Raw genomic sequence first — 72,089 nt, forward strand, 5'->3', positions numbered from 1 at the left:
ACATATGTATGTGTTTCTTCTCTACACCCAAACCTAAGCAGCTGCTACTTAATCCTCATCTCTTTCTTTGTGTAAAACATGCATGTAAAAGGCCTTTTTAACTCATGAGGGTGGAAGTTCAGGTGGGAATGAATCCAAGGGAAACTTTGGACTCACTCAGCAGGGGTGGGCTAGCTAAATAACAGCACCTTTCCCCACAGACTTCCCCTTGTCGTAGCTCTGTGCAAGGATTTCCCATCTGTCAGCTGGTGCATCCAGCAGTTACTCACTTGAGGAATCTAAGTTAAGTGCGGCATGTGTGGGAGTGTGTGCATGTGTGTGTGTGCATGTGTGTGTGTATGCATGTGTGTGTGTATGTGTTCATTGGAATGTGTGGGGGTTTCTGGGACAACTTTTCTCTACTTTTATTTTTATCTGCCTTTCATTTAGTCTCTGCCTTTGTCCCACTTTGATTTTAATTTTGGTCTCAGGCTTTTGTCATGGGAGTCTTTGCTTTATTGATTCCTTTTCATCCTTTAGGTATCAGTGCAAATGTTTCTTCTTTAGAGAGAAACTTGCTTTTCACACTGATTAATAAAAAAGTTTCTCCTGTTTCTATTAGGGGCTTCACTTAGGGGAAACTGAAAATTAAAACAGAGTAGTTAACTGTCTAGCTAAATGTTGAAGGCATGTTCAGTATGCCCATAGAACCATTCCATTTACTCTCTGCATTGCAGTTACAGCATTCTGTAATTATTCAGTTTGTTTATCTATTTACTTGTCTCCAACTCTGTATATAAAATCCACAGGAAGAAGAACATTGTTGTTCTTATTCACTTTCTTTTCTCTTGTGCCTTGTGTAGGGCTTGACACATAGTAAATGCTTAGAAAATATGTACCAAATTAATTGATTGATTGATTCACTAAGGGAACAAGGGACAAGAATACTAACGAGACAGTGCAGAATTGATATGAATTGCACATATTTGTATGGCTGGGTTAGGTTTTGCAAGGGCAGAGGGGAGATTTAGGGCCAAATCAAGCAGGCCTTGTATACTCTGCCGTGGCCACGATTGGACTTTATTCTGGAGATAATGTGAATCTATGGAAGAGGTTACATAAGAAAAGAGAAAGTCAGTTTTATGTTTCAAAATGATCAATGTGTCTGGGGTGGTGAATGGATTAGAATAGTATAAGACATGCTGCAAAGGGACCTGTTTGGACACTGTTGAAGTTATCTGGGTAACAGATGATAAAACTCCTACTTAAGGCCAACAGCAGTAGAAGCAAAAAAATATTTGAAAGACTTTAGATAGGAAAAACAAGTCTTGACTGAAAATGGGCAATGAATAAATTGGAATAAAAAAGAATATAAGGAGCACTCAGAAGCTTAAGTGGGTCAAACAGAGCAAAGAAACACTGACATAAAGTGAGTCTGGTTTGGGTATCAGTGAAAATGGTAGAATAAGGGCCTCTGAAAGTCCTCTCCTCCATAAAAGCAATAAGAACAAGCGCAAACATTTTCAGAATTAACTTTTTAAAAGCTGCAGAAATTAATAAAAGGTTTGGGGAAAATTCAGGGAACATTTAAGAAGAACAGCTGAATTTTAAAACCTGATATGAACAGTGCAGTGTTAATTTTTCCTATTCTCATCCCTTCATTTCCAGCTCCATGGTAACCTTGAAAACCAACAGACTATGAACACAGTAAAAACCCCAGGCTTGGCTGCCACTAGAGGGGGCAAAAGAGGGTTGGAACTCTCAAAATCCTGTTTCTGGAGAATTGTTATTTTTTTTGACCTACCTGGTGGTTCCCTGGAAGACCCCATTCTCAAAGCAGTCTTATTTAACTGATTCAGAGATCACCTAGTATGAATAGCTTTTTTCTTAGGGTCATTTATGAAAAACAATTAGGAGCGTTTGTTTAATATCATGGCTGCCTGTGGTAGTGAATAATAGTTGGGGCAAATAACAGCTTAACAGGAAATGCTTGAAATGATGTCCATAAAGGGCTCTGAAGAGCTCTGACACATTCCTGAGTATCTAGAAGGCCATGTGCATGCTGTGGTATGTATGAATGCTCAGGGAAGGCCTAGAAGGTTCTAAGCTCTCACCAGTGTCGGATTTGAGGCTTCACTTAGGGGAAACTGAAAATTAAAACAGAGTAGTTAACTGTCTAGCTAAATGTTGAGGGCATTATGCACATAGAACCATTTGTCAAAGACTTGGGGGCTTATTGGTTCCAGGCACTTAAGGAGATCTCTGTTCAGTTGACCACTATGTTAACAGAGCAGGGACTTCCATGTCGATACATGTCAAAGAGTGCAGATTTTACAGCACTAGTTCAGAAAAATTACTAAACAAACAATAGAAATAACAGCAAACAGTAACAACAACAAACCCTGGTTGGGGGCAGAGGGTAGAATCCAGGATTGCCATATTACCTAAAATGTTCAGTTTTGACAAAAATTATGAGATATGCACAGAATCCAGAAAGTATGACTCTTACACAGGAAAAAGCAGTCACTGGAAACTGTCTTTGAGGAAGCTCAAATGTTGGACTTGCTAGAGGAAGACTTTAAACAGGCTATTTAAAGTATATCTAAAGAGCTAAAGGAAAACATGTTTAAAGAAGTAAAGGAGAGCTGAAGAATGAGTTTTCAACAAATTGAAAATATCAGTAAAGATAAAAATAATAAAAAGCAGCCAAATCAAAATCATGGAGTTGAAAAGTGCAATAACTGAAATAAAAAGTCACCATAGGGACACTTGAACAGGTGGGAGAAATAATATACAAACTTAAATGCAAGTAATTGAAATTATCTGTTCTGAGAAACAGAAAGGGAACAGAACAACAAAAAATGAAAGGAGCTGGATAGACCTGTGGGATACCATCAACCATACCAGTATTCACATAGTAGGAGTCTTCAAAGAGGAGGGTGGGGAGAAAGAGGGGGAGAGACACAGAGAGAGAGAGAGAAAGAAAAGAAGAAGAAGAAGGAGGAGGAGGAGGAGGAAGAGGAGGAGGAGGAAGCAGGGAGAAGAAGAAAGAAGAAAAAGAAGAAGAAAAAAGAAGAAAAAAGAAGAAAAAGAATAAAGGGGAGGAGAAGGAGAAGGAGGAAAAGAAGAAAGGAAGAAAGAAAGAAAGAAAAGAGAAAGAAAGGGAAAAGGATGAGAAGTGTCAGCAGAAAAGGGGGAGGAGAGGAGAGAAAAAGGGAAAGGAGAATGGGCAGATGGGATATTTGAAGAAATAATGGCTGAAAAGTTTCCAAATATGATAAAAATATATTAAGGTGGACACCCAAGAAGCTCAATGAAATCCAAGTAGTGCAGACTTGAAGAGATTCACACCTAGACACATCACAATCAAAGACAAAGAGAGACTCTTAAAAGTGGCAAGAGAAAAGTGAATGGCCATGTACAAGGGACCCTTAGTAGGATTAACAGCTAATTCTCATTAGGAACTGTGATTCCAGAAGTCAACTGAATGTTTATTCAAAGTGATGAGAAATAATACTGTCAGCCAAGAATTCTGTGTCCAGCACAACTATCCTCCAAAATTGAAGGTGAAATTAAGACATTACAAGATAAACAGAAACTGAGAAAATGTGTCACTATCAGACTTGTTGTACAACAAATACTAAAGGAATGCTGTAGGCTAAAATAAATGACACTAGAGAGTAACTCAAATCTGCATAAAGAAATAACATCAGTAAAGGTTACTAAATAGGTAAATACAAAAGAAAGTATAAATGTATTTTTTATTTGTAACTTTTTTCTTCTGTATAATTTGTAAGACAACTGTATAAAGCAATAATTATAAATCTATGTTGATGGTCATATGACACATAAGGACAATTCGTATGACAATAACTGCACAAAGGAGAGATGAGGGAACAAAGTTTTATATACTATTGAAATTAGGTTGATATTAATCTCAGCTGGAATGTTATAAGTCAAAATACAATATTGTAATGACCGGAACAACACTAATACATGACTTAAAAAAAAGTGAAAGAAACAAGGGGAATAAAATAGCAGACTAAAAAAATACCTACTTGACACAAAAGAATGCAATGATTTAAGGATAGAGAAACAAAAAAGACATAGGAAATGGAAAACAAATAGCAAAATGGCATACATAAATCATACCTTATCAGTAAATACATTAAATGTAAATGTATAAAATACTTCAATTAAAAGGCAGGGATCCGCAGAATGGATAAAAATTATCTAAATATATGGTGTCTACAAAAGACACCCTTAAATTCAAAGAAGCATGTAGGCTGAAAGTAAAATAATTTAAAAATTTATACCATTCAAACAGTAACCAAGAGAGCTGAGTGACTATATTAATATCAGACAAAAAGGCTTTAAGTAAAAACCTGTTACAAAAGACAAATGATGGCATTATATATTAATAAAAATGTCAATTTACCATAAGATATAATGATTATAAACATATAACTAAAATAAACCTAAAAACAGTGTCCCACAACAAATGAAACAAAAACTGACAGAATCGAAGGAAGATATAGGCAATTCAATAATAATAGTTGGAGATTTTCGTGCCTCAATTTGAATAGGACAATTGGGAAGAAAATCAGTATGGGACTAGAATACTTCATCAATGCTAAAATTCAACTAGATTTAATAGGCATACACAGAACAGTGCACAAAAAGAATCAGAATAAAATAAGTCTGAAGTATGGAATCCCGTATGAAAAGTATAATGAGTTGGGACTGAGAATAATTAGAGAATAGAAAATAGGAAGCCAAGATGGGTTTAAGCAAAAGGAATTTGTAAAAGGCAAAGCGGTTCACATGTTTGTGTCTTCAGATCTTGAAGACATTCAGCTGAGCTTTCTGATATGATTTTCTTTCATCAGGATACACCCCCCACCCCCACTTAATCACCCAAGTCATAATCTCTCCTTCCCCTTTACAGATAAACCCTGGTGTCTAACACATTCTACTTTCATCTCTACCCTCATCAAGAGGTAAGCTTGCAAAAGTGTTGAGACTTTGAAAGACTGAAGATAAATAGCTCAGAGATATCAAATTTGGAAGTATTTAAGAGATTACTAGCCAGTTCTAAAAGGATGGCACCTAAACTGGCAGTCCAGAAACTTCCAGTGTATTCTAAGTACCCTGGCTTGCATCTAAAGCATAGGTTTGTTTCCCATTGCAATACAGAGATTCAGCACTATCCATGCCTATGGGTGCCTGAGCATTTTAGTACAATGGTTAAATGCTAAGTTTTTGCTGTAGAACCACATGTATATATGGAATTAATTCTGCCACTTAATATATGTGTAGTATTGCACAACTTAATCTCTTTAAGCCTTAGAATCTTTATTTGTAATAATAATAATATCTATCTCATTGTGATGTTGTGAGAATTAAATGAAATAATAATGTAAACTGTTTAGCTGAGTGTCTTTTGTGTAAGGAGTTATTATCCTTACCCAGATTAAATGTTCTTTAAAGGAACTAAGCCTCATTAGACTGGGATTTAGATCTCTGTCCAGGAGAAATCATGCTTTTAATTTAGGCAATTTTTTTTTTCTTCTGGAATCTTATTGCAACTGGTCAAGCTATATTAGAAACGAAAACCTATTGTACTAACCACTCCCAAAGGACTCATTCCTCCCTGCTAATGTAATCCAGGGAGCAGAGGCATGAAATAGTTAAATAGGAAAAATTCTGACTTGCTCCACACAAGGCAAATACTTATTAACATTACACAGGAAATATCAAGTCACCCTGCTTCCAGCCAATGGAGCAAATCCATTTGTATGTTAGACCCCCCTCAGTTGACCATTTTACAAAAAGTTGTCAAATATAAAGCTGGCCTTTTATTACCATAGCAAAAAAGCTTAGAGAAAAGCACAAGCTGAAACTGAAAATATGACCTTGACTCAGGAAAGGAAGTGGCAGATCACAAGGGAAGAAAACAATGTGGGGCCCTAAGAGGGTTAACATAGCCTGGAGGAAGACGAAAAATCCAGAGTGGACCAGAGCTAGGAGTCTTTCTTTACTCTGTCCAGCTAGAAACTTTCTAACATTTCTTAGCAAGGAAGAACTAAAATTGATAGGTTTTTTTTTAATGAATACAAGCTTAGATTGTCAATGGAGACAACTATAGCTAGTTTTCAACATAAAGCATGGAAGTCAATCTTTTAAAATTAACTGTTATTATAAAAATCCTGAGTTTAAGACCCCTCCACGCGTTGCTCTATAGAGACACCTGAGCTGCTTGAACAGCACTGTCTATTTCAGTTAAGATTCTGGCGCCAGAGTGAGGAAAACCATGTGGGTAGCAGTTTTCAGAGTACTTCTTTAGCCAGTTTACTTCTGCTTAATGACAACAGTGGACTTATTCTCTTGTACACCCTCTGCATCCTCCACTGTAATGAGAAACCCAGACAAATAACTTTTTAAGGTACCCCAAGTTCTAGAAGCCTCCAATTCTGCCATAACATTGACATAAAACTTTTAATCCCCAACTGGTAGTGAATCTAAGCAGAGGAAAAAAAAAAAGAGGCAATGTGAAGTGGGTTCCTCCATACTTGGGGAAGGAAACTCAAACAATTTCCTAGTGACCTCATACAGCTTGGGCACAGAAAGGAGTGAGGAATAAAAGGTAATAGAAATAAGATTTACATTGATATATTAGGTGAGGGTTACTGGCCGTGGTCTGCCTTTTCAGTGGAGTTAGAAGCTGCTACAGGATATTTTACCAGTTACAACCTATGTATGTGAGAAGGAGCCTCCTATTGGGAACTTTTCCAAGGTCTAATAAAGCTGTGCTTTGCTCTCTCTGACCTTGGCCCAGCGACAGGTAAGTCCCACAACTTCTACCACCTTATAAACACTGAGATGGGCCATGAGAAAGGAATATAGAGGCTCTATTTAGAGGATTAGGTCAACAAGCAGGCAGAAAAATGTCAAAACCACTAATCTAATTTACTGATGCTCTTAATGGGAGAATATAGGAAAATTTTTTGTCATGTACTGCAAATATGGCTTCAGCACCTTCATCCAGAGAAGCCAAAGTTAGGGAATTGCACAAAGAACAAGTAGTGTTACTGACCCAGGCAGAGAGTGGAAATGAAGGGAAGAACTCATAGGTGAGCTTGGGTGACAGGCTTCTCTCCTTTCCTTTCTTTTCCCTTCCCTTCCTTCCTTCCCTTCCCTTCCCTTCCCTTCCCTTCCCTTCCCTTCCCTTCCCTTCCCTTCCCTTCCCTTCCCTTCCCCTCCCATTTTCTTTTCTTTCCTTCCTTCCTTCCTTCCTTCCTTCCTTCCTTCCTTCCTTCCTTCCTTCCTTCCTTCCTTCCTTCCTTCCTTCCTTCCTTCCTTCCTCTCTCTTTTTTTTTAGATGTAATTTGAGTGTTTACTGTATGACATGATACTATGTTAAGACTTACGAATAGAAAGATTAATGATGCAAGTCTTGCCATAGACTTATTGAAAGAATTTTATCAAGAACCCAGGTAATGAGTAATGAACAACACCCAGTTCCTACTCTTTGAGAACTCTCAGTTTGCTTTAGCCAACAGTGTAGAATATGGTGGATAAATGGGTACAGTATCACAGGAATAGAGGAAGTAAGTCACTTTCCAAGGGCAGTGAGAAATAGTTAACTAACATGGTGACAGTTGAACTGGGTGAAGGTTGATTTGGAGACACTTATGTGATGGTGTGGAAGGAAGACTTTCTAGCCATGTGGCATGGTATGATAATACAAAAAAGGGTGATGGTTTTGAAGAATGGTGTGGTCTTTAGTCTCACCGGTCCATAGGGTTAGGAGGAGGATGTAGGCATTATTAGAAGATAAAACTGATTAGATCTGCTTGGTGCAAGATCATGGAGGGTCTTTCGAAGTAAATTCTTCAATTAATTCTGGCTGCAGGAGATCATGAGGAGCACTTAAGCAAGGATGGAGTGGGGTGAAGACTTGAGTTGCTTTGCATTTTACAAAGATCATTTTGATAACTGGTGGTGGATGGAAACCAAGAGATCAGATAGAAAGTGGTTGCAGTGGTGTGTGAAAAGAGGGGTGTGGGAGTGAAGCAGGAAATGATGAAGGGAGAGCACTCTATATCCACAAGAGGAAATAGACATGTGTATGATTAACTGTAATAGAGTTTGGAGTAAACACAGAGAATTAAAATGAATGCAAGAGGCACAACACCCCTAATGGTGAGGTTCTTTTTAAGCAGCTCCTCATGGGCAGAAGCCTTCTTGATGAAGCAAGTGAAGTGACAACTGCCAATAAGTCTTGGATAAATCTCAACATAGTAGACACCCTGGAGCTTCTGGAAGATCTTAAGATCAGCTGACTAGCAAACAGATTACTAACAAAGATCTCTTTTCTGGCAACAAGGGAGTTGTTTTGGCTTTCAGAAGCCCTTCTTACAAAAACACCCAGAACAAAATAAAATTGACATTTTTTTTTTCCCTTTGTCCTGGAAGCTAATGTTGGTTTTGAAGAGGATGGAAAGTCTGTACATCTAAGCTGACCTCTCAGCCAGCTGTACTTGCAAGCCTCAGGCCTCAGTTTTCCCATGGTTGTGAATCGTCAGCAATACTAGGTTCTTCTAGTCCTAGCTATGCTACTTAAGCAATTTGTGACTCTGGGTGTGTAACCTTCCCTCTCAGGATGAATCTGTAACAACAGGAGTTTGTAGTCAGTGCTCTTTTAGATTTTCTCTGAAACTCTTACTCTTTGTCACTCCGGATCTAGCCTGGCATGCATTGGGAATACCAATAAAGGTTTGAAACACAATAATAAATAAATGGAGCCAGGTGCCTTGGCGGGATCACTTGAAAGATGTTAAGTGCTCATATCACAAAGCCCTGGGGCAGCCTCACTGGTGGCAGCATCCCTTAAGGTTTTTGTCTGTTTTCAGTGTGACATTCTTCTCTCAAGGTTTTGGGGATACAGGAGGTGAGAGAAGACTTTATTCCTGAATCATGGAAATGAACACACTGAAATCAGATCTTCCTTCCCGGTGTGGATTTGTTCCCAGGTGTCAGTCTGCAGCGTTGGGTCACCGACCAGCTGCAATGCTGCACAGGTTGTATTTTTTTCTTTGCAACATTTGGTGGAACGTTTCGGGCTGGGGTGAGGGGAGGATTATCTGAACCAGATGTTTAGGGGCTATCTATCTGACACAATTGAGGAATTAGTTTTAAGTGATTATCCATGTGACCAGTCTTGGAGCACTCACCTTTCTGGGCCAGGAAAGCAAGGCTTGGCTGGCTACATTCTAAGGAGAAACAGCAAGGAGTGTTGAGGACTGTGTGCATGGATATACTTGTGCTTGGAGACTGTTTCCAGAAGACAGTTCATGAGTCAAGTAAAAGCAACTACAAGAGGTTCCCCAGAAGATGGGTCTCAGATAACTCTGAAGAGACCTAGAGCCAGCGTGACTGAGGAATTGTAAACTGATTCTATGTGCTCAGGATAGCACAGACTTACAGGAAAGTCACTCTTAGGAGGCAACTACTGATGGCTAACGAGGGTCCTGCAGGAAAAGCTACTGAGAATGAACCTGGATGCTGAACATGCCAGCTGAAGGGGTGTGGTTAGGTGGCAGTCAAAGGCCACCTATCCTGCTACCCTCTCAACCTTACATAGTCCCTATAGCCTTGGTTCAATGTGAAACTCAAGTTGTGCTTAAGATACCAGGGAGAGAGGGGTAGGGAATCCTATATTGACTGATATGAGCCTCATGGTGTGAATAGGGGCTTTGAATAAAAACTACATAGAATTTTACAAGAGAAAGGCACATTTCTTGCATACATGGATTCTTGTCTTTTGATTTGCATCTGCAACAAAAATGAGTAAAATGAAGTGAGAGAGTTGCAGTGGCTGGAAGTCCCAGGGGGGTGTTTCAGGGACACTAAAGATGGAAAGGCGTCACAGACAAGGCCAAAATCAAGATTAAAAGATGGCTTCAGCTTAGGTTTTAACACGATGCCAATAAAAATCTGCCCTTTGGCCCTTATGTTAACCTCAAAAGGCTACATACAAATAGGATGACTTTAAACCTGTAATGGTGGATTTGGCTTCCCTGGGAGGAAATACACAGGCATTATTCTGCTCGTCTTTATTCCCTCTGTCCTCTCTGGCCTACAGTCAAGCAGATTCCCATTTTCCTCTGTGGGAGGGATATTTCACTGGAGAACAACAGCTCATTGAGGGCGAGTGGTGTTCACTTTGAGTCATCCTCGTTGAGGCTTTGTGGATTTGGTTTTATTCAGCGTGTGTTGCCATGACAAAGTACCATAGAGTGGGTAGATTAAACAACAGAAATTTATTTGTCACCATTCTGGAGGTTGGGAAGTCCAAGATCTTGATCTTGGTGCTGGCCAATTTTGTTGCTGGTGAGAGCTCTTTTCCTGACTTGCAGACAGCCGCCTTCTCACTGTGTCCTCACCTGACCTGTGAACTCTGGTGTCTCATTCCTTTCTTATAAAGACACTAATCCTATTGGATCAGGGCCTTACTCTTATGATATTGTTTAACCTTAATTATTTTAAGTTAGGCCCTATCTCCAAATGTAGTTATTGGGGGTTAGGGCTTCAACACGTGAATTTTGATGGCACAAATTTTCAGACTGTAGTATCATCCCTGTGTGTGGCTAGAATATAGGACACCAGAGGGTGGGTGGAGAGGAGACGTACTGGAACTTCTTTCTTCTACCCCTCCAGCAGGCAGAAACACTGCTTGTCAGCATGCCACCTTTGGTTCTTCACCAAGACCAAAGGAATTCGGAGCCATTTTTATGTGTAGAGCACTGTAATATGTTCTTAATATGTTAACATTTTAAATCTCACAACAGCCTCATACTGAAGAAACGATTACTACTCCAACCTAACAGCTGGTAGATACAGAAAGGTTAATGATCATATAACACCAAGATCTATTCTAAGCATGTTATATGGTTATATATGTTATATGCATTTAGTCTTTACAATATATGTTATATATATATGTTATATGCATTTAGTCTTTACAATATGTTACATGTTATATATATATGTTATATGCATTTAGTCTTTACAATAGCCCTAGGAAGTTGTGAAAAAAAAATTAGCCAACCTTTAGAAATAAGGCAAAAAGAGGGTTGCACATTCTTTTAAAGTCACACTCAACATTGTCAAATGAGACCGCTATGACCTCTCCAAATATGTCCACACTCTAATTCCTGGGTCCTGTAAGTTGTTGTGTTACAGGTAAAAAGGACTTTGCATATGTAATAAAGCTGATAGAATTTAAGATAGGGAGATTATCCTAGGCTATCAATGTGGACACAGTCTGATCAATTGACCCTTTAAAGGCAAAGAACTTTCTTCAGCTGGTGTGCATCAAGAGCAGAAGGGGAATTCAGAGATTTGAAGGGCAGGAGGGACCTGAGTTGTGTTGTTGGAGAGGGACACATAGAAAGCAGGAGAAAAAAAATGCAAACAGCCTCTAAGAGTAAGGCCACCTGGCTGAAAGCCAGTAGGGAAACAGGAACCACAGTCCTACAACTAAGTATCATGGAGCCTACAAGTGCTTTCTTCCTAGAGCCTCCTGATTAGAGCTCAACTGGCTGACACCTTGGTTTTGGCCTTAGGAAACCTGAAGCAGAGAAACCAATTGAGCCAACCTGGATTTCTGGCCTACAGAGCTGTGAGATAATGAATTTGTGTGTGTGTGTTTTTTAAAGCTGCTGTTTACAGTAATTTGTTTCAGCACGAACAGAAAGCTAATATACTCACTTGAGAACTCTCTAGGGCCAGTGCTGTCCACTAGAACATTGAGCTATGGCCAAAATGCTCCATTCTGTCCTCTCCAACACAGAAGCCACTAGTCACAGCTGGCACTGAGCACATAAAATGTGGCTACAGTGACTGAGAAACTGAATTTTCAGTTTTATCTATTTCTATTTAATTTATATTTAAATTTAAATAGCTACATGAGGTTAGTGGTTACCATATTTGACAGTGCAACTGTAGGGTGTGTACCTGTGTATCACTTACTATTGACTAAATAGGGCCCAGACTCTTTAACTTATTCATCAATGTGTAGGTTTTTGTCTGATTGAGATGCAAATGTTTTCGGTCTAGTGGAAAAGATAAATCCAAAGTTTATGAACATATTTCCTCTATGACATTAACCAGTTTTGCATCTAATCTAACAATCTTATTCTGATATTCTAGTGTCTATAAAATGTCAGTTCTTCAAATGCTCTTTGAACTACTTTTACCCTGTTGGTTTCCTACTTAATGAGTTAGAGCTTTGAGAGCTATGCAATCTATATTTGTATGTGTCATGTTTTTAAATTTTCTTTGAAAATTATGCTATTATTAGATACTTCTATTATCCTTGTTTTACCAGTGGTCAAACTGGACACAGAGATGTTAAATTGTTTCTCTCTCTTTTTTTTTTTTTTTTGAGACAGAGTCTCACTCTGTTTCCCAAGCTGGAGTGCAGTGGCGTGATCTCGGCTCACTGCAAGCTCCACCTCCCAGGTGCACGCCATTCTCCTGCCTCAGCCTCCCTAGTAGCTGGGTCTACAGGCACCCACCACCATGCCCAGCTAATATTTTTTGTATTTTTAGTAGAGACAGAGTTTCACTGTGTTAGCCAGGATGGTCTCAATCTCCTGACCTCGTGATCCACCCGCCTTGGCCTCCCAGAGTGCTGGGATTACAGGCGTGAGCCACGGCACCCGGCCTGTTAAATCATTTTTCTAAGGTCACATAGCTGATGAGGTACAGCCAGTATGACTCCATAGAGCACACTCGTAACTAGTGTACAAAAATGTCTTGGTTTGTTTGAACATTGATTGAAAAACACAACATCAGGGCATCTATGGGGTACACTTCCCGGAATGTGTTTCAAGGGAGCCCTGGAAACAGCGAATGTTCATAAGGCAGAGAGATGCCTGGCTGTGTGGGGTGGTGAGAAGCACCCAGGGTCTAGCACATGAATATTTGAAGGTTGTGCTAGGGAAGGGCTGAGGCTATTTGGTGCTGGCTGTTTTTCTTGATCTGCTAGGGCTAAGTTATTTTGGCTTGGTCTTGGTGAGAAATCTGTAGAGAGAAGGTATCAGAGCTAACAGCAGTAATTAAACAGTTTCCCATTTCATGTATTGTGACATCCATTTGCAGAGTTACACCCAATAATTGTTGGAAAAGATTTCCCTCCTCCCATCATGAGAACGTAAATTGATGGAAGTTGTATTTCTCTGGGAGGTGGCAGATCTATGCAAGGGTGACTTGATCTGTTGCTGTAGCCACGTGTCAGGAAACTCCACCATCAACAGATGAGAGATGCTCTGCTCTCCACACTTAGTCTAACTTTGGATTTCCCCATGCTTCTGTGCTACTTTCAAGCCAGGATCTTTGGGTGACATTTGATAAGTCTGGCCATTTCCCTTAGAATTCCAAATATGTTATTCTCTCAAAAGTGGACCACTATGAAACTTAGTTTCTCTTAAAAAGAGAATTGATTTGTGAAGTATATGGACTTTTATTTATTAATAATTAACAATTAAAAATCATATATATTTTTGGAGTACAATGTGATGTTTCCCCACACACACACACACACACACACACACACACACACATTGTGGAATGATTAAGTCAAATTAATTAAAATATCCATCACCTCTCATATTTATCTTTTTGTGTGTGTGGTGAGAATATTTGTAGTCTACACTCTTGGCAATTTCCAAATACACTCTACATTATTTATTATCTGTAGTTACCATGCTGTACAATAGGTATCCAGAACTTACTCATCCTGTCTAACTGAAACTTTATACCCTATGACCAGCATCTATTTGCCCTCTTTCCAGCTTCTGGTGACAATCAGTCTATGCTCTGCTTCTGTAAGTTGACCTTTTTTAGAGTTCACGTGTAAGTGAGGTCATACAATATTTGCCTTTCTGTGCTTGTCTTATTTCACATAATGTAATGCCCCGCAGGTTCATTCATTTTGTGACAAATGACAAGACTTTCTTCTTTTCTTAGGCTGAATAGTATTCCATTATGTTTATATACCACATATGCTTTATCCATTTATCCACTGATGGACACTTAAGTTGTGCCCATATCTTGTCTATTGTGAATAGTGTTGCAATGAACATAGGAGTGTGTATAGCTATCTTTTGACATACTGATTTTATTTCCTTCAGAAGTAGGAATCATATGGTAGTTCTGTTTTTCATTTTTTGAGAAACCTCTATACTGTTTCCATAATGGCTGTACTTACACCCAATAACAATGAACAAGGGATCCTTTATCATCACATTCTTACCAACACCTTGTTTCTTTTTGGTAAAAGCCATTCTAACAGGTGTGAAGTGATATCTTATTGCACTTTTAATTTGCATTTCCCTAATGAGTAATGATGTTGAACATTTTTTCATATACTTGAACATTTATGTGTCTTCTTTTGAGAAATAGACATTTCTATACTTAAATAGACATTCCAGTGCTTCACACACATTTAATTTACTTTTTCATTTTGTTTTATTTTAAAGTTATTTTAATTTTTTAATTTAATAGATGTCAGAGTACAAGTGGTTTTTGGTTACATGGATGAATTGTATAGTGGTGCACCATGGGATTTTAGCATACTCATCACCCAAGTGCTGTACCTTGTACCCAATAGGTAGTTTTTCATACCTCACCCTCCTCCCAGTTTCCACTTTTCTGAGTCTCCAATGTTCATTATTGTTTTCCTCTGAGAGGAATGTCAATGGTTGTTTAGTGGGAATAGCATTGAATCTATAAATTACTTTATAGAAAATAGCCCTTACCACCCATTTTCATGATATTGATTTTTCTATCCATGAGCATGCAATATTTTTCCATTTGTTTGTGTCCTTTCTGAGTTCCTTGAGCAGTGGTTTAGATTCTCCTTGAAGAGGTCTTCATTTCCCTTTTTATCTGTATTCTTAGGTATTTTATTCTCTTTGTAACAATTGTGAATGGGAGTTCATTCATGATTTGAATCTCTGCTTGTCTCTTGTTGGTATTTAGTAATGCTCGTGATTTTTGCACATTGATTTTGTATCCTGAGACTTTGCTGAAGTTGCTTATCAGCTTAAAAAGCTTTGGGACTGAGACTATGGGGTTTTCTAGATATAGGATTATGTAATCTTCAAACAGAGAAAGTTTGACTTCCTCTCTTCATATTTGAATACCTTTTATTACTTTTTCTTGCCTGATTGCCCTGGCGAGAACTTCCTATACTATGTTTAATAGGAGTGGTGACAGAGAGCATCCTTGTTTTGCCCAGTTTTCAAGGGGAACACTTCCAGTTTTTGCCCATTTAGTATAATATTGGCTGTGGATTTGCCATAAATGGCTCTTATAATTTTAAATTATGTTCCATCAATACCGAGTTTATAGAGAGTTTTTAACATGAAGGGATGTTGAATTTTATCTAAAGCCTTTTCTGCATCTATTGAGATAGTAATATGGTTTCTGTCTTTATTTCTGTTTATGTGATGAGTTATATTTATTGATTTGTGTATGTTGAACCAGACTTGCATGCTGGGGATGAAGCCAACTTGGTCATGGTGGATAAACTTTTTGATGTGCTGCTGCATTTGGTTTGCCAGTATTTTATTGAGGATTTTTATATCAGTGTTCATCAGGGATATTGGCCTGAAGTTTTCTTCTTTTGTTGTATCTCTGTCAGGTTTTGGTATCAGGATGATGCATGATGCTGGCCTCATAAAATAAGTTATGGAGGAGTCTCTCCATTTCAATTGTTTGGTGTTGTTTCAGAAGAAATGACACCAACTCCTTTTTGTATTTCTGGTAGAATTCAGATGTAAATCTGTCTGATCCTGGTTTTTATTTTATTTATTTATTTATTTATTTTTGGCTGGCAGGCTATTTATTACTGCCTCAATTTCAGAACTTTCTATTGGTCTGTTCAGGGATTTAATTTCTTGCTGGTTTGGTCTTGGCAGGGTGTATCTGTCCAGGAATTTATGTATTTCTTCTATATTTTCTAGTTTATTTGTATAGATATGCTTATAGTATCGTCTGATGGCTGTTTGTATTTCTGTGGATAGTGGTGATATCTTCTTTATCATTTTTTATTGAGTCTATTAGATTCATCTATTTTTTCTTCCTTACTGGTCTAGCTAGTCTATTTTATTTAATTTTATTAATTTTTTAAAAAAATCAGTTCCTGGATTCATTGATTTTTAAGGTTTTTGTTATGTCACTATCTCCTTCAATTCCACTCTGATCTTAATAATTTCTTGTCTAAGTTTTCGGGTTTGTTTTCTCGTCATTCTCTAGTTCATTTAGTTGTGATGTTAGGTGTTGATTTAGTATCTTTCTCGCTTTTGATGTGGACATTTAGTGCTATAAATTTCTCCCTTAACACTGCTTTAGCTGTGTCCCAGAGATTCTGGTCTGTTGTGTCTTTGTTCTCATTGGTTTCAAAGAACTTCTTGATTTCTGCCTTAATTTCATTATTTACTCAGGAGTCATTCGGGAGCAGGTTGTTCCATTTCCATGTAGTTGTATGGTTTTGAGTGGGTTTCTTAATCTTGAGTTCTAATATGATTACACTGTGGTCTCAAAGACTGTTTGTTATGATTTCAGTTCTTTTGCATTTGCTTAGGAGTGTTTTACTTCCAATTATGTGATCAGTTTTAGAGTAAGTGCCATGTGATGACAAGAAGAATGTATATTCTGTTGATTTGGGGTAGAGAGTTCTGTAGATATCTATCATGTCCACTTGATCCAGACCTGGGTTCATGTCTTGAATATCCCTGTTAATTTTCTATCTCAATGACCTGTCTAATACTGACAGTAGGATGTTAAAGTGTGGGAGTTATTGTGTGGGAGTCTACACTGTTATTGTGTGGGAGTCTCCATTTCTTTGTAGGTCTCTAGGAGCTTGTTTTATGAATCTGGGTGCTCCTGTAATGAGTGTATATATATTTAGGATAGTTAGCACTTCTTGTTGAATTGATCCCTTTACCATTATATAATGCCTTTCTTTGTCTTTTTTTTTAAATTTATTTATTATTATACTTTAAGTTCTAGGGTACATGTGCATAACGTGCAGGTTTGTTACATATGTATACTTGTGCCATGTTAGTGTGCTGCACCCATCAACTCGTCAGCACCCATCAACTCGTCATGTCTTTTTTGATCTTTGTTGGTTTAAAGACTGTTTTGTCAGAAACTAGGATTGCAACCCCTGGTTTGTTTGTTTGTTTGTTTGTTTGTTTCCATTTGCTTGGTAAATTTTCCTCTATCCCTTCATTTTGAGCCAGTTTATCTTTGGATGAGAGATGGGTCTCCTGAATACAGCACACGGATGGGTCTTGACTTGATCCAGCTTGTGATTCTGTGTCTTTTAATTGGAGCATTTAGCCCCTTTACATTTAAGGTTAATATCGTTATGTGTGAATTTGATCCTGTCATCATGATGCCAGCTGGTTATTTTTTGCATTAACTGATGCAGTTTCTTTATAGTGTCATTGGTCTTTGTACTTCAGTGTGTTTTTGCAGTGGCTGGTAGCAGTTTTTACTTTCTATTTTTTGTACTTCCTTCAAAAGCTCTCATAAGGCAGACCTGGTGGTGATAGATTCCTTCAGCATTTGCTTGTCTGAAAAGGATTTTATTTCTCTTTCACTCATGAAGCTTAGTTTGGCTGGATATAAAACTCTGGGTTGGAAATTCTTTTCTTTAACAATGTTGAATATTGGTACTCAATTTCTTCTGGCTTGTAGGTTTTCCACTGATAGGTCCACTGTTAGCCTGATGGACTTCCTTTTGAGGTTACTTTGCCTTTCTCCCTTGCAGTGCTTAACATTTGTTCCTTCATTTTGACCTTGGAAAGTCTGATATTATGTGTCTTGGGGATGATCTTCTCATGGAGTATCTCACTTTTCTCAATTTGAATGCTGGCCTGTCTTGCTAGGTTGGGAAAGTTCTCCTGGATGATATCCTGAATTATGTTTTCCAACTTGGTTCCATTCTTCAAGTCTCTTTCAGGTACCCCAATCAGTCATAGGTTCAGTCTTTTTGCATAATCCCATACTTATCAGAGCTTTTGTTCATTCATTTTTATTTATTTTTCTCTAATCTTGTGTATTTTAGAGAAATCTTGTGTATTTCTCTAATCGCTCTCTTATTTTAGCAAGATGATTTCCAAGCTCTGACATTCTTTCCTCTGCTTGGTCTATTCAGCTATTGATACTTCTGGTTGCATTGTAAAGTTCTTGTGTTGTGTTTTTCAGCTCCATCAGGTTATTTATGTTCCTTTCTAAACTGGCTATTCTGGATAACACTCTTGTAATGTTTTATCTTCGTTCTTAGCTTCTTTGCATTGGGTGAGAACATGCTCCTTTAGCTCTGCAAATTTCATTATTACTCACTTTCTGCAGACTACTTTTGTCAATTCATGCATCTCAGCCTCTGTGCAGTTTTGGGCCCTTGCTGGAGAGGTGTTGCAATCATTTGGAGGAGAAGAGGCACTCTGGCTTTTTGAGTTTTTGGTGTTTTTTTTTTTTTTTTTTTTTTTTTTTTTAATTGATTCTCTCCCATCTTCACGAGTTTATCTAGCTTTAATATTTGAGGCTGCCGACCTTGGGATGGTTTTTTTGTGGGGACTTATTTGTTGATGCTGTTGTTGTTGTTGCTTTCCATTTGCTTGCTTTTAACAGTCAGGTCCCTCTTCTGTAGGGCTGCTGTGGTTTGCTGGGGATCCGCTTCAGATCCTATTCACCCTTACCTGGGTCCCTCCTGCACCTGGAGGTGTCACCAGCAGAGGCCACAGAACAGCAAAGATGGCTGCCTGCTCTTTCCTCTAGGATCTCTATATTTAATTAACTTAGATGATCACAAGTTCCCACAATAGGCTGTCTGCAAGCTTGAGGAACAAGGAGAGCCAGTTCAAGTCTCAAAACTGAAGAACATAGAATCTTATGTTCGAGGGCAGGAAGCATCCAGCACAGGAGAATGATGTAGGGGAGGAGGCTAGGCCAGTCTTGCCTTATCACATTTTTTCTGCCTGTGTTATATTTGCTGGTGACTGATTAAGGGTGGGTCTGCCTTCCCCAGCCCACTGACTCAAATGTTAATCTCCTTTGGCTACACCCTCACAGACACACCCAGGATCAATACTTTGCAGCCTTCAATCCAATCAAGTTGACACTCCATATTAACCATCACAGGCACCAACTAATGCCAGCAGGAATGCTACTGTGTAAGGTGTTTGGTGACCCCTGTTGGGGTGTCTTATGCAGTCAGGAGGCACGGGATCTGGGACCTGCTTAACGAAGCATTCCAGCTACCTCTTGGCAGAGGAGGTGTACTGCGCTGGTGGGAATCCCATTTGTCTGGACTGCCCGGAGTCCTCAGAGCCAGCAGGAGGAAAGACTTAAATTTGCTGATCTGTAGATACCACGGCTACCCCTCTCCCCAAGGTCTCAGTCCCAGGGAGATCAGAATTCTGTCCCTAAACCCCTGGCTGGAGTTGCTGAAAATCCTGCAGGGAGCCCCAGCTTGGTGAAAAGAGGTAGGTCAGGGTCCAGTCTAAAGAGGCAGTCTGGCCATGATTGATCTGTCACAGCTATTCTGGTGCACTTGGGGAATTCCTCCTGACTCCAAACCGTTCAGTCTCCCTGGCACTGGCAGGGGAAAGTCAGCAGACTGGAACTGCCGTGGTGGCTGCTGCCCCTTCCCTCTGGGTGCTCAGTTGTTTTAGGCTGAAGGCAGCCATGGTGATGGCCGCCAGCCCTCCCCTGGGGAGCACAATTATCTTAGGTGGCAGACAGCGGCAGTGATGGCAGCCGCCCCTCCCTCAGGGTATCAGTAGTCTTAGGCAGCCTCCAGCTTTGTGGCCACCAAAAATCTGCACAGCTCTGTGCTTGGATCCCAAGGCCCTTGTGGCATGGGCCCATGAGGGAGCTCTCCTGATCCATGGGTTGCACAGACCCGTGGATAAAGCATGGTTTCCTGGGTGGGGTAGCATAATCACTCACCACCTCCCTTGGCGGGGAGTGGGAGTTCCCCTTGTCCCCTGTGGCTCCCGGGTGGGCTGTGGCACCACCTTTGACTTTCCTTTCTCTCCATGGGTCGCACCAACCGCCTAGTCCGTCTCAATGAGAGAACCTGGATACCTCAGTTGCCAGTGCAGGATTCACTTGCCATTTTCGTTCTTCTTGGTGGGAGCCTCCCACTGCAACTGTTTCTAGTCAGCCATCTTGGCCTCTTCCCCTGATGGTTTTTATTGAAAATGTCTGTCTGTTTAGAAAAGTTTTCATTCACATCCTGAATTTTTAAAAAATGTCTTTATATTGGCTCTTACCTTTCTCTTGTATTACCTTGACTAACTTAATAATCAATCTTTTGAATTCTTTCTCTGGTATTTCAAAGATTTCATTTAGTTTGAATCTACTGTTGGAGAGTTAATGTGATCTTTTGGGGATGCTATAGAATCGCATTTTTTCATATTGCCAGAATAATTTTTTTCTGGTTTATTTTTATGTGGGTAGACTATTTCTTCTAATTATTCTTAAATTTATTTTTTTTTCATTGGATATTTAAAATTTCTTTTCCCTTGAGGATGTGACTTATAGTTTATTGTCACCTAGTTTCAGCTCTAGGTACTTTCAGTGGCAAAGACTGTATATGTTTCTTGGTTATAGAGAATCTTTGTGCAATGGCTTTCACAGATACTGGTTGTCGTAGCATTGTGTTGGGTGTGTGAGCAGGTTCACTGTCTCCTGTGGGGCTAGAGTATTTGCCCACTTTTTTTTTTTTTTTTTTTTTGAGACGAAGTCTTGCTCTGTCGCCCAGGCTGGAGTGCAGTGGCCAAATGTCAGCTCACTGCAAGCTCCGCCTCCCAGGTTTATGCCATTCTCCTGCCTCAGCCTCCCGAGTAGCTGGGACTACAGGCGCCCGCCACCTCGCCCGGCTAGTTTTTTGTATTTTTTAGTAGAGACGGGGTTTCACCATGTTAGCCAGGATGGCCTCGATCTCCTGACCTCGTGATCCGCCCATCTCGGCCTCCCAAAGTGCTAGGATTACAGGCTTGAGCCACCGCGCCCGGCCTTTGCCCACTTTTTAATTGGGTTGTTTTCTTGCTATTGAGTTGTTTGCATTCTTTAAATATATTATTAACCCCTTGTTCCGATGTGTGCTTTGCAAATATTTTCTTCCACTTCGTAAACTGTCTCTTCACTTCATTATTTCCTTTGCTGTGAAGAAGTTTTTAGTTTTATGCAATCTCATTTGTCTACTTTTGCCTTTGTTACCTGTACTTTTGGGGTTATAGCTGAAAAAATCTTTGTCATGACTGATGTCATTTCTTTTTTTTTTTTTTTTCCTATTTTCTAAGTAGTTTTACAGTTTCAGGTCTTATATTCAACTCTTTAATTCATTTTGATTTAATTTTTATGTATGGGGTAAGATAAGGGTCCATTTGTATTCTTTTACATGTGAATATCCAGTTTTCCCAACATTATTTGTTGAAGAGACTGTCCTTTTCCCATTGTTTGTTCTTGGCATCTTTGTCAAAAACAAGTTGACCATAAAGGTGTCAATTTATTTCTGGGCTCTCAATTCTGTTCCACTGGGCTATATGTATGTTTTTATGACAGTAAGATGCTGCTTTGTTCACTACAGCTTTGTAGTAGACTTTGAGATCAGGTACTGGAAGGCTTCCAGCTTTTTATTTTTTTCTTTTTCCTCAAGATTGCTTTGGCTATTTAGGGTCTTTGCGGTTCCACACAGATTTTAGAATTTTTTTTATTTCTGTAAAAATTGTCATTGGGATTTTGATAGTGATTGCATTGAATTTGTAGATCACTTTGACTCCTATCTATTTTTGCAAAGGGATAAAATATTGAAAATGTTTTTTGAGAAACACATGATATCAGTGAGAATAGCTACTATTTTGGAGGCTTATATCACATGATAAGCACACACTTGCCATTTTGTCTAGATTGCCTTACTTTTCATAAAGACCCTAAGGAGTATTTTTTTCCATTCTATAGATAATGAAACAGAACTATAGGAATTGATGTGGTAACAGGGGTAGGATGCACCTCTTGCTAAGTATAACCCAAAGCCTGTGCTTTCTGTGTATTATATAAAGTATAAAATTAAGCTTAGGATTCACTTTTGTGTTCCTTATACCTAACACAATATTTCAGTTTGTTGGTGCTTCATAAATATTTGTTGAATAAGTGCTCAGTGATTGAAAAGTGTACAATTAATTAATTCATTCCTTCTTTATTCAATAAATATTTATCTGGCACTGGTTGTGTGCTGGGTGCTAGGTGCTTTGGCTTAGAAACTAGGGGTACAAAATGAAACAGATGCCTTCACTGCCTGTAAGGAGCTCATGGTCTGAGGCAAAGGGCAAGGGGTTTTTGTTATTGAGAGCTTATCAGTTCTGATGATACCAATTCAGATACAACTCTTTAATGAAAATTATAATTTTCAGTAGGCTGGTGATGATTATTATTTTATTATGTCTTCCCTTTTCATCCCTGATCTTAGAGTTAACATGACACTTCCCAGACTTAACGTGCACATGACCCACCTGGGGATCTTGGTAAAATTCAGTCCCTGATTCACCTGGTCTAGAGTAGGGACCAGAAGACTGCAATTCCCAGGTGATGCTCAGGAGCTTTGGGGCTCAAATAAATCTTTAAGAATTAAAATGATAAAATGTCACCTTCTCTATTGTGCAAATTCCACCATTCTCTCTTCTTTTGCTGCAGAAGATGGAAATACAATACTTGTGATAGAACCCCTAACTGAAATATTATGACTTCATTGTATTCTTAGGCTGAGCTAAGAAACAAACAACATTAGAAATTTAAGGGCCACTTCTCTGTTCAGTTTGGCTAGGCTATAAGTTTGGCATGTCACTGTTAGAGTCTTTCTCCAACGTGTGGCATATCAAAGCTTTGTTTTTCCTCACATCCCTGTTTGCCTTCTTCACACCTGCCTTTACCGTCTTCAGAAGAGGTCAGTGGCTCTGACAGATGTGGATTAGAGTAACTCAATTAGGATCAATAGGCCTGCGTCATGTTCAACATCTGGCTGATACCCATTTTCAGAATAAATATATCATTTTATTTTTGGTAAAAATGCTTTTCAGATGAAAATGAAAATTACAATGGGAAATTGTGGCTGGCAAGGGAAAAGAACCATTTTGGGTAATATCTCTCATAATTGGAGTAATTTTGACAAACTCAGACATTGTAGAATTCCCACACATCCTCTCCCCCAACTAACTCCCTACTCCCAACGGGTCAGAGGGGGGTGCTTTCTAGCAGGCAAAAGTGTACGCTATTCTTCCTTCTCTGGTCCACAGAAATGATGTTAAGATTCATGGCAGTCAACCTTACTGTTCCAAACAAACATGTTTTATTCTAATGACCAATTAGAAGGTTTATGGTTTAAGCCAGGAACAGGGTAGAGCTGAGGCCAGGGAGTTGGGCATCGTATTCAATCATAACTTTGTTTTTGATTTCTACATTGACATAAAATGTGTACTATATTCTTTGGGAACAATTTGATCAATAACTTAGGCTAAAAATAGAGCAGATTTCTTTTAGTCACCTGTTCATATTAGGAGCAGTTACAAAAATGGTTTTTCCTTTTAAAATACTGGGTTACCCTGTGATCTCTGACATTATGGATGCTTGGTGCTCTTATAGCAGGGGAGGGCTTTTTGTGATGTGGGTGTGCATTTGTGTACATGTGTACATGTGTGAAGATGTGGACCTGCCAACCGCCCCCCCCCACCCATGCTAGTCTGATGGGTTCATATTACTAAAGCAGCCCCTTCGGTGGTCTTGGGTCTCAAGGGTGCTGGTATGGAGACTTATCTTATGGAGCCAAGTATCCCTGGTAGAGTTGTTTGTTCCTACAAGAGGAGGGGTGATGTGAGCAAGTGCTTTAGAACCAGACAGACCTTAGTTTGGATCCCAACTCTGCTGCTGCTGTGTTATGTGGACAGCACTAGGGTGAGGCAAGGGGGACTTGTAGGATGTACATTTTAAGGTGGTCACACTCAGGTGACAACCTTGCACTCGCACAACCCTGAGTGTGCATATCTCCTTTAATTTTGCACTCAGGTGCCTTGCTTTCCTACCCTAGTCTGGCCCTGGTGTGTGACCTTGGACGAGTCTCTGTTTCTATTTCCTCATAAGTAAAATGGGTACAATAAGAATCATCTCATGGGATTGCCATGAAGCTTGAATTAAAAAAAAATCTATAAATTTATTGACAAATTGTCTGGATCTATGACCAAAAAATGGTAGCTATGATTGAGTTTTTTTTGGAGACAGAGTCTCACTCTGTCACCCAGGCTGGAATGCAGTGGCGCGATCTAGGCTTACTGCAGCCTCCACCTCTGGGTTCAAGCAATTTTCGTGCCTCAGCTTCCCAAGTAGCTGGGACTACAGATGTGTGCCACCATGCCTGGCTAATTTTTGTATTTTTAGTAGAGATGGGATTTCATCATGTTGGCCAGGCTGGTCTTGAACTCCTGACCACAGGTGATCTGCCCACCTCGTCCTCCCAAAATGCTGGGATTACAAGCCACCACTCCCAACCCAATTGATTTTAATTAATCTTTTGCTGGGCATCTTGACTAATCCCCTTTAGGATACCTAAAGTTAATTCCCTTTATCCTAAGGAGGAAAAACAGAATTGAGGAATATTTAGAAGTGCCTCGTTTAGGATATTTTTTTTCTTTTGAGTTATTATTTTTTTATTTTAGGAAATAATTTATCTAAAAGCTAGTGGTACACATTTCAACTACTCACAGTTCAAGCATAAAGTGTTGCACCAGTAACACCAGGAATGAAATGTGTGTGTATATAGTTACAGGCAAGGCAGGTCTGGAGGCTCCCCTGAGAGCGAGCACTTCATTTTCAGGAGGTCAGGAGACCGAAAGTCTCACCCGGAGAGTGAAGCACCCCGTGACTTAGGCTGGATGCATAAAGTGCCTGCTCTCCCCTTGGTCCAGGATGGAGCCAGAATGCACTGCCAGCTCCGACTGATGGTGCCTCATCACTGTGATCACTCACTTAGCACACACTCACAGCAGCTTAAATTTCTGCTTGAACAGCCATGTACTTTTTTTCTTCCTGCCTAGTTTTTCTTTTGTTTTGCTTTTGGTGGGAAGCTGACCAAGGCATTCATGGTGGGGATGAAGAGGGAAATCTGTTAGAATACTGGTATGGTAAGATGAGAAGCTCTGAGGGGCTTAGGTCTCCCAATTGATATTCTTGCCATGTTGCTCTGAAGAAAATAAAGCCTCATGATTTTTTAAACTCCCATTTTTTTTTTCACAAAGTTAACTAGATAAAGACCAGTTAGTACTGATTCCACTAGATACCCTTTTCCCTCTTTTGCGTTTTGCTTCAAACTTGGTTGCTAAGGGACAATGACAATGATTGAGTTATAGTCTTTACTTCTATTCCATCTGAATGTTTTGTGGCCATCATTGTAGGGGTTCTCTATTTCAGTTTCTTGATCTTTAAAATAGATAACTTAAATTCTGGATTATACTTTTGTAGGATGAACAAATTCTGAAGCCACTGTGTGTGTGTGTGTGTGTGTGTGTGTATGTGCACATGTGTTCATGTGTATGTGTGTGTGTGTGTCTGTAGGGAATGTCTCCTAGAGTTGTAGGCTATCATAAGCCTATGTTTATTGATTGATTTACAAGCTATACATTCAATTCTAGGCTAATTATCATTTAATATGAGTCAAGACATTTTCGCTCCTCTCTAGTCCTGTTTCTATGACAGACATTGCTAATCAATGGCTGCATTTTTTGTTAAACCTGGATTCTTGCATTCTGGAGCTCTATACAGCACCTACCAATTGATCAGACTTGTTTTACAGAATGGAACTTCTTTGCTACTCTGAGCCTAGCAGGTATGAAAATGGGAAGGAGAAAACTTTCTTGGCCTGGAGAAACCTAGCAGCTAGTTTGATAGGTGAGACCTATGTAATACCATTTAAGTGGAAGTCAAAGAAATGCATAACAAACATACAAAGACATGGGAGATCATGGGGGCAGAAACTAAGATCCCAATAGAAATTCAGAGAAAGCCCATCTGACCTGGAGGATGTCACTTAGGTGGCTAGCTTCACTGGAATCATTCAGGTGGTGTTGGGGGGCAAGTGAAGGAGAGGCAGAGATGAACTCCCAGACAGGGAGAGCTGTGGCAGGAAAGAGCTCATAGTGGGGATCAGTGTGAGGTTGACAATGGTCATTAATTGTTGTTAAGGTAAAAATACATGTTACTCAATTAAAAAATATGTAAGTTAGATTAATCTATTCTGATTAAATGTGACTAAAGAGACTATGCTAGATCTATCTACTTTAAATGCTTATTTAATTGTAACCTACAAGTAAATTTATTCTCAACACTATTAAGAGCCTTTAGTCAATTATACAGATGACTATATATATCCATTATATAAAGTAACTTATAATTATCAGATACTGTCCTGGGCAATTTGCATATGCCATTTAATTGATTGGTTTATTCATCAGCTATTTGACTACCTAATATATGCCCTGTGCCAGAGGCAGGGTCCAAGTAGGAAAGAAATAGACCTTCTCTAAGACTGTCTCAGACTAGAAGGCAGAAAGTCTCATAAGCAAACTATCTGTAACACCTATATTACACTAGTACGTAAGTAGAATGTCAGAAATACGAAGGGTGCACTAGGGAAAAAATCTTTCATGTCCCTACCAGTTTTATGGAGTAAATGTTGCTATCTCCATCTTACAGATGAGGACTAGGCTCGGAGAGTTGGGAACTAGTCAAGAACTCAAGTTAATCAGTCACGGCTGGGAACGAACCCTTCACCTAATGCTTTTTCCTAAAAGTGGATCGCTTGGATTCAGGCCTAGCTTTGTTACGAGCAAGAGCGGGAGCATATCGTTTCACCTCTCTGGGCCTCAGTTTCCCCTTTTGTTAAGGTAAGAAGCTGAGATGTGATACTATCTAAAGTTCCTTTCCTCTATAATATGGGATAACTCACCTGTAGTCCAGATTTGATCTCAGTTTAGCACCACTTTTGGAAACTTATGGGTTGCTCCTCATACTGTACAGACAATTTCTCTCTGCTCAAACACCTGATAGATATTTCTCAGAACAGGAGATAGTTGCCTTTGGTGAAGGCTCCAATCCAGGACCATTCATTTTTTACCCTGGCTTTATTGATGTGTAAATTGGAATTAAAAAGGCCTGCTTGTAGGGCTGGGAAATAAAAGAGAAGTAGTTTAAACTGTTTATGAGCTATAGCTTTATGATGTCTTTTCCACATTCTCTCCTTTTTTGGCTGGAGATTTTCCCTAATTGGGGACATTTGTTTTAGAATTTGGCATCTCTGAGCCTTGAGAAATGGAGCTTCTTTATTAAAGAGCGGTGTATGCCACAGGCATCTCAGGCCAAATGGTTTAGACTTCTCTCTCAGGATTCAGGTTGTAATTAAGGGTGTAGATTAATTGTAACAAGGTGTCAGAAAATGGTTCGTAAATAAATATGACAAACTGAACTCAACACATTGAATTTATAAAAAGTTTAAGTCAGATCCCTGAACGAACATGGATCCCTCTGTGTTCCAGCTGAAAGCTAAACTTGTGCAAAACTTTGCATGAAGGCAGTCCCAACTGGCAGGAACTTGAAACATAACCCAATATGCTGCCCTAATGGAGAAATAGAACAGACTGCTTATGGGGGTCATTTGTAAAAAGAATATATAATCATTTTCTAATCTCTCTGATACATATTTCTACAAATAACACTGGGGACAAGTGAAAACTTTTATGGTTCATAAGAATCAACTCCATGAAACATGAGTTTCAGACTAGGCTGGCCTACGCATGTCTGAATCCCTGCAGAATCTTTGAAAATAAGCACAGGCTTCCCCAGAGATATCAGAGGTCTCTTATCTGTCCTGTGTTTTATGCGCCTTCTTTTCTCCATCCCTCACAGCAGACAAAGACAACCAAAGAAAATCGAGCCAATTCAACATTTGCTACATTTATTCTTTCTCTCTAATTCAAATATAGTATTCAAACAGAATGTTCCCTCTCTCTTTCTTTTTTGGCTTGGCCAGCATGAAAATGCTAACTCATTTTAAAGGGAAAGTAGGCAGTCATAAATGGCAGTGTGGTGTTGTGGAAAGAATAAGAATGGCTTTGGATTTGTGCCTGGCCTAAAACGTTGGCTGCTCTTTCTACCAGTTGAGGGAAGCTTTGGCATGCTACTGAACATCTCTATGCCTCCATTTCCATCTCTGCAAAATGGGAAGGATAAAAACTAGCTGGTAGGTTTGTTGTAAGAATTAAATGATATCATAAGTTTTATATTAATGAAAAATGTCTCCCCCAATCCTGAAGGTTTGGATGGTTACATACAGTAAAACCACGGTGGCAAGAGAAGCAAGAGACAGAAATGCAAGGAAATGGGAAGGGATTGTATCCCTTCTGGACTGAAATATTCAATTGCTAGGTGAGATTCTCCTGAGCTCCCTTCCTTGCAACTGGCTATGTTTGAGGTTGTGGCTGCCTCATTAACCTGGTCCCCAGGGTGAACTCTGATTAGCAGAGCCCCTTGCTGACCTTGATGGACATGTAGTGTGATAAAAAAATAGATCTCTGCTGCCTTTTTTTTTTTTTTTTTTGAGATGGAGTCTCGCTCTATAGCTCAGGCTGGAGTACAGTGGCACAATCTTGGCTCACTGCAACCTCCGCCTTCCAGGTTTGAGTGATTCTCCTGCCTCAGCCTCCCCAGTAGCTGGGACTACAGGCACACGCCATCATGCCCAGCTAACTTTTATGTTTTTAGTAGAGGCAGGATTTCACCATGTTGGCCAGGCTGGTCTTGAACTCCTGACCTTGTGATCCACCCACCTTGGCCTCCCAAAGTGCTGGGATTATAGGTGTGAGCCACTGTGCCCGGCCAAATGTCTGCTGCTTTAAACCACTAATATTTGGATGTTGCTTGTTATCACAGAAGAACCTAGCCTATCCTCACTGATATAGTTAATCTTCAGATTGCTGAATTTCTCTTTTTTGAAATTCATAGTATCTTTATGGTAGGCCATGTTCATCATCTTTCAAGTTTCTGCTCATAAATTCTGCATGAACTATTTGGAATGATAGAGTGATTTGGCAGTGACATGTCCAAGAGAACTCTTCTCAACTGCAAAAACTTTTTAATTATTTGAAGTAAGCAACACTGAGTTTTTTGGCCAGTATGTGCTCCTGGAAGGCCAGTCAAGGTTCTCTGAAAAGACATTTTATTCTGACTTTATGTGTTAAGGTCTCTTTGCTTTGTATATCTGGTCTTAATTCTCCTTTGAAATGTAGATTTGGTATTTATCCAATTAATGACTTTGTTTGAATTTTTATAGGCATCTCAAACTTACCTTGGCTAACGCGCTGCTGATTGTTTCTGAAGTCGTACACCACCTACTCTGCACTTGCTCTCTGCTAAAGTTCAAATGAAATTTCAATTCCTTACTTGGCCTACAAGACCATGACTGTCTCTGATTCCTCCATCCTCAATCTCCTCCTTGTACACTAGGATTTAGTCATACTGACTTTGCTTCTGATTCTTTTTATTTTTTTTGAAACCTGTGTTTTATTTTATTTTTATTATTTTTTTTTCAATTTTACTTTAAGTTCTGGGATACATGTACTGAATGTGCAGGTTTATTATATAGGTATACATGTGCCATGGTGGTTTGCTGCACCCATCAACCCATCATCTAAGATTTAAGACCTGCATGTATTAGGTATTTGTCCTAATGCTCTCCCTCCCTTTGCCCCCAACTCCATAACAGGTCCCAGTGTATGATGTTCCCCTCCCTGTGTCCATGTGTTCTCATTGTTCAACTCCCATTTATGAGTGAGAACATGCAGTGTTTGGTTTTCTGTTTCTGTGTTAGTTTACTGAGAAGGATGGGTTCCAGCTTATTCATGTCCCTGCAAAGGGCATGAACTCATTCTTTTTTATGGCTGCATAGTATTCCATAGTGTATATGATTCTTAAACACAGACATGTCATTGCAATCTCTGGTTGTCTGCACATTCTGTTTCCTCTGCTTGGCTCCCCAGATCTCCCCATGGAAATCTTCTTTTCATCACTAAGCTACCCCTTAGGGAGCCTCCTTGACTGCTTAAGCTGAGGCATTGCTTTCCGTATTCCTACAGATAAATTCTCTACCACATTATACCACATCTTCTTCACAGCACCAGCATTTTTCAGTACTGGAATATCCTACATATTTGTGTAAGTTTTCACAGTCTGCCTCCTCATCTTTCCTTAGAATGTAAGTTCACTGAGGGCAGGGACCCTGTTGTTTTCACTTCCGTATCTAGAAGTGAAAGGTCTAGAAGAGCACTTTCCTAAAACATAGAAGATGTTAATAAATACTGGTGACATAGGCTTGGTTAGGCACAGGAGTGTAGTTATGCATGTCTCATGAATATTAATGCTTCTTTCCCCCATTACAGTTTTGAGGGCAAGGAATATCTATTGTCTGAAATATAGCAAGTGTTTAGTGAATTCAATTAACGACATTCATTAAAGGAATGACTATTAGGAGGTATTGGGAGCTAAGGCATTGGGCACAGAATTAGTCTTATCTCTGCTTGACCCCCAAAAGTCTCAGGATCCAATAATATCTACTCATAGTTTTCAATTATTGTATACATTTTATGTATCAGGCACTGCAAAATGCAGTATACACTGCATTGTCCCATTTTACCCTCACGCCTACCCTATGATGCTCTATGGGGTGTGTTTCCAAATATATCCTGACCTTTTCTCCATTGAACATGGAATCATGGCACTTCCTGATCCCCTTATTGGTGGGTGGGGCTTTGTGACTAGTTCTGGCCATGAACTCTGAGCCAAAGTGGCAGTGGGGCACTTGATTGCCACCTAGAGGCCTTCTAGAACTCATGTTCCCTTTGTCACAGTCACCAGAAATTTATGAGCCCTACCAGCCTGAGCTCCTGTTGATACGAGGAACAGAGCTCCCTAGCGGACCCATGGTGGACATCAGTATGATTAAGAAACACTTCCATTGATATTTCAGGACATGGAGAATTGGGGATGATTTGTTATTGCAGCATAACATGGTACACCCTGACTGATTTTATACATGAGATACTTTATGCTTAGAGACGTGACTTGCCCAGAGTCACTCTACTAGCATGTGGGCCACCAGGACAAGAATATTTTTTATTGTTTACATGGTCACTGTATTTTTGACAAGTACATAATGTAGCTGGTACAAATTTTACTAATTGGTTTTGTAAGGAATGTTATATTTTTAACCTCACTAAATCAATCTTAACCTGACTTCAACCTCCCATCTCACATACTCGAGGGAAATTCAGGTTCACTGAGGAAATTCAATGTTACTCTGATTATTGGGCCTCTGCTTTCCCTTCCCTGGAATTTCATCTCTGGAAGGCATAGTTTTGAGAGACCTACTTGATGTCATGATTATCCCCAATGGGCTGCATGGTCCCTGAACGCCTGGAGACATTACTGGTTCAGTGCCACACTTAGGCATAGGAATGAGCTCAGTCCTGAATACCCCTGGGTCCAGAGACTACATCTCTCAAAGGTCCTGAAACCTCCCTTAGGACTGCAAAGGAGGGGGCTTTACATTCACATTACTCTTCAGATCTCAGTGTTCTTCCCTCCTCCTTCCCTCTCTTCCTTCCTCTGTTCCTTCCCCCAATCTTTGTTGAGTACCTACTGTAAGCCAGGCACCACCCTTCAGGTTGAGGATAGAGAAGGGGGAAAAATAGAAATTCCCACCCTGGTGATGCTCAGTGGCAAGAAGTCAGAGAGACAGATAATAAATAAAACAAATAAGTAAATTGTATCAAATTTTGAAAGAGTTTGATGATACAGTGAAGCAAAGTAGGGAAGAGGGATGAGGGTGTTAGGAGGCAGTCAGGGTGGGCCTCACATTTTGCCCAAATGCAGAGAGCAGGTGATAAAGCCCACTGGGGGCTGTCTGGAAGCAGAGACTTTTAGGCAGAGGGAAAGGGACCTGCAGAAGCCAAGGGACTGAAATAGCCGGCAGGTGTGCCTGGGAAGAGCGAGGGGCCTGGCTGGGAGCGAGATGAAGGCCCCAGGGCAGATCAAACCCCACCTTTTATATGGAGGGAAGTGGAAGCCACAAAAGGATTCTGCACTGAGGTGTGATGTGATTTGATTTCCATTTTAAAAGGTGGGTCGGGGTATACAGGGCAAGAGCAGAAATAGGGAGACCACTTAGGTGGCTTTTCCAATAATTTCTTTCTAGTACTGGCCCACTTCCTCCTCTGTCCCCTTCAAAGGCCCCCTGCTCTCCTCCCCACTCCCATCCTGGAAAGTTGGCTGCCCTGTCTAAAGTGAAGATTTTCGCAGAAACCAGAAGGGACCTCAGCACCTGCAAGCACCTTCTAAATTAAGTCTGGCCCCTGAGGTTAGGGGACACAAAGTTTAACTGACGTTGGAGAGAGAGGGAAAAGTGCAAAGACCAAAACACAAAGAGACCTCACTTTTTCTGAATATTTCAAGCAGAAGCAACAAAATGCTAATCGTCTCAATAAATATTCTGCCCCACAGATGTTGAGTGTTAACAGGAGCTCAAAGTTGGTACAGGTACCTGAAAAGGCAGAAAGAACTCAGGAAGAAAAAAAATCATGAAAGAGAGTATGCGTGCGTGTGTGTGTGTGTGTGTGTGTGTGTAGGTGTGTAGGGGGAGCCTCTTAAGGAAATTAAGGTAGAGTCCCAAAGGTAAGGCATTTCGGATAGTGCTTTCAGGTGAAATGCAGAAGGACCAGTAATAGTTGCACTTCAGATAAGCAGCAAATGATTTTTAAAATGAATTTGTTTCAAGTATTTCATGGAATGTATACTGAAAATTATTTATTGTTTTCTGAAATTCAAATTTGCATTTTTATCTGCTAAATCTTTCAACTCTAATCTCACATGATGTTGAGTGCCAGCCGTGGTTGAAGACTACAGCCTGATTCCCCAAAAATGTATGTCCTCTACATAAAGAAAAGGGGGCTGAGGAGAGTGGAATTCTTGGTAGAGGAATGACCTCTGAACAATGGCAGGGCTTGAAATAGCCTGGCCCATTTTGAGGTGAGAGAAGAAGAAAATCATGTTAATTGCATGAAGGCACTTCACCAAGTGCCTATGTGTAAAATGTACTTCAGGTCCGTTGTTTTCTCCTTTCTTACTTTCCCTCCATCTAGGAGAAACATATATTCGTTAATGACCAGTGCTAATATGACCAGTGCTAACATCAACCATAACATGGTTTATTTGTCTGTACATTGCATTTTCAATTTAATTTGATAGTTGGGATATGGTTATTTCATGAAAAAAAAAATCCCACTGTTTTCTCTTGGGTCCTCAGATGGTGTGTATTAAATTAAACATTCACCTAAGCGTTGTTGACACAAGGGGGAAGTTTCTGACTCAAAGGACCCCAAACCGGGAAAAGGAGACCTCACATGAATGCGGTATCTCTCTCCTTGTTACACAGGCAGGGTCTCCTGTGGCCATTTATTGTTGATGGGTGAACACAGCCATACTTGAGGCTGGTAACTATCATCTACCTACTGGGAAGGCCATTCATAATGCACGTATTTCAGATGTTTCCTGCATAGAGCATTTATCCTTTTAATACTTGACCTATAGCACACATGTGTGATGACTCTCATCTATAATGTGTTCTGGCTTCATGGACTTCTCTTTGCTCCAGTGGAAGCTATTTTAAGGGACTTTTCTTGGACTCATGAAAATGCTCAGTTTAAAGGAGAGTCCCTGAAGTGTCTGTCTCCTTAAATTTTCCATACTACAAGGAAATTGGATGTTGCACATCATCCAGTTTCTTCAGCTTTGGCTGGGTAAGCATTTATTGAATGCCTTCCAGGTGTTAGCCCCTGGGCTTGGGAGACAGGATGGGGAAATGGGAAGGCCTCTAGTTATTTCACAGATCGTGATTAGAATTCAGGTTTCAAAGACATTTCTCTCTGATACTGGCTAGTTTCGATTATAAACTAAGATGTCAGTCCTAATCCTAATAATGCAAATACTAATACTAAGCCAATACTTATACCGACACCAGCACTAATACTTGTACTAATACTGATACAGATACTGATAGCAATAGAATTGCCAATAGCAATTCCAATAGCAACACCCATTCAAATACTGTGTATTAGTCAGGGTTCTCCAGAGAAGCAGAACCCATAGCATATATATAGAGAAAAATATATATATAGAGAAAAATATTTAAGAAATTGGCTCACACAATTATGGAGACTGGAAAGTCCAAACTCTTCATGGAAGGCCAGCAGGCTTGAGAGTGAGGGAAGAGCTATATGCAGTTCATGTCTGAAGGCTATCTGCTGACCATAGTCCTCTTATTAGAGGCAGATCAGTCTTCTGTTCTATTTAGGACTCCAACTGATTGATTGAGGCCCACCTACATAATAGAGGCAGTCTGCTTTACTCAAAGTCTACTGATTTAAATGTTAATTTAACCCCAATTACCCTCTCAGAAACATCCAGAATAATGTTTGATCACATACCTGGACATTGCAACCCAGCCAAACTTAACACATAAAATTAACCTTCACACACTGCTACTGACACTGACTTAAAAATAGTGTATTAATGCTGTATCAGTCAGGGTTCCACTAGAGGAACATAACCAGTAGGAGATATGTATATAGATGTATATATTATTTATTACATATAGACACTATATATATGTGTGTATATATATAAAAACACACACACATCTATATGTTGAGAGAAAAAGATTTCTTGCAAAACAAATGGCTTGCAGTCATTGCGCGGGCTGGCTAGCCAAGTCTGAAATCCAATGTGGCTCTCGGGGTGACACAGGAGGTAGCACTCCAGTCCAAAAGTGGAATTGTTTTTCCAAGAAATCTCACCTCTGCTCTTAAGACCTTTCCACCAACTAATCAGGCCCACCCAGACTTATGTCTAAGATAATCGTTACTTAAAGCCAACTTTATAGATTATATAAAGATTATATAGATTATAGAGATTAATCATATGTACAGAATACATTAGCAGCAACACCTTGCTTAGTGTCTGATGACCAAGTGGGTGCTTTACCTTAGCCTAGTTGGCATGTAAAATTGACTGTCACAAACGTATACAGTCGGCCCTCTGTATCTGTGGGTTTTATATCTATGGATTCAACCCACCACAGATTAAAAATATTATTAAAAAATTGAGCCTGTACTGAACAATGGCAGAGTTTTTTTCTCGTCATTATTCTCTAAACCATATAGTATAACTATTTACATAGCATTTGCATTGTATTATGTTACAAATATTCAAGAAATGATTTAAAGTATATAGGAAGATGTGCTTAGGTTATGTGAAAATACTACATCATTTTATGTAGAGGACTTGAGCATCTGTAGATTTTGGTATCCATGGGAGGTACTAAAACCAATCCCCCATGGATATTGAGGGACAACTGTCTAAAGTAGTAAGCACAGTACTTGGCATATATATGTGCCAGTCATTTCTAGTGAGAATAGTGAGAGGTACAAAGGCAGACTGTGTATGAACCTTGATTTTAAGAAGCTTATGATAGAGTAAAGAAGATATGATTAGACACAAGTATGTACATGACTAGTCTATAAATAAACCAACAGCTTACACTTACTGAACTTTAGGATGCACTAGTCACTGTGTGAAGAGCCTCACATAAATTTTTGTTTAATTTTTTTTTTTTTTTGAGACAGAGTTTTACTCTGTCGACAAGGCTGGAGTGCAGTGGCAGAATCTTGGCTCACTGCAGCCTCAACCTCCTGGGCCCAGGTGATCCTTCTGCCTCAGCCCCCTGAGTAGCAGGGACTACAGGTGTGTGCCACCATGCCTGGCTAATTTTTGGATTTTTGTAGAAACAGAGTTTCACTATGTTGCCCAGGCTGGTGTCACACTTCTGAGCTCAAACAATCTGCCTGTCTCAGCCTCCCAAAGTGTTGGGATTACAGATGCGAGCCACTGCACCTGGCAAATTTTGTTTATTTTTTATACCACGCTATGAGATACATGCTATTTGTATTTTTCAGTGGAGGGAACTGAGGCTTGGGAAATTTAAGATATTTGCTTAAGATCATGTAGCTAACAAGTCCCAGAGTGAGGACACTCCTGGAACAATCCAGCTGTCTTAGCCGAGATAGAAAGAGCCGCCTTTGGCGGCAAGGAAGCAGAAGAAATGCTCAGGGGAAAGTCAGAGATGGGGACAGTCTTGGGGGAGGTGGCAGTGAGCCAGGCCTTATGATTGGGGGAGGACTTGAGCAGCTAGAACTGAAATGAAGGGCTGAGGAAGGGCAAGGGGCTCTCTCAGGAGGAGGGCAAAGACCTGCAGAGAGGACATATATGTGAGAAGTGGGGGCCATTGCCCAGTGGCATTGTCCTTCATCAAGGGGATGTAAGAGATGAGACAGGATGCATGGAGACAGCAAATTCGGTGAAATCTGTCAAATTCATGACATTTTTGTTTTTGAGTAGATTTCCCAGGGAAACCACTAAGGAACTGAAATTGGTACTTCAGTTATCAATGGGGCCACTGTGGAAGCACGTGTAGACCCAGGAACCCAGGAGGTTGAAGCCATTCGTGGTATGGTTAATTAATGTTAATGGTAACAGTGAGAAGAGAAGGAAGAGAAGATGAGGGTGAAGAAGGAGAGAGAACTCTGAGAAGGTCACTTTTGCAGAACCTGTAATTTCTGTGGCTCATTTGTAGGAAAGTGAGCTTGCATGATATGCTCATGTAACGTGTAACATTTCAGGACACGTTCTCATTGTTTTCTTAAGTTCCTAAGCCCTAAGAAAAATCACAGAAAAATGGAGGATTTGAGTATCTGAAAGCTGTTAGTCCAATTTGGCCGAGGCAGCTTTTTGGGTGCAAAATTTATAAAATGCCTTGAAAGTATTTTCCACGGCACATTCGGTGACTTCACTCAAGTCCTGCTTAAATGGTCTATTTTGGTTTGAGTTCATAAAGCCCCTCTCTGCCCCCCTCCTTTCCCTGCTCAGGTTCACGTCCAGATAAAACAGCTAACTCAAATATGGTGTAAAAATACAAGTCCCTTTTAGCCTGGCCTTTCATGCTGCGCCCCAAAGTGTGCCTGGGTGTTGAAAGTGAAAAGGGGTGGGGCTGGGGGAAGGTGTTTTTCCAGCTCAAGTTATGAGAGCGGGCACTTTCTTGAGCTTGTAGCGAGAGCAATCGCACCATTGCTGCAGTGGAAGGCATTCAGGATGATGCCTGCGTGCAGTGGTCGGTTGAGAGCTGGAAAACCTGCCAAAGTCAGCAGCTGGAGTAAGTAGAGTAAATCAAGTTAAGAGGCAATGGGACAAGATTTTGGAAAAGGAAAGAATACATGGGTCAAACCATTAACCAGACCTGCAGGGTTAAGATGATGAGATATAAATTGACTGGTATTTCCTGGGTTTAGGAAAGGAAGTCTGGATGGGATTTATATCTGGTCCTCTGGCCCCTGAAGCTCTCTGGTGCCTCACTTCCCCACCCGCCTGCCTGCCTGCCCACTGGGCCTCAGGTGTGGGGCAATTAGAGCAGGACAGGGCGCAAGCCAGAAAGCTCTGGGTTTTGCAGCTATAAATACATTTATCCAACCCGTCATACTCAATTAGTCCTGGAGTGCCCATAATGCAATGCTCCTCATGCAGGCTGCACTGAGGACTCCATGGGGCTCTCAGACCTCTCCTTTCTGATACTTTTAAACCTTTGCTCTTCACATTCTGACAAAAATCTGTGGAACATGGCTCTGCCCCTGTTGGAACCCTGACAGCCAGAAATAATGGCAACATGGGGCTTTGTGAAAAGGGATTGTGGCTTCAGGCAAGCATGGAGGTTGGTTTGGTCACAGAAGGACACTTCTTCTCTTACCTGGTTTTGCTGACTCAGATACTGACAGAAGAACTGTGCTATAGTCCATGTTGTCCTGAAGGGTGACAAAGCATTTTTTTACTCAAGTGTTTTTTAATTTTTTTTTTTTTTAACTTTCCAACTGTCTTGTGACAGCAGTAGCAGTGCTTCATCTTGCAGATGAGGAAATTGAAGCTTAGAGTGCTTAAGTGGCTTGCCCATGGCCACACGAGCCAAATGCAGCAAAGCGTGGATTATGAGGTTAATATCATTATCCCCATTTTACAGATAAGTAAACTGAGGCTCAGAGATGCTATAAAAGTAATTCAAGGGAAAATGGAGAGTGAATGTCAGAGCTAAGTCTTAAACACAGGTCTGACTCCATGGCTCAGTGAACTCCACCAGCTCTCAAGTCCTGTCCTCCCCAGTGCTGTCCCCCTACAAAATGCCTGACAAAGAATCAGGAAGTGGGGAACATGATTGCTGCTTCCCTTACCCACCCCACACACATAGAACTGCTTTATGCTTTGCTTCTCATGATCATTCTATTATGTATCCATGCATTGATTAATTCACTCCCTCAATCATCACCAAGTGCTCATTGTGTCAGGACCTGAACTGGGTGCTGGGGACCCACCTGTCAATAAACTCCAAACCTAGAAGTCAGCCTTGATCCTTGTTTTTCCTTATTCTCAATATCTCCACACCTGTTCCATTTCTGATCCTGTCAGTACAACCTCCAGCCTAGAAGCTATTCCTTTCTCTCCTCTCCAAAGCTACCGTCCTATCCCAAGACCTCATCATTTTAGCAATAGCCTCCTAATTGATCTTTTCCTATGTCCACTAATCCACTCCCCACACAGCAGCCAGAGCAGTTTTCCAAAAGCTAGATAGGGGCACTTTACTCCTGTGCTTCAAATTACCCAATGGCTCTTCATTGCACTTGGGAAAAAACAACAAACAAACTCCTTACCACAATGGGTAAGACCTTTCGTAATCTGCCCCATTCCCATATATCTCTGATCTCATCTCCTACCAGTCTGTTCATGGTCTCCCTCCTGAGCTCATCACACTAGCATTGCATCTGTTACCGCTTTGCCTTGGCCATCCCCCTGCCTGGAAGACTCTTTACTGCAATGTCTTATCATTTGTGTCTCAGGTCTAGTGTAGACTCTAGAAGTGTTTCTTGGCATCCTACCTAAATGAGCTGCTCCATCTTTTGCATTCCTCTATTTTTGATTCTCTGGTGTCATTTATCACTCTCTAGTACCATTTGCAATTTGTTTATTTACTTTTTCTGCCCATTAGAATGTAATTCCATGGGGACAAGGGCTGAGTCTTCACTGCTGTGTTCTCGACACTTAAAACAATATTCGTATGTAGTAGACAGTAAATATTTGTTGAACAAATAAGATGCATAGTTATGATCCCTGCCTTTGTAGAGTTTACAATCTGGTTGGAAAGATGAAAACATTCAGGTACAGTGTTTGTTCATATTATCAGATGCTTGCTAACTCATTTCAGAGTCTTTCTCTAATTCTGACTGCTGTTGTCAGCAGCTGTGCTTTATCTCTGTTTTTTCATGCTGGCTGCAAGTGCCCTTTGTTCACATTTCAGGAGAAGGGAATCAGAGCATAGCTACTCAACAGATTTTTTGATTGGCCAGTCACTGTGAAAAACTTCTGCAGATAATAAAAACTTGAACATCCCTGTTCTATGGAACTTAAAGACCCAAATCTTCATCACCTTTATGAGCTTGCACCTAAAAGTCCTAATTCTGCTCTTTGTAGTCTTCTAGAATATGTCTGAAGCCTTGTCTCCATGCAACCCTTGAACTAATATATGTTCATTTTTGAAATTTTGTAAAAGAGTCAAGTATAAAGAAGAAAATAAAATTACCTTTACCCCCATCTGCCAGAGATAAAGGATATTAATGGTCTTTATCCTTCCTATATAAATCCATCTGTCTCTATCTGTCCATCTAGAATTTTTCACAAACTTGGGGTCATGAGGTGTTTACAAAGTGGTATGTTTGCAGAACAGGAGAATCAAAAGGAGAGACTGGAAAGAGATAAGGGCTGTGAGCAGGCAGGCCAGTCTCATGTAGGGCCCTGTAAGCCACAGGTGAGAAGGTAGGCTTTGATGCTAAGTGCAATGGGGAGCCATTGGAGAAGTTAAAGGAAGGGAATACCACAATGAAATTCATGTTTTGTGCAGCCCATTCCCACTGTCTCCCCACAGTGGAGGCAGGAGGTTAGTTAGGGTCAGTCACAGTTGTCAGGGTGAGAGATGAGGGGATGATCAATTGGGAGGTGGATGGAAGTGGCAAAACGTAGGGGATTTGCTACTGAATTGGCTATTGGGATATAAAAGAAAAGAAGAAAATCTTTATTGGCTTTCATTTCATGATGCTCTAGGTATTCTAACTATTTTAAGAATTGCGTCTGATTAAAGACACATTCAAAGATATTAGAAAAGATTTGCAAACGTAACAGACAAGGCTAGAACCTGACCTGCAATAGTATGATATATTGCCATGATTAACTACTTTCATAAGAAAAGATGATGACGATTTGATCACTTCATTTTAAGAAGGGGGAGGTGCGTAGGTGTCAGTAAGGGTCCTTCTGTCCAAATAAGCATTATTAACTTCAATTATAGCAGGCTTTGGAGAACTGTGCAGGTCTTTTAGTGTGTTTCAAAGTATTTCATTTAGACATTTTAGAAAAACATACATCTCTATTCATAGTAATAGTTACTGTTCTGATTTATAAGTTCTGTTCCACTGTAAATCATTCAAAACTCAAAAATTAAATTTTATGGCATAACACTTCGATGGCTGTAGGCCTGAGCAAAGGGCAGGAGGAATGCAATTTTTCTTACTGCCAATTATGATTGGACTTCTTTTCGTTATGTCTTTAAGAAAAAATAGAGCAGATGGTTTAAGTGCCATGTATAAGAGAGGCACACTAATGCTCTGTTAAGAAAAACATTCAAAACTTGACTTTCAGAAAATGGTATGCTTTTCATCATTGGCTCAATCTTATTTAGTTTTAGAATTATGTATCCTAAGCATACGAAAAATTTAATATAAATTCCCATGTCTAAAGTATAGATGGATGTCTGTGGGGCTTGGCCATTTAATTGCTTTGGGTGCAAACATGAATTATTCAGTTATACCTACACGAGCGGGAGTGGGTCTTTATACAAACGTGCCCTCTCTTTCCTGACATTGCACAATTCTTTCTTCATACATATTTTTCCCTCCCTTACAGGAGGATGGGATTAGTTGGGCTTCCTCATTTGAGGGTCGGAAGGAAGCCACATTTATTGAATGACTACTGTGCTCTAGGCCTGTGCAGGCTCCTTTATATGCCCTCTCATTGAATCCTCTTTACAATCCTGGAGTTGAGCCTAAGAGTCCTAGTTTTACAGATGGTAAAACAGAGTTAAAAATGTTCAAAGACTTGTTTGCTTACTTACAAGGGGCCATGGTCTGAATATTCGTGTCCCTTCAAAATTCATGTGTTGAAATCCCAACCCACAAGGAAGGGGCACTTTTGGGAGGTGAATCATGTGGGTGGAGATTTCATGCATGGCATTAGTGCCCTCAGAGGAGAGACCATAGAGAGCTCCCCTGCCCTTCTGCCATGTGAGGACACAGTGAGAAGGCACCTTCTATGAGGAACAGACCCTTAACAGACACTGAATCACTCCTGCTGGCACCTGGGTCTTGAACTTCCCAGCCTCCTCAGCTGTGAGAAATAATTTTCTGTTGTTTATGGTATTTTGTTATAGCAGCCTGAATGGGTGGAGACACGGATTCTGAATTAGAGACTCAGGATTTGAACTCAGACCCACTGGGTACCATCCTGTGCTATTCCCTCTTCACCATGGTAGAAATGAAACATGGTCCCTTATGGCCATTGTTCTCATTTTCAGCTGAAGCCACCACCATGTTCCTGCCTATTGGCCTGACACATAATACTTGGGGATTATTTTCTTAGAGGAGATTTGGTGTTGTAATTTGCTATCCAAGTTGTTAGGGGTAAAATAAAGGAAAACTGGAAAGAAGTAATTTAATCAGCATTTACTGGGCAAGTTCTGGACACCATGCTCTTTGCTGGGGGAAGTGTTTCCAGGGGTTGCTAAAATGGGTTCTGTGAAGTCCCTGCTTGAAAGACACACTAGTCAGAGGGAGCACTAACTTCAAAGAAAATGCAGTGATTTTGGAATAGAGGCTGAGAGCAGGGAGAAGATAGCAGACTATTTTGCTTAGGCTTGGGGAAGGAGGGCTTCATGGAGGAGGTGGCGTTTGGACTGGACTTTGAAGATAAGTAACAGAGAAGGAGAGCAAGGAGGAAAGTAGTTTAGGTTCAGGGACCAGCCTGAGGTTTGCTTGCCCCTGAGTGATTGAGGGTGTGTGTGTTTACTTGTTCTCTTATCTCTTGCCTCTTGCTTAGGGAGAAGATTCTGTCAGGTTCTTGTCTAAGAACAGAGGCAGGTCAGAGCCTGGAGACTGGGTCTGGGATTCTGTCCTGAGGAGACACAGGTTTCCAGAGAAGCAGGTTCACCTTAGGAACATTGAGGTCAGTTACAAGGAGAGACTGATGCCCAGCTGCTGTGCTGAGCTGGATGGCCAATGAGCCCTGTCAGTTTACCAAACTCTGGCCATGTATAGATCATTTATTATAGCTTGGAACTACTGTTAGCTTGGAACTACTGTCTTATATGAGAATAGATTTATATAAGTTTACATTTCATGTTGAGATGAGTAAAAATATTTTGCATCCCAATAATCATCATCACAATCACAAAACTCTCTCTCTCTCTCTCTCTCTGTGTGTGTGTGTGTGTGTGTGTATGTGTGTGTGTGTGTGTGTGTATTTAGAGACAGGGTCTCACTCTGTCACCCAGGTTGGAGTACAGTGTTGCTATCATAGCTCATGATGGGCTCAAACTCCTGGTTTCAAGCAATCCTCCAGCCTTGTCTTCCCAAAGCACTAGGATTATAGATGCGTGAGCCTCTGAACCCAGCCAAACAATACATTCTTTAGATTATAAGGCAATGAACACTTTGCATATCCTATGGTATACATCAGTCAAGTGCATATTTATCACGACTTTTTCAAGACATCCACATATCCCTTTATTTACAACCTTCTTTCTTCAAGAAAGGATTTGCAAAGATTAGACAGTATTTCTAGAGATAACAAAACTTAAAATGAATTGGAAAATTTAGGCAAAAGGAAAATAAAAGCCGGAAAGGGAGATGGTACCAGAAATGGTGTTGGTACAGAAAAGATATGCCATAATATCCCGTGGTTTTGTGAGAGAGAGGGTTACAAATTTGATTCTAAAATTTTGGCAGCTGGTGATACCATTTCATTAGATTGGTTATTTAATATGACACCATTCTCAACAAGAATATTATTTTCCATGTACATATGTCACCTCCCATCCTTGATTGAGAACCCCCTGAGGGCAGGTCCCAGGGTACATTCATCTTTGTACCCAATGCCTTATATGTTAAAATGATTGAAAGAAATGAATGACTAGATGAATAAATAGGTGATTTGGACAACACAATTAATATTGTTCCCATTTTACAGATGAATAAGAAGGGGTGGATCCAGGTCAGAAGCAATGCTGTTTGACGCCCAGTTCAATGCTTTAGCTTCTGAATCCATGATCCTTTTTGTCCTCATTCAGCCTTTGCAAATTCTGCAAATGTTGAGGAATGAGGTGTTACTCAGACAAGGCTGAGCTGTTTGTTGCACACGTCTACATTTGGCTGAAATGTGTATCATGGGACACAAGCTCTTTGATATTTTCATTTTCTTTTCTTAAAGTGGGGAATTTAGTTTCTCCCAGCCTTTGCTCTTTTTCCATAATCATGCATTGCCGAATAGCTTTTCTTTAATGACCATCACACCAAATAGCAAATATTAAAGAGGGAATATCAATGATTTTGTGAATCATGTGGTGTTTATGTAGAAAGTCTTCCAGAACACAGTCTTCCAGAATGCACAGAGTTCTGCAAACTATTAAGGCTCTCTAGTGTAGTTATTATCTTTCAAGTCAGTCTTTGCAGCCTACTTTGACTTCAGTGACTATAAACACTCTTACACAATAGGTACCTTAAGGCAACAGCTTGTACCGGCCCAAGTATTGCAAATGCTCTCAGTCTCATGTTCGGTTCTTCCAAGAAAAATCTGGATTCTGGGCTGATGGATCAAAAGTTATTTTCCGTGAGCAGAAAACACAGTGGAACTTTTAACCTTTGCTTTATACATTCCAAGCAAGGAGAATATCCATCTTTTTGTATTCTTAATGCAAAGGAAGTATTTATTTTATGGGGACTATTAAAATGGGTTTCCTATGCAATGTGCTTTCTAGAACAGACCATGTATATTACATAAAACAGACATACTCCCATCCCAGGAGACTATCTGGTCTTCTCACCCCTCTGAGCTTTGATCTCGACAGAGTGATGCTTTTGCCTCTAGCTGGAAGATTCATAAATCTGAAGGGAGGAAGAGGCTGACTTCTTGGCTCTTCTCTCTCTTAGAGACTCACGCTCAATTTATCAAAGGCTCCTTCCACGAACACGCCTGTAACACCTCAACATCCCTGTAAGGATTCTGTGAGCTTTTCCCCTCTGCCCTTTCGGGTTTTAAAGACTGACACAGCTTCTGGTATGAAGGGGATTTGTGAGGTTAATGGGATACTACGAGGAGGTTTAAGTTTTTGTCTGAGTGTGTGTTGAATGGCGACTTAAGAGGAATGTGTACTTTTGTTGCAAGAAGATTCCTTAAGCTGAGATGGGCTATAATAAGGGCATAGGCTTGTGTTTTCTGCAAGAAGAGGGTCTCTTTCAGGCAGTTGTCCTAGGGCAATTAGCCCTATTCTAAGTTACTCATAAAATTTTTTTTTTTTAATTTATTACTCATAAAATTTTGACTTTGGAATTTTATATTTCAATTTTAAACGTCTCTTACAAAGCCCACTGAAGTTCAGAACCCTGGGATTTATAACGAACAAACCTATTTTCTCTGAACTTCCATTTTTCCAAGGAGATCAATAACTCTCCCAAGTCAGACATTGTGCAGAAACATTCTGATTTCTCTCTTTTCCTCATTTTGCTGAACTTCCTCTTCTCCTAGGCCTTAAGGTTCATCTGCCCCAGTTTGCCTGACTTTAGCATCTCCCTGAGACTACACCAGGGTGTTTTGGGTTTTGTGAAAGGTTGGTGTGGCAGAAAGAGTTTTGAAGCCAGGTAATTTTGGTCATAGTTCTGGCTTAGTCATTTCCTAGCTCTGTAGTTTTGAACAAGTTACTTAATTCTCTAGTTTTAAAAAAATTCTGTTGAGAATTAATAACCCTGGCTTTGCTGGGTTGCTGTGTAGATGAAATGAGATAGCACGTGAAGAGGCCAACACACTGTAGGCACTCAGTGAAGGTCACTTTTTTCCTTCATTGAAGGAAGGGTTAGAAAAAGAGGAAGGGGGTGGTCAGATTTGTGTTTAGAGCCATCACTCTGACTGTGCCATCACGTGTGCATTGGAGGGGTGTATGAGTCATCTGATGCTGTGTAACAAATTACCCTTCAGTGGTTTAAAACATATACGCATTAGCTGACAGTTTCTGTGGGTCAGGAATCCGGGAATGACTTAGCTAAGTCCTCAGGGTTTCTCATGAGGCTGCAATCAAAGGGAAAGTTCAAGTGGGGAAGAACCGAACCCACTTCCTGGCTTGGGTAGTTGTTGGTGGGATTCGATTCTTTGAAGATTGCTGGATTTTAGACCTTAGTTCCTTTTTGGCTTTCAGCTGAAAGCCACTCTCAGTTTCTTGCCACGTGGGCCTCTCCACAGGGCAGCTCAAACACTGCAGTTTGTTTCGTCAAAACCAGCAAGGGGAAGAGTCTATCAGTAAGACAAAAGTCAGAATCTCATGTACCCTATTCGTGGAAGCAATACTCCATCACATTTGCTATGCTCTATTGGTTAGAAGCAAGTCACTCAAGGATATGAGTTTACACAAGGAGAGGTGATGTCACCAGGAGGTGGGGATCATTGGGGGCCATCTGAGAGCTTGTCTGTTACTGAGAGTGTAAGTGAGAGACAGAGATGCCCAAGCTAGAAGACTGTTGAGCCTCCCAGGTAGGCAATGGCAGTCAGAACAAGGGTGGTGACAGTCCGAGTAGAGAGAGAGAGGCACATATGTGTCATGCATTTAGGAGACAGATGAGATGGGAATGATAAAGTGAGGATAAAGGTAGCTCCCGGGTTGCTGGCTTACTCATCTGTGGGTGAAAGGTGGTGAGAATCTCTAAAGGGGAACTAAGAAGGTTGAGAAGTACTTGGGAGGGGCAAAATGATGAGTTTAGTTTTAGTCCTATGTTTTAGAGACTACAGCTGTCATGTTTGTGGCAGGTCTGGAAAGCCTGGCACTCACTCCTGTTCTAATGAAATTTTATGCAGAATCCCAGAGTATAAAACAATAAAGAGTGGAGTTGTTCTGGTTGACCCTAGGATGGAGATCTGCGGGGTAAAGCCAGCTGAGGCCCCCTTCACCTCTGCAGCAGTTCCTTTGGAATCATATTGGTTTTGGATTTAAATATACTGACTTGGGGTTTTAGCTACTCCATATATCCTTTTAAAATCAATATGGTATAAACCGTTTAAAAACAGTACAAAAGCAAGTAAGGGTACTGAAAATTCATAAGCTTTTGTGCAAACTGCAAGTGTTGAGAATCTGTGTGTACACAACAGACTTTTCCCTTCTCTAGGTAGAGCCCAGTGGCAAATAAGGCTCCATGTATGTGACTTGAGATGTCTCTATCTCTCCTTTTCTCCTGTGATCCTAAGGAGACCATAGTTTTCTAGAAAGGAGATTTGGAATCATTGCTTCTACCCACTAGAATCTGTGATCTGCCTACCCAGTTTTTTTTTTCTTTTTCTTTTTTTTTTTTTTTTTGAGATGGAGTCTTCCTCTGTTGCCCAGGCTGGAGTGTAGTGGCGCGATCTCGGCTGACTACAATCTCCGCCTCCCAGGTTCACCCATTCTCCTGCCCCAGCCTCCCGAGTAGCTGGGACTACAGGTGCCTGCCACCATGCCTGGCTAATTTTTTGTATATTTTAGTAGAGACAGGGTTTCACTGCATTAGCAGAACAGTCTCCATCTCTTGATCTCGTGGTCTGCCCACCTTGGCCTTCCAAAGTGCTGTGATTACAGGGGTGAGCGACCGCGCTCGGCCCTTCTTTTTCTTTTTACCAATTCCCTATCTAAGCTTTGTCTTTTTGCACACAGTTGATCCATATAAGCAAACAGCCATGGTTTTTAAGTGGTTGACACAAGTATGAGACTGTTATTAAACTGTGAAACACTCCCCGCATTGAGAGAAATGCCTCAAAGGGTACAAAGAATCACCTTAGGGAGTTAGAATGTGGTTTTTAGGGACCTGAGCATGAACTCTGGTTGCAATAAGTCGTAGCTTGTTTTACTAGTCCCAGTTCAACTGAAGAAGTGGAACTGGTAGGATATTAAGAGAATTTATTGTAAGGAATTTACTTAGCTGATTGTGGGAGATGCTAGGCAAGTCTGAAATCCATAGGGCAGGCCATAAGGAAGGGCGTAGGCACCTTGCAGGCAGGAGCTGAAACTGCAGTCCACAAGCAGAATTTCTTCTTTGCCTGGGCTCTGCTCTTGGGGCCTTTCAACCGATGGAATTAGCCTACCCTGACTATTTAGGACAATCTTTACTCAAAGGCAACTGAAACAGGAACTAGTCGCATCCACAAAATAATTTCACAGTAACACCTAGATAGGTGTTTTACAGAATAACCAAGAACCATAGCCTAGATACATTGACCCATCAAAGGACTGTCCTGCTGGGTAAATTTGGGGAAGCCTCTAGTTCTTTATCTAGAAAGGTGGAAGTGAGAATACCTACCTTGCAGAGTTACCAAGGATTAATTGAGATAACTTGCTTCTCTTTCCACTCCTTCTGCCCCTTCTTGCCTTACTTCAGGCTTTGCTATGAAGACAAACCTGCCCGTCTCTACCGAATTGTGATGTCTTAGTGATGCTGAACTTTTCGTGATAAAGAAAGTGGAATTCGCGTTTGTGCTGACAATGTCCATTTTGCTAGGTACTAACATCCAAATAATTCCAAATTCTCAGTCTGTGTGGGTACAAAGGTTGCTTAAAATCTCTTTAAGTAATGAATTTCACCAAAGTTCTGTAAGTTTACTGACATAGACTGTCACATGCATATACATATGTCGTTATCAGTGATTCATGTTATTTCAGGGAACATGGGACAGTGTTTCTGATGATCAGAATCCCACACAGACAGTGGACCTAGGAAGAAGCCCAGGCCGGGGGTGAAAGTTGAGAGCAGAGGAAGCTATGGATTCCATAATTTTTTCAGGATTATAAAAATGATGAAGGGCGCCAGGTGTGGGGATCAGATGTGGCCTGTCACTTCTCCCCTATGGGCTATAATTTCCCCTTCTGCAAAAATGAGCACGTTGGCTGAAGTGACCATATACTTTGCTGTCTTATCTAGTGTACTTATGATGGTGAAAGAGGGCATTGTTAATGATCGTTCCAGGACATTCGCTCTAAACTGGCTCTATCCAGGTTGCACTGGGTCCTGTGGTCACCCTCACATTGAATAAGTTCCATGAGCCCATAAATCTCTAGGGAAGATGAACATTTACTAAGCCCCTTCCATATTCCAGGTCCCTTACTTACCATATAATTTACATACCCACCAAACATTAAAATGATCTATTTGAGGTTTGCCTTTCCCACTGGCCTCGGCACCCCTCAACATCAGGGCCATATCATGCTCTGTACAGTGCTTGGCATAGGAGAGTTTTCCATCCATGCGTGCTAAGACCCCTTACTTCTCACATAACCCTGTGGTTTAGGTAGTCATATTTCCTCCCCGTGGTTGGGGAAAGGGAGGCGTGCAGGGATTTCCATCCTAGGGAGGGCAAGACTGTGGCATGTGCCAGGCTGCCAGTCAGAGCTGTGGTTCTCTGGGCTCCAGGCCTGGGCTTCTCCCACAGGCACATGTTAGCTCTGATTGATATTAAAGGTCGGGCAAGGTCCTTTATAGGCCACGGGAAGTGAAGCTTAGTTCTTGCCAGGGGAGTTATTATGGCTGGTATCACAGGATTTACAGGCCCCTGGAACCATGTCATGGGGCTTTTGCGTTTAAATGGAGGCAATTCATAGGATCCAGAAGACCTGTAATGTTTATAAGAATCGCACAGTTAATTCTCAGGTGCCTCAATTCAAACCTTCGTTTCTCGGCTGTTGTAAGATCCAGGCTGTCAAAGTGAGTATCATGCTCTAATTTCTGCGAGAGACCAGAGAACTAAATACAATCTCAACACTGAGCTAACAACACAATTCTCCAGACTACTCTGAAAACGTGAAAAATGACCTTTATTCCTATTGTTATCCTAGCTCTTACAGTAAACCAAAGCTTACTGCCAAGACATGGAACTTGAGAAATTACAGTAAATAATGTATTTTTGGAAGACAAATGAAATATCAAGTGTTTAGTAGGAAACAGCCTGGAATTGTGTAGCTGACTATTAACTTTATGTTTATAATGGCTTAAATCTCTGTGTGTGTGTCTCTGTGTGAGAGTGTATATATGTGTGTATGTGAGTGTGTGTATGGGTGATGTATGTATGTGCATATGTGTGTGAGTGTGCATGTGTGTATTTGTGGGGTATGTATGTGTTTACATATGTGTGTATGTGTGTGAGTGTGTTTGTGCATGTGTGAATGTGTATGTGCATATATGTGTATGTATGTGTGTGTGTCTACTTTCACTAGAGACATCAGGGAAGCCCTCTCTGAGAAGCTTACGCTTTGTATGAGGGAGACAGCCTTGCAAAGACAGAGGGTTTATTAGGTTCAAAGCCCTCAAGCTGGAAACAAGTGTGCCAGGCACAGGAATATACTGAAGGGCAGTGGAGCTAGAACAGAGTGTTCCAGGTGCGGTGGAGGAAGATGAGATCAGAGGAGTTGCAGGCTTAGATCACACAGGATCCTGTAAGGAGTTTGAGTTTTGACTAAGGCTTATGAGACACCTTTGGAGGATTGGAGGATTTTGAGCAGGAAGATAACATATTCTGACTTATACTTAAAACATACCACTTTGGCTTCTATAGGAAGGCTAGAGAGAAAGCAAGAAGGCCAGTTAGGAGACTGCTGCTGGAGGCAAGGAGGGATTTGTGTAGGAGGGAGTGCTGAAGACAGTGGGAAGGGCCTACACTTGCTTTCTACTTTGGAGGTCAATAACTATGCTGATGAATCGAATGTGAGGGGTGAGAGAAAGAGAAGAATAAGAGATCATGCCTAGGTTTTGGTCAGTAGAGCAAGGTAGTCAATGCTACCCTTGGCAAATATGGAGAACACTAGAAGCAGAACTAGTTTCTGCCTGGAGGGTGATGGAAATCAAGAATTCTTTAGCCATGTTAACTTTGAGAAGCACCTTCCCTTCTATTCCCTGCCCTCCCTCCCTAACCTGATTTTCCTCTTTTTTCTTTTTCTTCTTCTATTTCTTCCCTGAAGGCCTACCCACTATTTTGGATGCCAGAGGAGAAAGTGACAGAATGGAATTGTTGCTTTCAAGTAACTGATAAACTAATGGGAGTGGCAGATGCATAAATAGTGTGGGGTATTGAGGTAAGTGTTCTAATGAAGGTTAACTCAATTACCATAAACAGAGAGGGAAGGAAGTAGCTAGCTCTGGTATCTTCAAGGAATCACATAAAAAACATAACATTTCTTGAGTTGTCTGAGCTCTCCTATCTTGTATTAAAATTCTTATTCCATTCTCTTGACGCTTAACTTTTAACCTGGCATCTGCTCATTGATTCTTTGGTTATATTCACTCTTATATTTCCTGGATTGAGATTCTGGCTCCCCTCCTGGCTAAGTTTCAATCTATTCACTTCAGAGTAACAGCCAGCTGAACCTGACCTCTGGTTCCCATCTTCAAGCATATGTTCCTGCAAGTGGACCCTCATGGTCCTGACCTCATGGGCAGGGTTTAGGGAAAGCTTTATGGAGAAGGTGAGTCTGGAAGAAAGCGTAGGAGTAAGCTAGGCAAACAAGGCAAAGTCCTCATGGCTGCCTGGCTCCACCTCTGGGTGTAAAAAAGCACAACACCTTTCTCCTTCAGTACACCGCTTCTCTCTGCCAGTTGCCACTCGGGAGAATAAATGATTAAAGTTGTTTAGTAAGAAGGCAACATGGTCTAATCAGCTAGGTTTTAGGCTGAGTATGACAAGGTGATAACAAAGGTGCTTAGGATATTTCCTGCTTTTGAGGAACTCAACATTCAGTGGAGGGAACAGCCAGGTAGATTGTTGATCCTGTGACCTGTGATACTTGTTGCAGTCAATCTCTTTCTATCTCTCTTTCTCTCTCTCTCTCTCTCTCTCTCTCTCTCTCTCTCTCTCTCTCTCTCTGTATTTATTATGGGAATTGGCTGACATGATTATGAAGGCTAAGTAATTCCATGATCTGCTATTTGCAAGCTGGAGACCCAGGAAAGCCAGTGGTGTCACTGAGTCTAAGTCAGAAGGCCTGAGAACCAAGAGTGGGGCAGATGAGAGGATAGGGAGGTGCTGATGTAAGTTCTGGCATCTGAAGGTTCAAGAACCAGGAGCTGTGAAGTGTGAGGACAGGAGAAGGTGGACGTCCTAGCTCAAGAAGAGGAAGCGAATTTATCCATTTGCTGACTTTCTGTTCTATCCTGCTCTCAACAGATCAGACGATGCCCACACACATTGCTCAGCGCAGATTTTCTTTAGTAAGTCCACTGATTCTGTGCTGATCTTTTCCAGAAGCACCCTCACAGACACACCCCAAAAATAATCTTTTAGCAGCTACCTGGGTATCCCTTAACCCAGTTGAGGTGACACGTGAAACTAACCATCACACTTGGGGGCACTGGGGAGGAAGTACTAAATCTCCCGGGGAAATCTGAGGAAGGTGCCAAAGAGGAGAAAATAATTAGTTTGGACAATGAAGGATGGAGATGAGAGAAAAGGATGCATTCCAGTCAGAGGAAACAGCAGGTGCAAGGACATAGAGCTAGGAGAGGTGTGCATTCAAGGCCTGGTGAGGGCTGGGTATGGTGGCTCATGCCTGTAATTCCAACACTTTGGGAGGCTGAGGTGGTTGGATTGCTTGAGTCCAGGAGTTTGAGACCAGTTTGGGCAACATGGTGAAACCCCATCTCTACTAAAAATACAAAAAACTAGTGAGGCATGATGGAGTGCCCTTATAATCCCAGCTATCCAGGAGACCGTGGTCGGAGGATGGCTTGAGCCCAGGAGGAAGAGGATGCAGTGAGCCGAGACTGCACCACTGTACTGCAGACTCCAGCCTGGACAATAGAACCAGACCATGTCTATAAAAAGGACTGGTGAGAAGCTGAGTACTGAGGGACTGTTGGGGTTGGAAAGGGGAATGTAGATAGAAAGTAGATTGGAATCAAATTGTGTAGAAACCTTAGTGCCATACTTGAGAAAGAGGTCTGAGTCATCTGTACAAAATGATAAGCCTGATAAACCTCTAAGGCAGCTGTGGGTGTTAGTGTCCCTGACACCTCCTGTGTTGAACTCCTCAGATAGGGGGCAGGCAGAGGCTATTCTCCTACCACCTGGGGACTTGTGTTGAGATGTAGCACTGTTTGTTTAATGAATGAATGAATCTACCAATTGATCATTCAACTCTGTGAAAATAAAATTTTGTTTTCCTTGATTTAGAGCTTCATCGTGCCTTGTATTCTATGGATTTGTTCCAAGCATGTGTAGTTTTTCTGTTGTGGAAAGTTATCAACTCCTGCCTCCCGCTTTCTTCCCTTTCCTCCTTCTATTTTTTCCTTCTATCTTTTGTTTTTCCATACACTTTAATCAAGCACCCATTAAGCATAGTTTCAATGCTATCGAAGGACACATGATACAATGAGGTCAGTGTATCAGGTTTATCATCTGGGTTCGTATTCCTGCTCCTTTACCTTGTAAGCTGTCACTTAATCCTTTATAATCTTTACTGCTCTGAATTCTATCCTGTGGGTGATAATATTTTATTTTAGGATTTGTTGGGGAAACTGAGCCTTAGAGATATTTAATGAGCACTGATTAAATTGGTTAAATAATAATGAAATGTTTTTAGGCCAGTAGTTTTAAATGGTGTAAATTGAACAGATTTTCTTAAGGATTAATTCTATGCAGGGTATTCTATATGTGGTAAAATGTCAAGTTGAGGTATTTGAATGATAACTCAATTAAATTATATAATAAATGAAAAGAACCTGGAATAATGCTTGGCACATAGTCCGTGCTGATCACATTTTAACTTTTATTACATGATTATCCACAGTAGTAAGTTCACTTGTTCTTGCTCTAATGAAAATTGTGAGTTAGGTGAATTACCTCTCAAAGAATTTTTCCCTCCAAAAATGTGCATTCCATAAATTGGTCTTATTTGATCTTTAAGTCAACTAAATGTGTGTGTGTGTGTGTGTATACATATGTGTGTATATCTTTAAGTCAACTAAATTTGTGTGTGTTTGTGTTTGTGTGTATGTGGGTGTGTGTGAAACCATGTCAAAAAAGAATGGGAGACAATAGGAGGAGAGCTATATGCTGATTTTTCAGCAGTAGCCACTTTTGTTCCCCTCCCATCATGGATAGAATATATTTCTTAGACATTTTGATGCTGAACTTGGTCATGTGGCATATTTTGGCCAGCTGAATGTCAGAGGATGGAAAATGAGCAGAGACCTAAGTGTGCTTGTGTAAACCGGCTTGGCTTTCATTTCCAATGATCACCCTGAGAAGAGCATGCTCCAGGAGAATGAGAGACATGTGGGGTAGGCCTGAATCTTACCCGTGGCCTGAAGGAGGGTTGCCCCAGCTGACCTGTGGACCCCTGAGCATGAGAATACATGTTTGTTAGTGGTAACCACTTACATTTTGGCTGTCTTGCTATGCTGCATTACTGAAGAAAATAATGCATTAGGTGACTAATGTGCTGCACCTGCATCTTTCTTATCTGGTGATTGGGACTCTGCATCTCCGTGTTCTCAGACAACCCTACATCACACCATGTCTGTAGCTTGAGCTTTGTGGACCAACTTTTATGTGACTTCATACTAACCTAAACAAAATCAGCTCTTCAATTTTATAGGTAGAAGGTATCATAAAGTCATTTAGTCCAACTTTAATAGATGAAGAAGGCAAGAGAAAAGGCAATTCGGTAAAGTCTTGCTGTTCTTAGAGGCTCAGAGAGGATCCAGGCATTCTGAACGCCCTTCTGGGTGTCTTTTCATTTTGCCAAATGACTTTTGGTTTCATGAATGGGGTGTTTCCAGATGCTGCAAATCTACTTTTAGCATTGGAAGAAGAGTCGATAAGCAGACGCGGTGAGAAAGTGAAAGCCCCAGGGAATTGTGCTGATCAAAGTTGAAAGTGATGGGTTGGTCAGGCATTTGCTGAAGCTGGAAATAAAGACTCTTCTGAAGTGTACAATCATTGGACTTGTTCAAAGAGTTTCTCCGGGAAGAAAAAGATGAAATTAAGCCGTGGAAATTTTTGGCCAAGTCATGAAAACACATTTTCCAAAAGAGCTGTTAATTTGATGGTGGAATGAGTCACGGCCCATGGGCAGGTCTGAAAGTCCCATCAACTTAATTACTGAAAACTTAACTGGACAATAAAAAATGTATGGTTAAGGCAACCATCCCTGAAGGGCTAGGCCAAAGAGACACTGTGTCCCCATTTGAACTTTTCCTTTGTATTTTCAGGCCAAATTGACATGGAAAATTACCTGATACTTCAGATCATGAGAGTAGCAGGGCCAGATTATTTCAGGATGGGTGGTGTTTCCCATTTCACTTGTCTTCAGGGTCAAATTCAATGAATGGTGACCAGACTTTCAATGTTGGTATGATGGCAGGTCTGGCACTAACTAGTTGAGAGCTGGAAAATAAAGTTTCTCATGAAACTGAAACCTTGAATTTCCCAAGCTATCGAAAGTTATGGTACCATTTAATAACAATGGCACCCGAGTGGAACTTGCTAAATAGAAGTGGCCAAGAGTGGTATTTAAAATCTGGTTTTATAAGCATTTTTCTTTAAATGTATAGTGGTCCTTCTACTACCTCCTCCTTCATTATTTGGTTAAAAAGAAAAAATGAGGCGTAGTTCTCACATCTTGACACACTATAAAAGATCTGGTGGCTCAGCTCAATTCTAATTCCTTGGGGAAGCCCTTCCCACATCCTTGGTTCAGGGAAGGTAGGATGCTGGCAGCAATGAATTCCTCTCTCTCTCTCTCTCTTTTTTTTTTTTGTTTCTTTTCTTTCTTTCTTTTTTTTTTTTTGAGATGGAGTCTCACTCTGTCACCCAGGCTGGAGTACAGTGGTGTGATCTCAGCTCACTGAAACCTCTGCCTCCCTGGTTCAAGTGATCCTTCTGCCTCAGCCTCCTGAGTAGCTGGGATTACAAGCACCCGCTACCATGCCTAGCTACTTTTTCTATTTTTAGTAGATATGGAGTTTCTCCATGTTGGCCAGGTTGTTCTTGAACTCCTGACCTTAGGTGATCTGCCCACCTCAAAGTGCTGGGATTACAGGTGTGAGCCACCGCACCTGGCCCAGTGAATTCCTTTCTTTCAGGGTATTCATTTCAGTCTATAATTGTGTATTCATTCACATGATTATTCCATTAATGTCTGTCGTCCTCAGTCTATAAGCTTCTTACTTAGTAGAAGGCTCAATAGGCATCTTTAATTCCAAGGGAAAATGAACTCTCTCGGTTTTCATTTATAATTTCCTTTGCTTAGGCTGAGCGTGGTCTCTCATACCTGTAATCCCAGCACTTTGAGAGGCTGAAGTGGGAGGTTGGCTTGAGTCCAGGAATTCGAGATCAGCCTGGGCAACATCATGAGACCCTATCTCGACAATAAAGAAATAAATAAACAAACAAATAAATACATAAATGAAAAATTAGGCAAGTGTGGTGGCATATGCCTGCAGTCCCAGCTACTTGGGAAACTAAGGCAGGAGGATTGCTTGAGCCTAGGAGTCTGAGGCTGCACCACTGTACTCCAGCTGGGGTGACAGAGTGAGAACTTTTTTCAAAATAAATGATGCAATAAATTTAAAAATAAAAAATACTTTCTTTTTTTGTATTATCGGGCATCTATCTATACCACTTCTTGTGTATCTTCTGACATAGACTCTTCAAAGGCTAGTAGTTGTCCTCAGGCTGAGTTCAAACTGCTACATGTGGCCCTGAAGACTTCCTATGCCATGAGCTCTTGCGACCATCTAGATTCTTCTCTTTCCCTCTACTTCCTACCAGGAACTCAACCTTCCAGCAGCCACTGAATATCTTCCATTTCTCCAAAGGAAGGCAGTGACTACATTCTATCTCTTCCTTCTACCTCTATCTTGCCTGTGTTTCTATCCATTTCCATTAGCTTCCTATGGCCACATTAACAAATTATCACAAACTTCATGCTCAAAACAACATAAGTTCATTCTTTCACTGTTCTGGAACCCAGAAGTCTGAAATCAAGGTCTCCACAGGACCGTATTTCCTCTGGAGGCTCTAGGAAATAATTGGTTGCTTGCTTTTCCTGCTTCTGGAGCTGTTGGCATTCCTTGGCTCCTGGCCACATCCCTCTGCTATATTTTCACATTGCCTTCTCCTCTGTGTGCCTTCTCCTTTGTCGATCTAGTTTACAAGGATACTTGTCGTCTGATAAGAGCCCACCTGGAAGTCCAAGATAATCTTCTCATCTCAAGATCTTTAATTACATCTGCAAATACCTCTTTTCTATATGTGGTAATCATTTGTAGGTTCCAGGGATTTGGGTGAGGGCATACCTTTTTTTTGGGGAAGGGGCACCATTGATCTCACTACAGGCTTTGATATATTTTCTTATGAATCTAAATGACTTATTTTTTTCTCTGTAATGGTTAATTACCCTTTGTCATATTTGATTAAAAACATTTTTGGCAACTGGTGGTTTGTCTTTTAATTCCCTTATGTTATATTGACTTGTGGTCCTGTAGAGTTCATTCCTGACTAGGTTATTCTTGAGGTACACTACAATGCCCAACATTAATTAAGAAGAATCCCAAACCTTATGCACGTCTCTAGAAAAGTTAAAGGAGATCCTGTTCCTAATGTTCACAACATGTTTCCTATTTTCTTTTTACATCTTTCCAGTTTTCTCATGCCCTACAGTACTCAAAGGCTTCATTCTCCAAAAATTCTCCTCTCTCATCAAAGTGTCTTTCTTCCCAATTTAGAAATAATAGAAAACTTTGCATAGGAGCTGGAATTCACTTGATATAAAGACTTGTTAATTTTGTTAGGTATGATAACATGGAGATTATATTATATCCTTATCAGGAGAGATGCACACTCAAGTATTTGCAGATAGAATGACATGATTTCTGGAATTTGCTTTTACATGCTCCATCCACGAAAGGAGTGGTGGTAGGAATTACATAAAATAATATCCATACAATGTAGATAAATGTAGTTAGTGATGGATCCATGGGGGATCCATTATACTCTTCTCTCTACTCTTGAATATGTTTGAAGATATCCTTTTCTCCTGCCAACCAGTCCCCAGATTTTACTCTGCAGATTATCCTCATGTCTCCCTAACTCCTCACCCTCTGGTCTCATTCTTCTCTATCCACTTACTCATTTTGTACCCTAAAGCCTTGGAGCAAGCAAAGCTGAACCCATTACTTCTTAGGAGGAGGTAGAGAAGAGAGGACAAAATCAAAACACAATTGCCCACAGTCTCTTTGGCAGCCATGGGGAAGTCCATGAACATTCCCATATTAATAATTTTTTTATATTACAATAAAAATTTTTAAGCTTCATCTAGTCAAATCTGTAGATCATGCCTTTTGCATCTTCGCTGATTACTTCAAAGCTTGAAAGGTTGCATTTAGTTCAGATGATATGGTCTTGCACTCATTGATATCTTTCTTTGATGTTTTAAAGACATTTATTCAAATCAACAGAAATTATTTGAGGACCTGCTGTATTGTGGGTGCCATAATGAGAACGAAGGATATATAAATAAAGCCACAGGCCCAGACATTAAGGATGTCAATGTAGAAGGGAAGATAGACAAGAAACAAATATGTGGCATATAACACAGTAAGTAGAAATGTGTAAGTATGTATATACCTCAAAACTAGCAAGAAGGAGGAAAGCATCTATACCTTTAAATGTTTAAAGCTGGCATTTGAGGCCCTGCAATTAGTTCTCTACATGATTTATGTTCATTGCTCGTAACAACCTTTCAAGACAGATGTTATTACTATGCAGAAGAGGAAACTGAGGCTCAGGAAAGTTAAGACCTTGTCCAAGATCACAGTTAGTAAGTGGTAGATCTGAGGTCCTTTTTGTAGTTTTCTTTTTTGAGTACTTGAGTTTTCAAACATTTGCCTTTGTTGATACTAACTTTTAAAAAGTATGCTGGGCATGGTAGCTCATACCTCTAATCCCAGCACTTTGAGAAGCTGAGGCTGGTGCAACCCTTGAGTACAGGGATCCAAGACCAGGCTGGGCAAAATGGTGAACTGTCTCTACAAAAAAAAAAAAAAAAAAAAAAAAGAAAAGAAAAAATTAACATGGCATAGTCCCAGCTACTTGAGAGACTGAGGTGGGAGGATCCTTGTGCGTGGGAGGTTGAGGGTGCAGGCTCACTGCATCACCAAATGGGAGAAAATTTTTGCAATCTATCCATCTAATAAAGGGCTAATATCCAGAATCTACAAGGAGCTTAAACAAATTTACAAGAAAAAAACAACCCCATCAAAAAGTGGGCAAAGGATATGAACAGACACTTCTCAAAAGAAGACACTTATGTGGTCAACAAACATATGACAAAATGCTCATCAACACTGGTCATTAGAGAAATGCAAATCAAAACGACAATGAGATACCATCTCACGCCTGTTAGAATGGTGATCACTAAAAAGTCAGGAAACAACAGATGCTGGAGAGGATGTGGAGAAATTGGAACACTTACACTGTTGATGGGAGTGTAAATTAGTTCAACCATTGTGGAAGAATGTGGCAATTCCTCAAGGATCTAGAACCAGAAATAACATTTGACCCAGCAATCCCATTACTGGGTATATACCCAAAGGGTTATAAATTATTCTACTCTAAGGACACATGCACACATATGTTTATGGCAGCACTGTTCACAATAGCAAAGACTTGGAGCCAACCCAAATGCCCATCAATGATAGACTGGATAAAGAAACTGTGGCGTATATACACTATGGAATGCTGTGCAGCAATAAAAAAGGATGAGGTGATGTCCTTTGCAGGGACATGGATGAAGCTGGAAACTATCATTCTCAACAAACACAGGAACAGAAAACCAAACAGTGCATGTCCTCACTCATTAGTGGGAGTTGAACAATGAGAACACATGGACAAAGGGAGGGGAACATCACATACTGGGGCCTGCTGAGGGGTGGGGGCTGGGGAGGTATGGCATTCGGAGAAATACATAATGTAGATGACGGGTTGATGGATGCAGCAAACCACCATGGCATGTGTATACCTATGTAACAAACCTGCACATTCTGCACATGTGTCCTGGAACTTAAAGTATAATAATAATAATAACAATAATAACAATAAAAGACCAAGGAGACAGTATTTCTGGGATGAAAATGGGGACTTCCAAAGAAGTCATCCATCACAGTAAATTCCACATGGACCAAATATTCATCAATTTATAATACCATGAAAATACTTGAAAGAAATACAGGTAATTCTCCAACTTCTAGATGCATACTACCTTTCTAAGCAAACGACACAAAACAAAACCCAACAAACAATGGGAGGAACTGCAAATGTAAAAGAATATGCTAATTTACCAACATAGTGAAAATTTCTACATGTCAAAAACATATGCCAAATTAAAATGCAAATGAGAGTGGGAAAAGATTTTCAATACAATTACGAAGTTTTGATACCCTTAATAAAGAGTTGGTATTGCTCTCCAGTATACCCAGCTCCTCACATTAACAGGGGCTAAACAAAGAATTAATTAGACAATACCCTTCTCCCACTACATTCAACAGGTTCACCAAAAGCAGTGGGAAGAAAAGGCAAATTATTAAAAGTTGGTGGCAAAATACCTGTCAGAGAAGAAAGCTGTCTTGTGTTTAGAAAAATCATTCATAGGTCCTTTAATTCTGACAAGCTCTATTTTGTTTTTTCTTTATATTTTTACATAATTGGTATAATCTCTATAACAAAATCTAATATTTTACAAACCAAAAGAAATTAAACAGTTGTTCTGAAAGATTCTCTGACCACCTGATGCTGCCCACCCACATGTGTCTGTGCTTGATGTCACCCTCCTAACTGTTTTCTCCATCTGTGCCTCCTTATCAAATCCTTCCAGGAGAAAATCCGGATTGGTCTGTGTGATAACACATTTATTATATATTATTAGATTGGTGCAAAAGTAATTGCAGGTTTTGCCATGACTTTCAATAGCAAAAACCACAATACCTATGCACCAGCCTAATATTTTTGAAGAGTCTGTGAATGAACTGGGCTCAGCTGGGCAGTTCTTCTGTTTCACGTGATATTGCCTAAAGTCGAAGACATCTGGAAGCTAATCCAAAGATGGAACCTGCAGGATGGCTCATTCTGTCCCTGACAGCTGGGCTGGCTGTTGGCTGTGAGTTCAGCTGATGTGCCTGGTCTTCACCATATGGGCCTCTCTATGAAATTGCTTAGGCCTTCTCACATAGTGGTGGTGGGATGAAAACAAGGAGCCTTCCAAATACATAAACAAAAATGTTGTAAGTCTCTTAGTGCTTAGACTTGCATGTTACTGTATTAGTCTGGGCTCTCCAGAGAAACAGAACCAATAGAGAGAGAGAGAGTGTGTGTGTGTGTGTGTGTGTGTGTGTGTGTGCACGTGCACACGTGTGTGTATGTGCGTGTGTTGTGTATGTGTGTGTGTATACATATAAAGAAATTTATTAGAAAGAATTTGCTCATGTGATTACAGAGGCTGGTAAGTCCCAAGACCTGTAGGCTGGAGAACCAAGAGAGCCACCGGTGTCTTTCCAGTCCAAAGGCCAACAGGCTGGACACCAGGGAAGGGCTAATGTTTCAGTTAAAGTTCCAACTCAGAATAAAACCAATGTCCCAGCTCAAGGAGTCAGGGATGATAAATTCCCTCTTACAAGAAGATCAATCAGCCTTTTTGTTTAATTCAGGTCTTCAATGGATTGGATGAGACCAGCCCACATTAGGGATGGTAATCTGCTTTACTCAGTCTACTGATTCAAATGTCAGTCTCATCCAAAAACTCCTTCGTGGCACACCCAGAATAACATTTGACCAAATGTCTGGACATCCTGTGGGGCAATGGTTAACATAAAGTTAACCATTGTGGTTATGTAGGTCACTTCTGTCACAGGCTATCAGTCATAGCCTATGAGAAGCCCAAATTCGAAGGGAATGGAAACAGACTCTACTTCGTCAGAGTCTGTGTACTTTACCACAGAAAGGCAATGAAATCTGTATAAAGTGTGGATGGCTGGATCTTACCTCATACCTACTAATTTAGAATCGAGAAGATGAGGCCAAGGAATCTGCATTTTTACAAAGCTTCCTTGAATATTATTGTGTCAATCATAATTAAAGGGCTCATGTCCTGGGCAATGGGAAACAATCTGCCTAAGGATTTGAATTCTTCTTCAATCCACATTTTTCTTTAGGATTTAGACTTGTGTATCCAGCTGTACTGTCTCTGCCTTTATCTTTATCTCTGCTTTTCTTACCCCGTGTCAGTATTGTCATCTCAACAAGAATCCACTTCATTACACAAAAGCATGGCACTTTCTCTTATTTATTGTTTGGCCATTTTCTCTTCAACCTTGAGAGGTTTAAAATAAACTTAACTCTTAGAATATTTTATAGGAAAGTTGCAAAAATAGTATAGAGTATGCCCATTTACTCCTCACCTGTTTTTCTCTATCTGTAGCATGTTAGCATGGTCCATCTCTCAAGACTGATACAGTAATATAATTACTATAACATATAGTAATTATAAACTCCAAATAAAGTCTGTAGTTTAGCGAATATATTATAGTATAATATACGTGAATTATACTATTCTATTCACTAAAATATACACATATATTATATCATACACATACAATACATTATATTATACTATTCACCAAACTATAGATTTTATTTGGAGTGAACTAGTTTTTCCATAGTGTCTCTTTTCATATTACAGGATCAAATCTAGGAAATAAATGTATTTAGTCATTAAGTCTCCTTAATCGCCTCTGATCTATGGCAGTCTCTCACTTTCCTTGCTTTTTCATGATCATGACAGTTTTGAAGATAACTGGTCAAGTGTTTTGCAGAATGCTCCTCAGTTGGGGTTTGTCTAATTTTTTTTTGCATGATTAGATTGGGCTTTTGTGATTGGGAAGAAGAATTCTACAGAGGTGAAGTGCCCTTCTAATCTAATCATATCATATCATATATCATATCATATCATGTATCATATCATATCATATCATATCATGTTATATGATATCAAGAAGTACATGAGGTCAAAATAACTTATCACTAGTGATAGTAACATTCACTACTTGGTTAAGGAGGTGCCTGCTGGTTTCCTCCACTAACCGTAAAGTTACAACTTATCTCTTTCTATATTCCATTCCTTGGAACTGAGTCACTAAATCCAGCCACACTCAAGGGGAGGGTAACTAAACTTACCTCATGGAAAAAAAGAGTATTTACATGTATTATTGAGAATTACTCTCTAAGGAGAATTTGAAATAACATATATTTTGTCATTTAGATCCAGGAATTTTCAAAGTAGGGATATTGCAATGGATAATTATAAGTGTTGCTAAGGACAAACTGAAGTCCACTTCCTCCAACCTGTGCAATAATTATGTGCCTTTTTTCTTTACCTAGGCCTATAGCATAGGAGCTATCTCTAGGATCTATCAAAATATCCCTTGCTGGCTTGATAAAGATTATTTCTTGAATTCTAAGGGTCCCCAAGCAAGCTGCCTAAACCAGACTTTTACCAAGTGAAAAAGACCATGCCACAAAAAGTACAATTGCCAGCGTTTCCATGGAAATTGGAATACAAAGGGGCGGTTTGCCTGGAGAGGTCTGTTTATTTTATTTTATTTTTTTTTAAACTATCAAGAATAACCCTTTGAGATGTGACATTCTGTTTTCACAAGCGCACTCAAGGTGTCAGACAGAGCCCAATTTTATATTCCTTGAAAACAGAGCGTACTGTAGTGTTTGTCGGACTTTTCAACATGTCACTTTCAACCAATTTCATGTACAAATGGGTTACAGTCCCATGAAAATATTCAGAAAAAGAGGAAACTGTTTCAAAAAGGAGTATTAAGTATTATTACATCGAAAGCCATTCAGAGTGGAAAACCTTCCTACCCAACTTCCAGCCTTTCTGAGGACGAGGGAACCAGAATATTTGCATAAAATGGCAGAGTCCCTCTTTACCATCCAATGGTCTGAGGGGAACCGCTCATGCAATTGGCCATTCTTCTCCCCTCCTTCAAGATCGTGCTTGCTTCGGTGATGTGATCTTGGAGACGCTGTCAAAGGCACACTTGTCTGCTTCCCTCTTGTAGTATGTGTTTCAGTTCTCTCTCCAATATGGCTCCGGGAGGCACCGGCTTGCCCCAGACCAGATCTTCGCACCTGGGGAGAATTTATTACCTGAGATTTATTGAGCACGTTGGATTACAGGGTATTCCAGGAGTCATTTCCATCTTTGAAATAACATATTCATTTAGAGTACCGGGGGCTTGCTTCTTAGATCTGTCATTTTAAAATATGTTTCCTCTCGCACCGATGCAGCTTTGATGCAACCACGTCTAAGCAGCAGGCTTTCAAGGCAGTATCAAGACAAGAAGGGGGATAATTTAAGGTGACAGGGCCAATTTTAAAACAGAGGCCCAGTGTTTCTTATTTTGAGGACTGGGCTCAAACTGAGGTACTTTGTGGCCTCTAGAGCTTCTTAGAGAGTTTCTCAGGTTTTACTCTCTACTCCCAGGAAAATGAGGCTTTCTACCAACAGCAAAGATGGAATCTTTGCCCCGAGTAGATTTCACAGACTTCAAATTTAGGATACTGTGTGAATTAGGGGAGGTTTTTGTTGACTCCCCTGACTTTATTTTTCCCTCTTGGCAGACTCGTTGCATTGTAAATATTTTGCACACATGTATTCTGAAGTACACATGTAATTTGTGCTTCAAAATGAATGTGTCCAGCATTTATCTTACTGACGTATTTACTGAAGTGAGAATCAGAAATGGAATCACCACGGCCAACTCTTGGAGGAATCATGACCCAGATGGAGGAGTCACTCTTTTCCTCCTTTGGACAATTCCTTTTTTCCTACCATCCAGGCACATCTGTTGTGGTACCTAAAGTAGTGGCCCCCCGAAAAGCTATGTTCAAATCTTAGCCCCTAGTACCTGCCAATATGATCTTGTTTGAAAAAAGCGTCTTTGCAGATATAATTAAGGATCTCAAGATACGATTATTGTGGATTAACTGAGTAGAATATAAATCCAGAGACATGTGTCTTTATAAGACACAGAAGAGGAGAAGACATAGATACAGAGGAGAAGGCAAAGTGAAGAACCATGGGAAGATGGAAGCATGGACTGAATTTGTGCTTCCACAAGCTAAGGAACACCTGATAGCCCCAGAAGCAAGAAGAGACAAGGAAGAATCCCTCTCTCAGGATCTTCAGAAGGAACCAATCCTGCCAACGTCTCCATTTCAGACACCTGCTTTCAGAACAGGTGGGGGGAATGAGTTCCTGTTGTTTTCAGCCACTAAGTTATGGTAATTTGTTCTGGCTGCCGCGGGAACTTAGGACACCTGTGCTCTCAGAATCACTCTTATCACTATTGACTCTTGGGAAACCTGTTTTATTTGTTTACTTTGCACTTACCATAGACTAGGCTCTGGGAGCATACCTACCAATACAGGATGTCAGGGAATTTGGGGGGCTTATACTCTGGGAATGAAGGAAAAGAGAAATGGGCCTATAATAGCCTTAATTAGCTGCATCAGACACCTGCCGATGCCTAAGCTAACCTGTGCCTTCACACCTCTGTGCCTTTCCTATGGAAGAATTTCTCAGCCTTGGCACTACTGATGTTTGGGAAAGATAAATTTTTTGTCTTGGGACTGTTCTGTGCATTGTAGGACACTTAGTGGCATCCATGGCCTTTACCCACTAGGCACCAGTAGCAAGTCTATTCTTCTCTGTTGTGACCATCAAAAATGTATTCAGACCTTGTCACATATGTATCACCTGGGGGACCAAGGCTGCCCGTGGTTGAGAACCACTGACCAATGACATTTCTCTAGCTGGAATTCCCTCCCACCATTGACCACCTGGCAAGCTCTTGAAGCCTTTCTTGATTCTCAAAGCTTGGTGCCTCTTCTTCATTCCTGTGGCACTTTGTGAGTGTCAACTTGATTGGATTGAAGGATGCAAAGTATTGATCCTGGATGTCCCTGGAAGGGTGTTGCCAAAGGAGATTAACATTTGAGTCAGTGGACTGGGGAAGGCAGAGCCACCCTTAATCTGGTGGGTGCCGTTTAATCAGCTGCCAGCAAATATAAAGCAGGCAGAGAAAACGTGAAAAGGCCTAGCCTCCCAGCCTACGTTTTTCTCCCATGCTGGATGCTTCCTGCCTTCTAACATTGGACTCCAAGTTCTTCAGTGTTGAGACTCAGACTGGTTCTCCTTGCTCCTCAAGCTTGCAGGCAGCCTATTGTGGGACCCTGTGATCATGTAAGTTAATACTTAATAAACTTTCATATACATAAATATATATATATATCCTATTAGTTCCGTCTCTCTAGAGAATCCTGACTAATACAGCAATGATGTTACTTTCTACATCTTTTTGTCTGCACCTCTGCCTTCCAGCAGAACTAGAACTTTTGCAAAAAGAGAAGTGCATCTTTGCATCTCTGTTTTCCCCTACACTTAATGTTTGTTGTGATAAGTATGAAAGACCTACCAGAATCACACTGTGAGGCCCAAAAGGAGACAGATGTTCAAGACCCAGCTACTGAGCACTTCATTACTAGAAAGGGCTTTGTCTCCACACCTCAGTGTAGCCTCCTGAGGCACTGGACTGGGTCTTATGTGGACCACAAAGGCTTCCTTTGTGCCCCTGGCCTGAGGCCAGCAATTTGAGCAGCTTGGGCAGTTTGTGAGATCCCTTTTCCCCAAGCCAGCATTCTCCAAGCTTGTTCTGTGGCTCAGTAGCCCCTTGAGATGGTCCTTGAAAAAAAGGATGTTCATGGTTGTAGACATTTAAAAGAACTTGCTTCCTAGATTTCCCCTCAGAAATTTACACTGCATATTAGTAAAGAGTAAAGATTAAGATATTTGTTTCACATTACTTAGATCAATTTTCTAAACTTATTGGACCATGAAACCTAAAGTACCTAAGAAATTTGTATGTCATAATATAAATCTTAGGGAATGTTAACTTATATCCACACCCTAATCTGATCTGTCAAAAGCAGCAATCATGCACTGACCCACATTGTTCTTAGATTTAAACTAACATCTAGAAATCAAGAGGTTTTACATAAAAAATGTGTTCTGAGGCTTTAAATTCTTTTCCTATTTGGTATGAATTGGCTGGAACTGAGTGGTATCTGCTAAGTTGAAATGAGAAAAGTGTTCTCCAGGTCTTCCACATCCCCACCATTCCCTTTTATTTATCTCCTGACAGGTGCCACTTATTACATACTATACTCCCATTTTTTTTGCTGTAAGTAGAGGAGTACTGCTGTCTTGGCAATGGAGATAGAGGCTTGGAGGCTGTGTTTCAAGAAACAATGAGAGCAGGCATTTGAGTTTCTTATACCTGGGCAACATCACTGTTTACACTGGGATTTGCATGCTTTCTGAAGAGAAAGATAAAATGGGAAAAAAGCTCCAGGCGAAGCTCATCAAGGGAAATAAAAGACCCCTTTACTCCATGGCCTGAAGCTGCACATCTCAGCTTTCAGAATTCCCACCAGAAGTGGGCTGCTCTTCCACTCTCTTGGAGGAGACTCTTTGTAGAGCCTCCCCTAAATAGGGAATCCCTATTCCCCAAAGTGAGGAATCTTTGGGGCTGATATAATTACATGGCTGGATATAAGGAGGGGGCCTTCCTTCTTGCTGGATTGGATGGTGCAGGCACAAATCAAGAGATTGGAAACTGTAGAGTGTGTTGAGCACATTTGTGGCACAACCCATGGAGAAGCTCTGATCAATTTGTAAATTTGCTTAACTGTAGTAATCATTTTACTCCATATATGTGTATGAAAACATCATGTTGTACACCATAAATATATGCAATAATAAAATAAAGACAAATTGTTACATGGGTCTAGGGGAGTTGAGATAAGGATTTGGCAATAAACACAGGAAAGAGCAATGGGAGACACAGTTCATAACGTTCCACGGGATTGGAAAGATGTTAGCAGATTCTCAGTCAGTTACCCCTTTCTGATACCTAAAACTTACAGATTCATTCACATTAAGGTGCAGTGACAATTAGAGAACTACAAAGACTTAAGCCTAAGAAAACGTCTCTAATGGAGGAGTAGCAGGCACCGGAAAGAGAGAAAGAGTGTTGGGGGGCGAGTTGGGTGGGAGGGGAACCTTAAATGTAGACTCACCCTTCGTGTTCCTCTGGCCTGACTGAGGGACTAGGTGACACAGATTCTGTGTTTTCAGGCCAGCTGGGCATCTGGCCTTGGGAATCAAGGACAATGATAATGCATTCTTCCTAATTTCACCTTCGGGAAATTGTTCACTTTCCCATGAAAGAGTTAATATGGCTCCTCAATGCAACCATGCAATTAAAACGTCATTCAGACACTTGGCTCCAGGTTTTAAAGGGCCTCCAATAAGACCTTGTGGGCCCTTTAGGGAATGAGATAGCATTGTTATTGGTGTGAAAGGAGGGTGAGGGAGCACAGGGTCATGGTCTACCCAGGGAAGATAAATCTTTCCGTGCTGAGCAGAGGCCTGGCCATTTCCCTGTGATGTGGACTTTATATACAGGATCTGACTGGAGATTCATTAAACCGTTCCCATTTTAGCCACCCATGCCCATGAAGGCAGATCTGTGCAATCTCATATTCCAGGAAGTCAATGTAACATCGCAGGCCAGTGGAACTGACTGGTCTGACAGGAACACACAAACAACCAGGACAGGGCTGCACCCCGCATCCCTCTGCTGTGTTTATTTAGGAGTGGAGCTCCATTAAGTGCTCTGTGATGGCCTTCTGATAACACCCCCACCTTTGGAGGGCCAGCCAGAACTGGCTGTCTGCCCTCAAATGTGACAGCTGACATTTTTGGATACACTTAAAGATGGGTTTGTTCACCACAGTGCAGAGGACAGAAACCACACGTTCTGAAGTTATAGCCCCTCTAGCTCACTATTAGGGTGTTCGGTTTATGTGGCAGGTCTCTTTCTCCTGTGAGAATATTATAAAACTTGATGCTAAGGACTGGGGATTGAAGGGAGCAGGGTTTTGGCAAACATTTATTGAATGTGTAATAAAAAATCACGTGATAAAATGCATGGACTTTATTAATAGTGTAAACTTCAAGGGATGTGGAGGTAAGGCAGAGACCCCAAATTCTTACCATCTTCAACTTTGATTCTTAGGAGCCAAGTATCTGAAGCGTTGAAGAGTGAATTGTGGTTTTAAAGGCCTTCTTCCTAAGTTGTATTCCTGTTGGTTCCCTCCGAGCTTCCCAATACTTTCCCCACCCTAATGTCATCATCGTGCCTTTATTCATCTTCCCAGTCTCCTATCCTGCTATCTTTTTTTTTTTTTTCCATTAATTTACCTAATATTACCTGTGTACCTGCCCTGGTAAAAGGGATACTGCAGTAAACAACCCAGAAAATTCCTTGCTTTTGTGGAGTTGAAATTCTGAGGCAGGGCAGGAAGAGAGACAGGTCATGTATAAATAATTAGTCAATGAAGATGAGTTTTGAGAGTGATGAATGCTGTGGAGAAAATGAAACAGTGATATGAAAGGGAGTAGTGGTAGAGAGGATGCCTGATTTAAGTTGGGTGGTCAGGGAAGGCCTCTCTGAGGAGGTGACACTGAGCTGAGATGGGAATGGTAAGAGGGAGCCATGTGGCTTGGAGGTAGATGGTCCATTTGGAGAGGAGCGAGTACCTCAGGCAGGAAAGGGCTTAGATTGGTTGAGAAACACTGGAGGCGTGGAAGTCAGGGAAGGTGTGAGCCTAGGGGGCATGGAGGAGGTAAAGTCAAGGAACTAGGCAGAGCCAAGGGTGCTCAGGGCTGGAAAAGTCTTGGTTAAGGGATTGAATTTTATTCAAAACACAAAGGGAAGCCATTTAACAGGTATGATCAGATGCACATCAAATCAATACTGTGTCTCCGATCTTTTTAGGGCCCGGTTCAAATGTAGCCTGAGCTGTGAAACATTTGTAGGCAAACTGAACAACTCTTGGAATGACTGTTGCCTGGTTGGAGGACCTGGTCTTCCCATCCCACTGCCTGTGAGCTCTGGCAGGGTGGGGATCATGCCCTGATTAGCTCTGGTGCTCAGCAGTGCTTTGCACATATTGCCCAGTCAATAAGTGTCTACTACATTGACCTTAATTACAAGCTCCTGGAGGTTAGTAGCGTTTGCCCAATTTATTTTGTAAAATTCCAAAGGGCCCTTAAGAAAAGTCCTTTGATGGTGAATTGGGCTCTTGAAGCAGCGTTATTAATGGATCTTCACACAGGTGGCTGCTACCAAATCGGGAGCTAATTAGGGTTAACTCAACCAAAAGAATTTATTCAAATTACTTCCCTTGGTCAATTAGTTTCCTGCGGATGATTTTAGCATGTTTCTTAAATGTGTCAGTGTTCAGGCAATGAATTCAAGATTTAAAGCCCAGACTCCGTGTTGTAGGTCCCAGAAATAACGTACATTTTAATGGCTGCTTCCCCAACTTCAAAATTAAACATATTGCATTCTTGGGAGTACGATTTCAGCTTCTTTACATTTATGACACAAATGGAGCCATTCGCCCTCACTTCAGTCTATAAAGGCAAGACTCATTAGAAGGAGGAAATTTCCTTTATCATGAGTAGGCCACGCTCACATGATAAAAAATGTCTCCACTTCTCCCACCTCCTCCTTCAAACTTCAATTCTCATTTTAAGCAGTTCCCACATAGACTATTTATCTTCCACATTTTCCCAACTCTCAATGGCACCATTATATCCTTTATTTGGAATCATAAAACTTTGAGAATAAAAAAGAAGCAAATTAATCCTCCCAGGAGGGAAAAGGAAGACGGGTCCTGCCAGCTTTTAAATTGTAGGACTGGACTGGCCTGGAAACACAGTTTTCTTTTTCAACAACTTAGCTGGTGGGGGGAAATGAATGGTTATGACAGTGAATCCTGAAATAAAATGCGGAATTATGCAAACGTGTTAAAAACTGACATCTTGAAATAAAAACTGTTGAAAGCCTGAGGAATAAACAATGCGGGCTGGAAAGGGAACCTTTCGAAGCTACAAATGGGATACTCTGCTTTTATTATTCACAGTGGAAAAATAACCTCCATCGTGATGTGAAAACCACAATTTCCTTGATTTGTAGATCATGCCAGATTAAAAAGCATTCAGGGAAGAAGTGCGGCTGGGAGAGTTGAACGCTGTCCGAAGAGGCAGGGACTGAGTGTCCAGGATCCTGTCGTGGACGCTGGCTTGCTCCATCCAATTGCATAAGTCACTTAACCTCCTGATGACTTCTTTCCCATCATCAGGCTGGAATTAAGGAGTTGGCCTTTCCTCTGGGGCCCGGGATCTGGATTTCCTAACTGCCAATTGGATAACATGTTTTGCCTTGCAATTTGCTCTAAGGAGTCTCAAGGTTGTTGTGAAAACAAACGATAAAAGTCAGTTAACAAGCCGGCTGCCACCAGAACAGCCAATGAGAAAACGCAAGGCCACAGAGTGCCTCAAAGTGAATCTCCAGGTTCCGGGTTCTGGAAATAGATTCTACAACTAGTAAAGCCTTTATTTTATTTTATTTTTTAAAATTACTTTTTAAATTGGGTCATACAGTCCCTGGATAATTGGTGAATATTGTGTTCTCATAAAGTAAAATGAAAATCATTGAAGTGAGAAACAGTATACATGCACAATAGTAAAGTCTGATGGATCTTGGGGATAATCTGGTCGAGCACTTTCACTTTGCAGGGGAGGAAATTGTAGATGCAGAAAGTTGAAATGACCTACCCAAGCTTCTGGAGCTATAGGTCCAGTGGATGCTGTCAGCTTTGAAACATAATTGTGACTGTGATTTAATTGCTCCAGTAAGTTGACGGAGAATCTTCCAAGAAGACTGATAATCCTAGAATTTTTGAAGAACAGTCAATTTGATAGTGAGCCAGAGAGATCCCTATACAATATTGGATAATGTCTTTCATTATGAAAGAAGTGTTTAAATCTTAAAGGAAGCGTCTTTTAGAAAAGCGAAGAAGGCATAGATGTTGACTGCAATGTTTAAATTGCAATAATGTTTAAGTTTAATCTAAATTTTTCCATTCTTTCCTTCCTCCCTTCTTCCCTCCCTTTCCTCTCTCCCTCCTTCCTTCTTTCCTCTTTTTCTTTCTTTCTTCCCATGTTTGTTTTTTAATTTGAAGGAAAGTTCTGGAGAGAAATTAGAGTAAATCTAGGCCATGGTGACCTAGCATTGAGAGAAAAACTGAGAAAGTTAAGAGAGTCACATGGTGGAGAGGAAAAAGCTCCCTGTGATTTACTTTGACTTGCTAATTTTCAGAAGGAAATTAATAAAATTGATTCCAGCAAAAACTCTAAGTGGACAAATAGAAGAAAAACAGATTGAGAATTGTGAATATTTAGGGCAGAGAGAAAG

General features: G+C 40.6%; 1 long non-coding RNA gene across 2 annotated transcripts; it reads left to right on the top strand.

The window, feature by feature from the left end:
* Positions 1 to 8,638: 8,638 nt before the first annotated feature.
* Positions 8,639 to 50,962, top strand: LOC105487936 (uncharacterized). Of its 2 annotated transcripts, none has more exons than XR_011621467.1 (4): positions 8,639 to 9,062; positions 26,806 to 26,996; positions 48,024 to 48,143; positions 50,594 to 50,962. It is a non-coding gene; the product is annotated as an uncharacterized lncRNA (long non-coding RNA). The 2 variants fall into 2 exon arrangements; XR_011621466.1 differs by lacking the exon at positions 8,639 to 9,062 and adding an exon at positions 24,004 to 26,001.
* The last annotated feature ends 21,127 nt before the right edge of the window (positions 50,963 to 72,089 follow it).

Source organism: Macaca nemestrina, chromosome 3 (assembly GCF_043159975.1).
Source record: "Macaca nemestrina isolate mMacNem1 chromosome 3, mMacNem.hap1, whole genome shotgun sequence".
Lineage (NCBI taxonomy): Eukaryota > Metazoa > Chordata > Mammalia > Primates > Cercopithecidae > Macaca > Macaca nemestrina.